The sequence below is a fragment of the Bidens hawaiensis genome, unplaced genomic scaffold (genome assembly GCF_021521415.1).
Source record: "Bidens hawaiensis isolate Kalapana, Puna unplaced genomic scaffold, B.hawaiensis_p1.1 tig00002307_1, whole genome shotgun sequence".
Lineage (NCBI taxonomy): Eukaryota > Viridiplantae > Streptophyta > Magnoliopsida > Asterales > Asteraceae > Bidens > Bidens hawaiensis.
Genome location: NW_027491124.1, coordinates 2,775,744 through 2,847,832, shown reverse-complemented (window position 1 = coordinate 2,847,832; position 72,089 = coordinate 2,775,744). Strand labels below are relative to the sequence as shown.

At 33.3% G+C, this 72,089-nt stretch overlaps 1 protein-coding gene across 1 annotated transcript; it reads left to right on the top strand.

The window, feature by feature from the left end:
* Positions 1 to 20,636: 20,636 nt before the first annotated feature.
* On the top strand, positions 20,637 to 69,634 carry LOC143616795 (aspartic proteinase oryzasin-1-like). Its single transcript, XM_077089524.1, has 14 exons — positions 20,637 to 20,663; positions 22,303 to 22,683; positions 25,755 to 25,815; positions 47,322 to 47,416; positions 47,509 to 47,621; positions 58,460 to 58,628; positions 65,364 to 65,403; positions 65,491 to 65,555; positions 65,714 to 65,827; positions 65,918 to 65,982; positions 68,398 to 68,557; positions 68,646 to 68,759; positions 69,331 to 69,419; positions 69,550 to 69,634. The coding sequence occupies exons 2-14, from the start codon at positions 22,309 to 22,311 to the stop codon at positions 69,632 to 69,634; spliced, it is 1,545 nt and encodes a 514-aa protein (XP_076945639.1). The 5' UTR covers positions 20,637 to 20,663; positions 22,303 to 22,308.
* Positions 69,635 to 72,089: the final 2,455 nt, after the last annotated feature.

The window sequence follows — 72,089 nt, the reverse complement described above, 5'->3', positions numbered from 1 at the left end:
TCTTTGTATGCAATCGTTTGACATATCCCCTTGGAGAGGGTTCTCATTCTATTGACCATTGCCTGATTCGCTTGGCAACGGTCTTATTCTATTTATTTACTCATGGTTGATTTACCGGCGCCCGATTCGCTTGGCAATGGTCTAATCGACAATCTATTTGCTTATGGTTTGATTTCATTACCGCATTTATTACGTTTTGTTTATTTATTATATTAACATTATTTTGTTGCAAAACTGGTGATAAACTCACTCGACATGTGTTGTTAACAAACTCTGTTATCTACGCATATGCAGGTTGTTTGAAGTTGAAGTACGGACACTTAAAAGACTTTAGGGTTATAAAGAATACATACATGAATTTAACATGTTGTATTTGTTTATTATAATTGTTGTTGTATTTGAGTATTGTGCGTATATAATTGAAATAAAATAATTAATTAGATATTGTCATTTATACTTATGATAGTATCTTCGAGCTGTGAGCAATCGGATCACGTCCCGGCATTTCCGCCTTAGGTTAGGGTGTGACAGATTGGTATCAGAGCTGATGATTATAAGATAGGTCGTTAGAAATGGTCCTAGACATATGTTAGGAACCCTATACATGCTTATCTAAACTACCTTATGTGCTAATTAATAAATTGTTTACAGCTTGCTTAGATTAATTATTTAAATTGTATTTATCTTGTTTATTTGTTGCACACAAGTTGGTGCATGAATGTCAGTAGTTCATAGTCTAGTGTCTGTAATCGAGTCTGTAATGTTATTTATGTTTTTGTTTAAGCGAAGTTGTTAACAAGTTCGCCTAGGCGAACTTGTTGAACAAGCGAAGTTATGGACAACTTCGCCTGAACATATCAGGCGAAGTTGTCGTGTATTTATATATAGGTTACAGCTTGTTTTGTATAAGTTAATCAGTTAGTGGTTTGAGTCGATCGAGTTGATCTAAGTCTGTATCAGTGATTCATATCACGTGAGTTCGGTTATTAATATATAACGTGTTTCGGTTTATTCGTGTGTGTTTGTTTGGTTTGTTTTCTACGCTCGTAACGATTTACGCAGGGATTCCGCACCTGAGTAGACCGGGATATCTCGTGTGATCCGTCCAGGGAACCTACAATTGGTATCAGAGCATTTGCTCGATTGTGTGGTTCGGGATATTCACGCGGGTGTAGAAATCGTCCCGTTTCGACTATTCGCGGGACGTGTTTTCTGTGTTTTTGATCACTCTTACCTCCTACCATCGTGTTCAAGCCTTTACACCGTCAAAAACCTCGTTAAAATCCGATTTACAGATCTGCAGAAACTTCGTGTTCATCAGGCGAAGTTGCCGTCACTGTTCGTAGGGTTTCGGCGAAGATATAAGGTTAAGCGAAGTTATCCACAACTTCGCCTACCTTCTCAAGTTCGCCTCACTCAAGCGAAGTTCTCTACAACTTCGCCTACCTCTTAAGTTCGCTTATCTCAAGCGAAGTTAAGAATCAGCGAAGTTAATCAGCAGTGTTATCAGCGAAGTTCTTCAGCGAAGTTCTCTACAACTTCGCCTACTTCAAGCGAAGTTATCCGTAACTTCGCCTACAGTACTTTAATATAAAAAAAAAAAATTTCTTAATTTTTCAGGTTTCTTACTTTTCGGGAAAGATGTCGTCGATCAACATCTCTGAGTTAGTGAAGATGGAAGTTGAAGCAGGGTCAGCTACCAAGGCCCCAAGATTGCTGAAGGGAACCGATTTCGTTGCATGGAAGGATCGGTTCATACAATACGTCAAATACCAGGATGCGAAGATGTGGGTATGCATCCAGGATGGTTATATTCCACCAGTTATGGAGTATGAAGGTCGTGATCAAATTAAAAAGTATAGTAAAATGGAAGAAGAAGAGAAAAAGATGTATGAGGCCGAGAGCAAGGCTCATGCTGCTATTACTATGGCTCTTCCTCAAGAGATCCTTCATACATTCAGAAAGTATACATCAGCAAGAGAGCTTTGGGAAGCTCTTGAGAACAGATTTGAAGGGAATGTAGGAATCCGTGCTTCAAAGATAAAATTGCTCAAAACCCAGTTTTCAGTCTTCAAGTATTTGAAGAATGAATCCTTAGATGATATTATCACTCGATATTACCATCTGATGACTGAATTGAGCAACTATTCCATTTCCTACCGAGAAGAAGAAATAGTTGAGAAGCTTCTAGATGCTCTCCCACCAAAATGGGAGATGTACACTGTGCTGATGAGGGAAGACAAGGACTTTCCCACATATGATCTTGAAACGGCAGTCAACAAGCTCAGAACCTTTGAGCTTAACATGGACAGAAAAGAGACACCTATGGATCAGGTTCAAGATCCAGGTATGTATGGAGCTAAAGTCAACACTAGCTCAGGATCGAAGACTGAATCTGCTGCCTACTTCACAAAGGGAGAGTCGGGCCCCAACTCATCACATGAGGGGCATGTGTCAGTTAACACAAATGGGGATGTTTGCTATGTAGCAGCTGGATCGAGTGGTTCTCAACCCCAGGTAAGCAAGAGTAGTTGCTCTCCAAGTTCTCCCAGCAACAACTACTCAAAGATGCCTATGAGTGTAAAGTCTGCTGAAGAGCAGTTTGGTCTCTATGCTTCTTTCATTGCTTCCTATGAGAACTACATTCAAGGGAAGATTGTTGATCCAGCTATGTTGGATGAAGATTACGATCAGATTGATGCTGACGATATGGAAGAAATGGATTTACAATGGCAAATGGCCATGATCGTGAGAAGAGTAAAAAGGTTTATGAGAAAGACGGGAAGGAAGTTTGTCGGTGGAAAGCCGGGGTTTGACAAGGCAAAGGTGAGGTGCTACAATTGTCAACAAAACGGTCACTTTGCAAAAGAATGCAGGAATGAGCGTGTGGAACGAAGTCAGGGTAGGTCTCCACAGCAAAGTGAGGGTAGAAAAGATTATAGTGCCATGATGTCCAGAGAAGATGGTGAATACAACTGGAACCTGCTTTCTAAAGAAACTTTTGAGCAGGCAAATTTGGCAAAGGTAGAAACTGAAGAAAGTGAGAAGGTTACCGGAGAGGAAAAAGCTCTTATGGCAGACGTTAATGTCCAGCTCTCCGAGGTATGTTCTAAACTTACATGCTCTAAATGTGAAAACTTGTCTGAGCAATTAGCAACTATAACCGATCAGTATGTTAGGTTGGATGCTGAATTTAAAACCTTAAAAGAAGATCATCATTTTACAAAAGCAAGAGAAAATAGCTATAAAGTCAAAATAAAAGCTTGTGAAAAAGATGTTAAAAGTTTAAAAACAAAACTTGCTGAAAAAATTGAAGTGATTGATTTAAGCTATGAAGTTTTGGAAGAAAAGACCAAACTAATTGCTGAGAGAGAAAAACAGATTGCTGACCACCAGGTGAAAGTGGTGGAACTGAATCAAAAACTGGAGCTGTTCAGAAATTCCTCTGCTATTCTTGATCACCTTGTTAGTGATCAAGGTTCCTCTGTCAAGAGGGGAGGAATCGGTTATCATGGGGTTCCACCACCGTACAATCACAATTACACTTTTAACCTTAGTGTTCAGAAATCTGTTGACTTTGAGGTTGCTCAGACAGTGCCAGTTAAAGTAACTGTTAAAGAACCAAATGTTAGTAGAGGCGAAACAAGTTCGCCTGTTTCAAGTGTTGAAATTTCTGATCAAAGTCCAGTCTCGTCAGATTCGGATAAGTCATCCGAGTCTGGTAAGGCAAAAGAGGAGGTTGTGTTACCCAAGAGTGGAGAAAAAGATAAAACAAATAAAAGGAGTACTCCACTAAACCCGTACGTCCCACCATATGTGAGACGAATGGGCGGTAATAAAGCCTCGACATCTAAAACACCGGTTGATAAAAAGGTTGAGCATAGGTGTTGTTTTAGATGTAATCAATTAGGACATCTTGTTGCAAATTGCCCTCTGAAGCAGCGATTCAGAGGTGTAAGGCCTACTAAAGCTGAGAATAAACCTAATAGTAATTATCATGCTGCTAAAAATGAAAACCACTTAAAATTCAAAAATGTGAATAATTCAGGTTTTCATAGAAACAAATCTCAGTTTTACACTGCTAATAACCAAACCACAAGTTATAATTCTTTCAATTCACAAAGGTTTGGTAGGCCTCACAATCAATCTTCAATGAGATATCCTAATGGAACTTACAGGAATTATCGAGATACTAACTTTGGAAAGCCAAAGTGTGGGATGTATAGATCCAAGACCAATTGGTCTTGGGTCCCTAAATTCTAATCTTTTGCTTTATTGTGCAGGAACAGTTGAACAGGGCTGCCAACAATCTTTGGGTTGTAGATAGCGGCTGTTCCTGGCACATGACGGGTAACAAATACTTGTTACACGATTTGAAACCTGTTCAAGGAGGGAGAGTGAGCTTTGCCAGTGAAAGTGGTGGCAAGATTACTAGAATGGGAACGGTGTCAAACGGAAAGATGACTTTGGAGAAGGTTAACTTTGTAGAAGAATTGAAGCACAATCTGCTGAGTGTGTCGCAGATCTGTGATAAGGAGTACACCGTTCATTTTACAAAGAATGAGGCGATCGTGTTGAAACCTGGTTTTCAGATACCAGAGGAGTGGATTGTGATGAAGGCTCCACGTGAAAGAAATACATATATTATGGATATGAGATCAACTGAAATGGCCACGGCAGAATCATGCCTTATGACAAAAGCAAGTGAATCAGAGTCCGAATTGTGGTATAGGAGAATGGGGCGCATTCATCTTCGGAAGATGAACCACATTGTCAAGAATGGACTTGTGCTGGGCGTTCCCTTGAAGAATTTCAATTTTGAAGATAAATGTATAGCGTGCAAGAAGGGAAAGCAGCACAAGAAATCCCATCTAACCAAGAAAGTCAATTCAATTGCCAGTACTCTGGAGTTGCTTCACATGGATCTCTTCGGTCCCGTGAATGCAAAAAGTCTAGGAGGAACTTCTTATTGCTTGGTGATCACTGATGACTACTCACGATATTCGTGGGTGTATTTCCTGAAATCAAAAGACGAAACGGCTCAGATGGTGAAGAATTTGATTACCAAAGTTGAGAACGTTATGGATAAAAGGGTTAAGTTCATCAGGAGTGACAATGGAACGGAGTTCAAGAATTTTGAAATGGAGATCTTCTGCCTTCAGAGAGGGATTGAACACCAATACAGCGCTCCGTATACACCGCAACAGAATGGAGTGGCTGAAAGGAAGAATAGAACATTAATTGAAGGAGCCAGAACTATGCTGGCTGATTCGAAGCTTCCTGTGGTGTTTTGGGCTGAAGCTGTTGCTACAGCCTGTTATGTTCTGAATAGAGTCTTAACTGTTAAAAGACTTGGTAAAACGTGTTATGAGCTTATGCATGGGAGAAAGCCCAACTTGAGTGGTCTTGAACCATTCGGGTCCCCTTGTTCGATTTTGTAGACAAATTCTAAATTTGGTGAAGTAGCCGATGAAGGAATCTTAGTCGGTTATGTTGTTGGGACTCCTAACAGACGTGTCTTCAATACATCGACCAGCAAGGTTGAGGTGGTGTGTAACACCGATATCACAAGTTACCAACCGCCAAAACCAAGCAATGGACCTGCGGAGTTTTTCGACTATGTTAAACTTTTAAGTCTTTTAACATACCGTATTTGGATATTGCTGAAGAAGAAGAGAGAGTTGCTACGAAGATGATCCTTGATGAGGAAGAAAACCTATTGCAAAGACAGCTGATCGATAAATGTCAACCTTCCTCATCAAATGCTTTCGATACCCCTGCTACCTCGACTGAAGAAGAATTTTTCAATCCATTTCACTCTCAGCATGAAACAACCATTGACGAGCTCTCTTCTAACTTGGAAGACAATTTGCATGTCGGTTCTGTTCCGACCACGAGAATTCATAAAGATCACCCTTTGGAGAATGTGATTGGTGATGTGTCCTCCGGTGTACAAACAAGACGTAGCTTGAATGAGCACACCTGTGTTTACACAAGCATCAAGGAGACAGGGATAATCAATGAATGCTTGTACACCTGCTTTATCAGCCAGATTGAACCGAAGAATTATCAAATGGCTCTCAAGGACAGCTCGTGGGTCGAAGCTATGCAAGAAGAGTTGGCTCAATTCAAGAAAATGGAAGTTTGGACTTTGGTTGAAAAACCGAAGCATGTGCATGCGATAGGCACAAAATGGGTGTTTAAGTGCAAGAGAGATGAGAAAGGGATTATCATAAGAAACAAGGCGAGGCTAGTCGTTAAAGGTTTTAATCAACAAGAGGGGATTGATTATAATGAAGTGTTCGCTCCTGTCGCAAGGTTGGAAGCCATTAGATTGTTTTTGGCGTTCGCTGCTTATAAGAAGATGAAGGTATTTCAGTTGGATGTGAAGAGTGCGTTTCTGAATGGGAAAGTTGATGAGGTAGTGTATGTTGAGCAACCTCCGGGTTTTCCTGACCCAGACTTTCCTGATCACGTGTACAAGTTAAGCAAGGCATTGTATGGACTACATCAGGCACCTCGTTCCTGGTATTCAACTTTATCAGATTACTTGCTTGAAAATGGGTTTGAAAGAGGGAAGATAGATAGCACGTTGTTCTTCAAGAGAGATGGAAGCGACTTCCTGCTAGTGCAAGTCTACGTGGATGACATCATCTTTGCTGCATCAAGAGTCTCCATGTGTCAAGATTTTGAGGCCGTCATGAAAAAGAGGTTTGAAATGAGTGCTATGGGTGAACTAACTTTCTTTTTAGGATTGCAGGTTGATCAGAAGAAGGATGGGATGTTCATTCATCAGACCAAGTATGTCTATGATGTGCTCAAACGCTTCAAGATGGAGGACAGCACTCCATTCGACACTCCAATCTGCGTCAATCACAAATTGGGTGCTGAGTCAGACGGTGATGCAGATGTGGACCCAACTCAGTATCGGGCTATTATAGGTTCTTTAATGGACTTAACTGCTTCTAGGCCTGATATAATGTTTGCTGTTTGTCTTTGTGCTCGTTTTCAGGCAAACCCAAAGGAATCTCACATGAAGGGTGTGAAGAGGATCTTGCGGTATCTCAAGGGCAAACCGAAGCTGGGGTTGTGGTACCCGAGAGGAGGAGACTTGGAGCTAGTCGCTTACACAGATTCTGATTATGGAGGGTGCAATCAGAGTCGGAAGTCAACAACTGGAGGATGTCAGTTTCTTGGTGGCAGATTGGTGTCGTGGCAATGCAAGAAACAGACTTCGGTCGCAATTTCAACCTGTGAAGCAGAATACATGGCAGCATCCAACTGCTGCTCCCAGGTTCTTTGGATTCAACAACAGTTGCGCGACTATGGTCTGAATTTCTTACTTACACCTATTTGCATTGATAACACAGCTGCTATCTCAGTAACTAACAATCCCGTGAAGCATAGTAAAACTAAACATATTGACATACGTCATCATTTTATACAGGATTGTGCTGAGAAAAAACTGATTGTGCTTGAAAAGGTGGATACGCTTGATAATTTCGCTGATCTTTATACTAAAGCGTTTGACAAAACAAGATTTCAAAACCTTATCGAGCTGAATGGGATGATCAATCCCGAGTAACCATGCTTTTCATGTTATATTTAAAAAAAAAACGTCACTATCGCTTAAAATATGTCGGTTACCTCAGTTTGAAGGACTTGTCTTCGGATATGTTTTGGTCCTCATTTTCTACTGTAGATTTTGAGGATAGCCATTAACCAGATGACTGAAAGTGACCGGGGCGGTTTATGATGAGTTTTCATTCTTTCGCTTAAAATTAGTCGATCATATTAATTAGTTAGAAGGACACATACTAGTATGTGGTCGGTCCAGCTGATCCATTGGATCTTCGGGATAGCCGTTTACCTGGAGACTTTGTTTTGGTCGGGGCGATTAATGTTAAAATTTTTATAGGGAAATGAAATTATTTTTCAAGTCTACTACTTCGTAAGAAGTTCGTTAGCTATGTTTAACAAAAAATTGATCCAACCTTGGAAAATGATAGATATACTGATTCTGTGTGCTTAACTAGTGAAGTTATTAGGCTTAAAAGGCTTTAGGACAGTCATTGTATGTCATGGTAACTTTTTATGGTGCGTAAAAGTAGATGTGATACAAACTAAAACTACTTGATTTTACGTGGAAACTCCTTACGAGTTTTGCATGTCTTCATATATATCTTTCCGAATGATAGGCAGAAAAGCGATTACCCAGTCATACACGAGCCCGTAAGTGTTCTGATTCCCGTGAAGATAGCGTTTCAAGAAACTGCAGTGATCCAGATTCGGGACTTGCAGTTGGTTACTACTCTGAAGTCTATGTAAATGTTTATCATAAAATATATATATATATATATATATATATATATGAGTTATTGAAACATTCTAGAATTCAACATATCAAGACTTCTTAATCATGGAGTAAGAAAGAGAACGGGAAGGAGATGAAGAGTAATTACAAACTTAATCAGACACTAAGGGTAGAAGTCAATTCGGGGTGACTTGGGGAAAGCCAAATACGCTTTGAGAATAGATAGGAGGCATCATAATCTCTGAGTTGTTGCCCACTTAATTTTTGAGCTTAATTGAACTTAACTCGTATCACAGAAACGATGAAAACCATCTTAAGTTATTTACCTACTTACAACCTGTCTCTATCTGTCATAATACAGCTAAACACGGATCTATGTGACAGTCACGTAATTAGTGTGATTCCTGTTTGGATCTTTTCTAAAACGTGGTAGTCCCTATCGAGACTGAAATTTGATCCCTTATACTTTAATTTTTTAAAAGTTTTTCGTTACTTAGGTAGTTTATGATTTTATAACTGGTTACTTGGATTTGAACGTGTCATTTAATTCTTAAAGGTAAGTTTTAAAACAAAATTGCAAAATATTCAAACTATAGGGGTTTGATTTGAAAAGTTTAGGCGAACTTGTGAATAACTTCGCCTAGGCGAAGTTATCCATAACTACGCCTGTTTAACTCCGCCCCTATATAAAGAATTCTTAAGGTCAACAGTGTTCATAACTTTCAATCTCAGCGAACTTATTCCGTATTTTCCGGCGAACTTAACAAGTTATCAGCGAAGTTGTTGTTATTCCGATTACTTGTTCTTTTTCCCAGTTTCCGTTACGTTTCAAGGTTCGTGATGCCATTACATTGTATAATCTTTGTTCTTCAATGATAATCAGTGGTCGTTTCGACCCGATTATGAACCTCGAACCGTCGGACCTTCAAATCGGACTTTCAAATCTTGTTGTTACGTGTTAATAACCAAACTGATCGTCAACATATCCTTAAAAGCTTGAGTTTAAGAGTCATAAATCGTCTAAATACCCAGAAAACCTCAGATTTTCGAGTTTGAATCAATCGTTACTGTCGCCGATTCAGATTCAGGCGAACTTAAGGTTTAGGCGAAGTTATCCGTAACTTCGCCTGATGCTCAACTTCGCCTGAGGCGATGTTGTGGTGAGGCGAAGTTGTCATTAACTTCGCCTGGACCTTTTAAATTTTTAAATTATTAGACGAACTTAAAGATGAAGCGAAGTTGTTCCCAACTTCGCCTCAACTTTAACTTCGCCTATACAGAAATTATCACAACTTCGCTCATGGTAATAAGCGAACTTGTGTTAAACCTTAACGTTTATCTAACTTGGTTCGTTTGTTGCAGATATGGTTGCAGTAGCAGGTGCTGGAGGTGCTGGAGGCGATGACGGAGACAATCAGAGACAATCAGAGACAATTCTTCCCGGGTCACAACATGTTCATCACCTTAGACCCGGAAGCGAGTGGTGTGGAGGATTACCGGGAGATAATCACATTCCTCCTTCGCTCGAGGATATTCCACGCAATCACGACGACTCTGCCGATTTCCTTACCCAATATCGAGGATTTCTGGCAGACCGTGGAATACGATTGCCGCGTTGAGCCCCCGGTTATGCGAGCAACCGTCAACAATCAAGAGGTTCAGTTCTCCTCTGAACAAATACAGGTGGCTTTACGGTTCGGTGAGGAGACTAGGGATGACCCTACAGAGTTTGTTGCTCCGTTTCGCGATGGAGCATTTCTAAGAATGGGCTATTCTGGTCCATTGGGCGATACACAACGGAGGAAGGGTTTCCTACTTGATCAGTGGCGCTTCCTCATGCACGTTATGATTGTCTGCATGTCTGGGAGGAAGGCGGGCACTGATGGTATGGGTGCGACCATGCAGTCAGCAATGACTGCTCTGACTTATAACAAACGTTATAGCTTTAGTCAGATGGTCTTTTATGAGATCGACAGACAGAGGAGGGCGATGGCTCGTGAGCGGTTCATACTGTATCCAAGATTCATCCAGATGATCTTGAACCATGTGGCTCCTAATTTGCCTCAACGACGCCCAATACGATACGTGGAGAGTGTGAGCAAACGTATCTTTGCCAATGCCGTACTTCGAGTGCGAGGAGCAAGCCTGAACGTCGTCCAAGGCATACTCCACTCTTTGGGTTCTTAATAAACCCGGAGTATGTGCCAGCTCGGGGGGATGAGTTCAGAGACCCTCAACCACAACAGGCAGGAGCAACTCGAGATGTACCTACTGTGCCTGTGGTGTCGGCTGAGGAGGATGTAGACCTTGATGCTGCATTTGGCGGCCAAGGATTCTTCGACATGGACCGTTTTGATCCACAAGAAGAGGTGCAGGTCTCTGCTGCACAGGTTAGGGAAGTGCGTGTTACTAGAGCAGCTACAACGGTGGCTGACTCAGATCTTGATGATGTTATGGATGAGGCGAGAAGGATGTTGGTGACTCGAGAGAGGACGTTGGGGAAGAGAAAGAGGACAGTTGATGATAGTGAGTCAGAAGAAGAGGAAGAGGACATTCACAAGTTGATTAGACGTTCAAGACGGGAGAGGACAGGTGCAGGTATGGGAGCTGGAGAGACGTCAAGAGTTGTACGGTTCGCTCCATCCGCACTGTCAGGTATGTCGATTGTTCCTACTTCTATACAGGTTACAAGCGTCGCGGTTGTTCCCGTGGTGGCTACATCAGCTGTCGGCATCCCATCCATCACACTACAGACGACGACTCCGGAGATTGTGTCGTTACCACCTCCAACGCTTACTCCTTCAGAGGTGGTGGCACAATTTGTAGAGTCTACCGTCGTTGCAACTGCAGGGTTGTCGGTCACGATACCACCTGCGGTTACGTCCACAACTGCTTCTGATGTCCCGGTTACATTCGAGATCCCTGCTGAGTATACTCAAGATACATCTAACATGAGGTTTGATTTCGATGCAACCCTCTCAGACTCGGAGAGAATAGCTGCACTTGAACGGGTCATGGCAGAGCAATCGAGGATAAACTTTATCCAGACCCAGGCTATTCAGCGCCTTGTAGCAGAGAATCAACTACAGTCGTCCCTCCAGGTTGAACATGGGCGAATTATAGATGCTATGAAGGAGTTCTTGGCATCTCAGGGGGAGACAGGCTGTAGAGGCGACGGGTTAAGGACGAAGAAGCGTTTTGATAGAGACGATGATCCCAATGCACCGAAAGGTGCAGGTGGTGAGTTGCCAAGAACTACTCAAGCTCTTGGGACTTCCACAGCTCAGGGGGAGTCTGCGGGTGCAGTTGGTGGTGATGAGGTGGTGATGGTTGATGATGAAGATGATGTGATCGATGCGTTGAAAGAACTAGATGATGATATGCTAGAGGATGATGTGATGTTTGATGATGATGTGCTGCCTATTGAGGAGATTAAGAAGATTGGAGCACAGATTGTGATTGAAGATGAGATTGAAGAAGGTGAAATAATTGAAGAAAATGTTGAACACGAGATCCCAGATGTTGAGAAAGCCGATATGGGTACTGAGATGGAAAATGATGAGACTGAGTGGGAGGAGCAGCCTAGGTGGAAGGAAGGTTGTGCTCATTGGTTTATTAAAACTAAGAAGCCTGCTGTTCCAACCATGTTCAAGAAGAGTTATAATATCAAAGGCTATGCTGAGTCGAAGAAAGGAATTATTTGTTGGCTATATGATGAACAGATAAAGTTGTTTGTGGTGAAACGTTTTGATGGGATTCAGTATTTTAAAAGAACGTTGAGATCTCTCAATACATTGCCTGAATGTGAGGTAAAGGATTTGGCTAGATTGGGGCTGATCAATAGAAGCGACGACAACATGGCAAGGGTTATTGGGAAGATCGTGTGGAAAGAAAGCATAAAGGAGAAGAAGTTTAAGTTATTAAAGCCACAGAAGGGAAAGCTAGTGGAAGATAAAGAAAGGGGAATGAGAGCAGATGGCAAGCCATGGATGGTAATGAAGTACAAACCGATTCGATGCATTAAGGAGGTTCCAATGAAGATTATGCCTCAAGATGTGTTGAAGAATCTTAAATGGTGGTATGTTGATTGCCAGACTGCTGAAGCCGTGATGGAAGACGAAGACGAACAAGAAGTGCTGAGGGTGTATGATCCGATGCATCTTGTTAACTTATCGAAAGCTGATCTGCAAGTGTTGAATGAAAAGAAGATATTCTATATTCCTGCTTGGAAAGACGAAGCGAGGAAGTATCAGCGAGTAGTCACGGTCTGTGTTAGAGAAGGAGTGCATGCGTGAAGATTACAAAACAAGTGCTTAAAGATCAAGATATGAAGCTACTGCCAAGGGGGAGTCTGTTGGTGCATGAATGTCAGTAGTTCATAGTCTAGTGTCTGTAATCGAGTCTGTAATGTTATTTATGTTTTTGTTTAAGCGAAGTTGTTAACAAGTTCGCCTATGCGAACTTGTTGAACAATCGAAGTTATGGATAACTTCACCTGAACATATCAGGCGAAGTTGTCGTGTATTTATATATAGGTTACGGCTTGTTTTGTATAAGTTAATCAGTTAGTGGTTTGAGTCGATCGAGTTGATCTAAGTCTGTATCAGTGATTCATATCACGTGAGTTCGGTTATTAATATATAACGTGTTTCGGTTTATTCGTGTGTGTTTGTTTGGTTTGCTTTCTACGCTCGTAACGATCTACGCAGGGATTCCGCACCTGAGTAGACCGGGATATCTCGTGTGATCCGTCCAGGGAACCTACAACACACACACAAATTCCAAGGTTATGCCTCAACTTTCAAAATATTTTTAGATCCTTTTAATTTTTGGTAGATTATCTTTAATTGTGGGAAATTCCTTAAGAATTCCCGTGTTTTGTTTGTTCCTTCACCTTGAAGCGTGGGAGTAATACAAATCTCATACAACCATAACTTCAGGTGGTACCCATAATCGGCTAAACGGTTGCGTGGTAAACATAACCGGCTAAACGGTTATACTTCCAAATTGTGTTTTCAAATTATTTTAAATGCTTAGTTGGATGAAAAATCCATGGAAATCCATGGGCACTCCAACTATCCATTTCTTGAACCATTTTCGATTTGATTTTTGGGTTGGAACGTAACGTCCGAGGTGGTTCCCGAGATACACCAACTACTTATATTTGATTCGTTGATTCGGTATTTAGTTGAGTCGGTTAAATGCCGTGTATCGCTCATAGTCCGAACAACTCCATTGATTCGATAATTTGTTAATTAGTTGGGTCAGTTAAATGCCATGTACACGCTCATGGGCTAAACAACTCTATTGTTTATTACACGTTATTTAAATTGGGCCATCAAAATGCCATGGAATGCTCATGGGAGGCCAATTCACAAACTTTATGTTGCATTACTTAGTTATGCCATTCAAATTGCTATAAAAAGCTCATGGGAGGTCAACTCGTTTGATATGCTTGGTTATGTTATTTTTGGAAAATTTTATAAAAACATTATTTACTTAAAAGCTTCAAACTCATACATATTATTTTAATTCTTGACTCGTCCTCGAGTCTTCACTAGTACTAATACATATACAAACGCATCCCCATTATTTCATATCAACTCATTCCTACCACTCACCTGTCACTTACACATTTTCATTGTTGATCCTCGTAGAATGTCTTTCCTAAGAATCAATCATCGTAATCAACGCCTTTCACCTGCTTCTCGTAATTGCTGTTCAACTACTAAAATCGACAAAGAGTTTGCCGCTGTATTCCGTTAACCAAATAACCGCCAACCTCAACAAAACTAATTTACCACGAACAAGAAATCTTATACTAACTCATATCCGTTAAAATATTATTTAAATTATACTTCCTTAATTATATCCATATCCTCGAACTATAAATTTCTAAATACATTTAAATTCTTATCCTCAACTATAAACTATAAATATTTTATTATCTCTTGTTTTCCTCAATATCATGATGGTTTTCACAACTTATTTTTCACTTTATAAATCTTTATTATTAAAATTCAATTATTGTAAATTTTATTATTATTAAGCTAAATTATGTATTCTCTAAATTTAATTTCCATTTTTAAATTAAAATTTTCACATTAATTAATTCAACTTTTATTATTAAATCGACTTTTGATTGAACCATCATCGTAAATATTTCAACTCCCTACTTCAATTTAAAAAAAATTGAACGTTTTAAATGATAAATCGTAGTTGTTAGAATAGTCATAGAGGTTCATACGTTACTAGCCTCGCACTTATTTTAGAATATGCTTCACTTTAATTTAAAAATTGTTATTTACTTGAATTTCCATTATCGATAATTCAATTTACATATTTCCTAATATTTATAACGATTTTATGAAAAAGGAAAAGATCCACGAATTCCCAATTTAATATAATTTAATTACCTACGTTATATTTAATCTAATTTTAAAAATTTAATTGGAATAGGACTATCTCGGTGATCCGGGAATATCCGCTTCCCAGTTTAATCTATTAACAATTTAATTCAAAAACGCATATTTTCGCATTATCATTAATATTTAAATTATTAATTACTAACTATTATAGTATTTAGAATATCTTAATCGAATTAATCTAATCTCAAAATCACAAACTTGAAAGGTTATAACTTTATATTAATTTCTCTTTAAATCTCGTAAGTTCTCAACTAACTAAACTCGACTCACCGAAATTTTCGTTAACTATGTTTAAACTTATATTATCGATCTTAAGAACTTCATTCTTAAAGAATACGATCTTTAAGGACTCCGCATGCCATTAACTACTTGTTATAAATTAAACATTCGCATCATTCGTCCCCTGAATAAAATTCCTTTATCGAAGTTAATCTATTAGGATCCTGTATATCCATCTCATTTCCTTAATCTCGATTATCACAATAACATCTGTTTCACCAAACCTATTTTCTTTAATTTTCAAAATTTTACTTTCAAAAGCAAAAGAGGTTTTCGAAATCTCACGGTTTTATTAATTTAACTATAAAATTTATTAATTATCATTTGAAACTATATTTAGAATTATCAAAACAAAAGTTTTCTCTTAAAATTTTATTTTTAATGTTTTATAACCCACATGATGGACCGGATTTTGCGGACCATCCGACGATAAGAGTAATTATAGATGCATACATAATTATCCAAGTCATCGCATGAAAATCATAATAGGTACAATTGTGTGTCATGATCTAGAACCTAAGTTAACTTGGGTGACGGTACGAATGATGAGATGATAAGGACATGATGGATACGCCGCTGGTACATCCTATATATAAGTGCCCTTATCGGATTGTCATTTGAAGCGTTGTTTTGGTTATTACAAGTTCTATGTTATGATATTTTCTTAAAAGCTTAATTTATTTTCATAACGATGATGTTTTGGTTTTCCTTAATTTCGGGATGAAATTCCCTAAAGTAGGGGAGACTGTAACAACTCGGGTTTTCCACATACAAATTTATATCCATAACCCGACCCGTCTTAGGTTCGGGAAATTTATCACTAAAAAGGTATCACATTTATCGAGAAATTACTATACAACTTATATTTATTTATTATATTTATTTAATATATATATATATATATATATAACTTTTGAAAATGTTCATTTTTGACCCGAAACTAAACTTTAATCCCTTATTGTTCCCATCACCAATCTCCAGGGACTAAAATGCAAATTCTGCATATCATCTTTATAACCCATACCCGTAACCAGTAACCCATGACCCGTTAACCCAAAACCCGTAACCGTTTAGATTGCTTGAGCCTCAATTATCGTTTTAAACTTGGAATTGAATCACGTTTATGATTATTCTTACCATACTCGGCCTAACCATCCTAACTAATTAAGAAACAAGATCCATTAAGATACGTATTGATGTATTTAACCGACCATCTTAACCTAAAATATAATATACATCTTAAGCTTGATCATAAATCAATTACTTGTGTCTGCACAACCCTAAGGCCTGCACCAACTAAAACCCTAAGTTTAATTGGAGTGTCGAGGTCCCAGTGTACCTGTTCATCGTTCAGCCGTAGCCGGAATTAGTTGAATCAATTAACCCATGTTTAATCAATGATACGGGTAATAAATTATACGTGTAAGTTCGTCTTGAATCATTGAACAAAAGCCCTAATACTGATTTAATTAACATTCACTTGATTGATCGATTTCAAATTTAGGGTTTATAATCAATTTGTTTTTAATTTGTTCCTGTATATATATGTGAGTTTTCAAACATAAACTAACTGACACACCAGCTCAACTGGCTGGTGTGTGTGTGTTCAAGATCTGGGCATTAGGTCGCGGGTTCGAGTTCGGCCAGCCCCTATTTTTTTTGGTTAGTTATTTTTATTGTTTTTTAAAAGGGTTTATAATATAATATAACTAATATTAATTATTGAAATAAAACAATATGTATGTGCATTACAGCGGGTTTTTTTTTGTTTTTTTTCATTTTTTTTATATTTTTCGATTGAAATATAAGAAAATATAAGAATAATGGCTAAAACAGAATTTTAAAAATATTTTTTTATTTTTAATTAAAAATAATTCTTTAGGAGTTTTTAGGAGTTTTTTAGTTTTTTCTCTAAAGGTGAGTTTTCTCTTGATCCTCTCCCCATATATATATATGTGTGTGTGTGTGTGTGTGTGTGTGTGTGTGTGTGTGTGCGCACATATAATTCGTTTTAATTAAAAATTATAATAAACATATTAAACGTATTAGAGGTGTTAATTATATTTTTACTATCGAATTTCGTTAAGGATTCCAAAATATAAATCTTATAATAATTACATATTTACACGTTTATAATATATCTCAACTCGTATTTATTTAAACTAATTGTACGTAAACCCAATTTTATGACAAACAATGATATTTATAATTAAATAGTAATAATAATTCGTAGAGATCAATCGTTCAATCCATAATGTACCAATCATAATTGTAACTCAAATCACATCAAAATCTTAAATTTGTTATACATATTATATCATTATAATTCACTCGTAATATCATTTAACTAGGATTCTTGTCGATAATTCTCGAGGAGTGTGATTATCGTTTCTTGTCGTATTAATTCTCGTTTGGCTTATTCGATCAGGTGAGTTTTATCATTCCCCTATTTTACTCGATTTTCACAAACGTTTTGGGGACATATGCGTATATCATACTATACATACATATCTATATATACATACATATCAAAAATAGCAAACGTGTAATTGTGTGTGATTAATCAAATCTACTTATGTGCTTATTTGTCTTTGTATGCAATCGTTTGACATATCCCCTTGGAGAGGGTTCTCATTCTATTGACCACCGCCCGATTCGCTTGCCAACGGTCTTATTCTATTTATTTGCTCATGGTTGATTTACCAACGCCCGATTCGCTTGGCAATGGTTTAATCGACAATCTATTTCCTTATAGTTTGATTTCATTACCGCATTTATTATATTTTGCTTATTTATTATATTAACCTTATTTTTGTTGCAAAACTGGTGATAAACTTACTCAACATGTGTTGTTGACATACTCTATTTTCTACGCATATCCAGGTTGTTTGAAGTTGAAGTATGGACACTTAAAAAAACTTTAGGGTTATAATGAAGACATACATGAATTTAACATGTTTTATTTGTTTATTTGAATTGGTTGTTGTATTTGAGTATTGTGCGTGTATAATTGAAATAAAATAATTAATTAGATATTGTCATTTATACTTATGATAGTATCTTCGAGCTGTGAGCAATCGGATCATGCCACGGCATTTCCGCCTTTGGTTGGGGTGTGACACGAGAGCCCTACTTTATAGTTAGATTTACTCATAAACACAGTTCTAAGATCAGAGTTAATTAAAACTTTTGCGGAATAATTAAAACTTCATGCATTACATTACAAAACATCGAATCTTGCCTTAACAAAAGTTAACTTGTCTTAAAACATAACATAATAATTCAAAACATTTCAGTCTTTCGGTCCCTGTCACGTGCCATCCTCAAGCCAGCTCCTTCAATCTATTTACCTGCGTGCATACTAAAAGTCAGTTACGCTGAGTGAGTTCTAGAATTATTCATACACATCCATTATTTATGTACAAATGTTATTTGGTACCATTCTTACATTTTTCTTACATAGCATACAACTATTATTATATTCTTGCATAGATATTATAAGGTGTCTACCACCCAACCTCTTGCACAGATATTATAAGGGTCTGCCGCCCGACCTCTTGCACCGATATCGTAGAGTCGGCCACTCTATTCTTGCCTAGATATTATAAGGGCCTGTCACCCTGACTCTTGCATTACATTCTTATTTGACTCTTTCAATCATGTTAAGTTAACAAACTAGGCATATACAAGTTCTTACAACTTTCTTTCATTCTAGCATCAATTACTCACATTAATCATACACACATATGTATTACTAGTCTTACAAGTATGCACATAGCCCGAAAACATTTCAAGAGAAATGGGGCTAGAACTCACCTGAAGACGATTCCTCTCTGAGTGTATCGTAATTCCCTTCTTTAACTGAGCTCGGCTAACTGTGTAACAAGTTACGAGTATCAATTATCTGTTACTACTACCTCTTACATTTAAGTTGATGAAACCCTCAACTAATGGGGTCCGGGGGGCAGCGCCCCTGGTAGCGGGGTCAAGGGGCGGCAGCCCCTAGCAGGGTCCAAGGGGCAACGCCCCTGGCTGGGGTCGAAAATGCATCAGAAAATCGAATCGCATGAAAATTCGCATGGAAGTTTCGCTTCGCATGGAAGTTCGCTTCACATGGAAGTTTCGCTTCGCTTGGGAAGTTTCGCTTCGCATGGAAGTTTCGCTTCGCTTGGGAAGTTTCGCTTCGCATGGAACTTCGCTTCGCAAGGAAGGTTCATTTCGCATGGAATTTCGCTTCGCATGACTTGTGCGATGCAAATTCTTTTCCTTTTTCGTTTTTTACCATTTTAAAGCCATTTTCCTCCGTGACTCTCCCTTAGGGCCTGATTCTACCCTTTTTATAGGTTTTGGGTTGTACCAACTTTCTATACCCGTGTTTTATGAGGTCCGAACATCACCTTTTTTTCCTATAACACACCCGTGAGGTTATAACTCACCAAGTTTATGTTTTTCTTACATCTTACAACCTGATCTATCGTTTTATCAGTTTGCATGTCAAAACCAACCACAAAAACTTAGCCTCGTTGGCCAAGACTCACCTTTTGGTCTCGGTCGGGCTCAGATGTACAACCCGAGGATCTAGTGGTGTTTCTTGTTGTTTGATGATGTTTACACATGAGATTCTTCCTTCCTTAGCTCGGATTTGGATCCGGGTGTTAGAGAGAAAATGTGTGTGTGTGTGTGTTCTTGAGTGTGTGTGTTGTGAAAGAAAAGAAAGAGAGTGGAGTTTGGGGTTTATATAGAGGTTCCATGGGCCCTAGAGCCTATAACCTTTCCCAAGCCCAACCCAACATAATCTAATCACTAACACACGATCAAACTAACGACACACAATTTAACAAAACTTTCTGTTATTTATTATTCTCAAAATACGGATGTTACACTTACTAATCTAATTCAATTTTACTAAATAATTTTAAGTTCTAAACTTTTTTTTTTCTGTTTTTGAATAATTACATTTTTTAAGTCATTATTATTACATAATAATTTAAAATTAAAATAATTACAAATGATAAGTTAAATACGGGTGGGTTCGATGGTATTCTATCTTCATCCACCGTCATTCAACTGTAGGCTTGTATTGGTAAAATATTGGCATATGGCGGCTTTAAATGGTTTTAAATACAGTTGGCCACCCCACATTATAGCTTTTTCCAACGTTAAATAAGGAACATTTTTATGAAAATAAATCAAATCGACAAAATTGTGACTTTGAACGTAAGATGGGCATAGGATTAGTAAATTATATTTTCTTTATCTTGTTTTTTTTAAATTTAAAGTGATTAGTTTTTCGTTTAATTTAAAAACTACAAACGATATCACAATTAAAAAGAGAGAAAAAAACTTGCATTTGATTACTAAATCATAACAAGAACAACTTTAAACAGGCATTTGGGACTTGCCAATTCTATTGTAACAATTTTCAATTGCATTTTAACGCAATGTCCGTGGTTAGTTATAACATCATACGTGTGTCCTTTCCTAATCAATCCACACCCATAAGGTATGTTTTAGGGAATCACAAGATTAAAGGTTACGTTACCTAGTTAGTCTAACGATTAGAACTGAAAGGTGTTATATATACAATTGTCTCTATATTTTCATCGAGTTCATACATTTTCGGGTTCATCGTCAACTCACCGGTATGACCCCTAAATTCCTTGCAGTTTTCATGTTGGTTAGCCACTAGATCCAGTAAAATTAGTTTAGTATTTGTATTTTCATTGTTCAACATATGCTTCTTATTAGTAAAAGCTTAATTAAAGTTCTTGGGGTTGTATGCAATCAGCTTGAGTTTTATTAGTGCTTTAAAATTTCTTTCCATAAAAAGCTTGAAGTTCTAGCTTTCAATTTTTGTGTGAACTAAAATTGAGCAGGTTAATTTAGTATTCATGAATCACCTGTCGATAATTCGTCGAAAATCATATTAACCATGATAAAAATTCTGACGGATCTCGTCAGCAACTTTTTCACCAGCGGTTTTCCGTCATAATCGTTCGCCTTTCATGCTGGTTTGATATTGGTTTCGTAGGATTATTGTAATTATATAATCTCTTATCACTTTGTTAGGGGTGTATATTTATGTAGAAAAAAATTAAAAATAAAATAAAATATATTTGTTTAGTAATGTTTGATATTGGTTTCGTAGGATTATTGTAATTATATAATCTCTTATCACTTTGTTAGGGGTGTATATTTATGTAGAAAAAAATTAAAAATAAAATAAAATATTATTTTAATTTTTTTCTACATAAATCTTCATTAATTTTCAAAAATTCATTAGTTTTGAGTCTTTTTACATGACACCTCCCCAATTCATTATCTCTAGAATTCTTCATTCACCCCTAATACTAGAGTTGACAAAATTAATGGATTAGATTTGGGTTAGAATAACTTTTAGGTCAGAATGGTTATGGGTTAGAATGAGTATTTTTAAATAGAGGGTCAAAATGGGTAAAATTAACTTGTCTTTACCCAAGTAAAAATTAAAACATAAAAGATTTTAAAAACTCTTTCAAAACAAATAAAAATATTAATAAAAAATAATAGCTCAAAATATAAATCAAAAATGAAAAAAGTAAAACAACTAAAATGTTTTCATCGTATTCCTCATTCATTAAAAATAAAAAAAATAATAATAAAAAAACAGTTTTGTATCGGTTCAGGTTCGGTTTTTTCGGTTCACTTTTGTTTTTTTTCATTTTGGTTGGTTTCGGTTTCGATTTCGATTTCTATTCCGTTTTGTTTTTTCGGTTTTTATCGGATTCGTGGGTTTTGTTTTGAAATAAAATAGGATGGGGCTTGTTTTAGTCCATTCAAGCCCACAAACAAATCCATTCTAACATGAAATAAAAAGTCATTAGCAATCTGCCAACCATCTTGACCTCTTATTTTGATACATCCTTACCCATTTCAATTTTAAAAGTTATCCATATTGACCCAAAACAATCTATTTGGATTTGTTTTTCCACTCCTACCTAATACCCTAATCTTTGTAAAATTAACTTTTTTTTTCTTTTTTGCAACAGGCTATGCCTCAATTCTTTAATTTTCGCCAAAATATTTATAGTCACCATGTTAGACTTATTCAGTTATTTGATTGTTTCATATGTGAATTACGATTTCATATGTATCTGTGTTTCAGGATTTTTTCTCTTGAATATCCACTAAGTTCAAAACTTCTTGTCATTTTTTCAACTATTCATAACTTCAAGTTACATGATTCTTCCTATATCCTTAATTACGCGGTTAACTATATTTTAATATCGGATTAACTTGTAGGTCAGCATGGGAAGTAAATTGGAAACAATATCAATTTTCCTTCTCTTATCGACCTTGCTTTCTTCTCCCATCCATTCAACATCCACTGACGGGCTTATTAGAATTCAGCTGAAAAAGGTGAAACTCGATGAAAACAATCGTATTGAATCCAATCTCCGCTTGGGCGATGGCCATTATTCAAAGATAGCTACTAGGTCGTATAGACAGAGTGTGAATAGCATTGGTGAGTCCCAAGAGTCTGGTATCATATCCCTGAACAACTATATGGATGCCCAATACTTTGGTGAGATTGGTATTGGCACCCCACCTCAGAAATTTAAGGTCATCTTTGATACCGGCAGTGCTAACTTGTGGATACCATCGTCGGAATGCATATCTTCAGTAAGTCACACACACACACAACCAACTTTAATTAGAAAACAATGAGAATCACATAATCAGTACTATATAGTGGTTTAAGAAATACAACACAGCGTTGGAGATATGGTTATGCGTCATGGTTAAAGCAATAAGGACATGTATTTTGGTTTCGTTGTTATCTACTTTAAAGTCATTAGCAAAGACCCAATATATGCTAAGATAGCAACAAAGTGTAATTTCAAGTCCCAATCGATAAACAAACGCGAATTAAACGACTATCTTTCGTTTATATTAATTAGAAAATATAATTCAAAAACTGATTACAACTCTCTCAAACTCTAACTCGGTTTAATTCTTGATGAACCCTAACTCGGTTGCACCAACTTCTTATTCTAATGTTTAACCACAACTCGGTTTATATAGACTAACCTAACTTACTAGTCAAGACATTACCAAATATAATAAAACCCTAATAATTCTTGGTTGGGCCTTACGTACACTTGGGCCAAACAACAATTAAGTCAACAATCACCCCCTCAATTGTGGTATCCGACTCACCCCATAATTTTCTACTCGAAATTGATGGGTCTTCAACTTCACGCTTGTCATCCTTATCTTGATTCTCCCAAAACTTTTCTTGATCTCTTGCAATGTTCTTTGGGCTCCACCTGGCTTGAAGAAACACTTGCTTCTTTAGATCCTTATTCGTCTTCCCTTGGGCTTGAATCTATTTCTTGACCACGCGCTTAGTTTCTTGAACACTCCTTCTTTAGACTTTGAATTTTGAAATTTGGATCTTTGATTGGAATCTGACTCGTACCGGCTTGTCTTCTTTCAGTCTAATTTGAAAATCCCGACCTGCAAAATTCTTCATTCCAATGCTAGCTCGTTTACCCGGACTTAACATCTTGAGGCTAATGTTGTATAATTGGTTCTTGGTTCTTGTCATCTTCATCAAAAGCTTACCTGTATCATCTTTAATGGTTAGCAAATCATGTTTCATGTGTATCTCGCATCCACCTTCCGTTGCTTGACCAAGACTTATGATATTGCACTATAGGCTCGAGATGTAGTAGACATCAGTCAACAGGCGCTGCTCCCCTGTCTTTCCTACAATTAAGACTGACCATTTTCCCTGAATATCAATACAAGATTACATATCTGAATTTTACCTTTCCCATGACTTGCTCATTCAATTCATAAAAATACGCTTTATTACCAGTCATGTGATTTGATGCTCCATTGTCGAGATACCAAACATCTTTCTCTATCGGCTAGGTTTTTAAACGCTTGGAATCACACTGTCTTCATTCAGCAAATTGTCTTTTAATCACCTTTAACATAAAAAAAGATGGATCAAAATCATCAACTTTGTTCAAATTAGATTCTTCCTTTTTCTTCATACTTTCCGGGCACATAAACGCAAAGTGACCAAACTTATCACAACGGTAAAACTGAACCTGTGATATATCCTTTCTACCCCTTTGACGATCATTGGTTCTTCTTTGTCCCTTATAATCTGACCCACGATCTTGACCACCTCGTTTTTCGCAACAATCTTGGTCCTCATCGTCTCGGTCTTGACCTTCGCTTTCACGGCCTCTTCCACGCCCCTGTGAACTCGGCCAACCCTTACCTCAGCTACCGGACTAATCATACCACTTGTCTTTGTAACTACTTTCTGATTGATTGAAAAGTAACTAACCTTGTGAATTTGAAGCTCGTTCTCTCCCTCGTAGACGTTCCTCAAATGCCTTAAGTCTTCCAACAACATCTGCAAACATCATGCTATCTAGATCAACACTTTGCTCGATTGAGGCTATGAGTTTGAAGTACTTATCTGGAACCGCATCCAGTAACTTCTTCACCTAGACATCTTGCTCGAACACATGACCCAGACTCGTTGCCTTTGAAACCATAATTGTTATTTTTCCCACAAACTCGTTAATAGTCTCATTTTCGTCCATCTTGAGTTTCTCAAATTCACTTTTCAAAGTTAGCAGTTGAGCCTTTTGAACTCGCTTGGCCCCAACATACCGTGCCTTCAAAGCCATTCATATTTCTTGGGCATTCTTGTATTAAGAAATCTGAAGAAGAATATCACCTTCCACCACTTGAAACAAAAATGATTTTGCCGTTTTATTTTTCTTCGCATCAATAATCGCACCCACTTGTGGTTGAACAACTTCCCATAGGTCTTGATCATACAATATCGCTTCCACCACAATCGCCAATGTGATTTAATTAGTTCCATTCAACTTTGGAACTTGTAGTGATATCCCCTACTCACTTTGGGTTGGATTATTGGTCTTTATTTATCACCCGTCATTGATGTTGAACCCCTTTGCTCCACTCCGTTGGAACAAATACAAACCAAATCACAAATACCTTTTAAAAAATATCTTGTGCAATAACAAAAATTGCAACAAAATTATTCGTTGTTTCCTTTTATTTAACGTAATTAAACGACTAATTTTTTGAGTTTTTGAATTTTGTCACATTTTGTTATTCTTTAATCACAAAATCCAAAGAAAACACAAAACAGGAAGGAATGAAAATATCTTGTTGTCCTGCTACAAAATTGAAACTCTCGCAAATATAACTTGTCGCGGAACACTCCTTTAGCCCGCCGAACAGTCCTTTGCGACACCCCAATCAGAAACCAACTTGTTTCTAAGTAATCACCGCACAAACAACCGGTCGCCGACTCGTAATTCCTTTGCCGCCGATCTCTGTTAAATTGATTATCGATTTCTTGAACTTGGCTGTGATACCAATTCAAGTCCCGAGATAAAAAACGCGAATTAAACGACTATCTTTCGTTTATATTAATTAGAAAATATAACTCAAAAACTGATTACAGCTCTCTCAACCCTAACTCGGTTTAACTCTTGATGAACCCTAACTCGGTTGCACCAACTTCTTATTCTAATGTCTAGCCATAACTTGGTTTATATAGACTAATCTAACTTACTATTCAAGACATTACCAAATATAATAAAACCTTAATAATTCTTGGGTTGGGCCTTACACTTGGGCCAAACATCAATTGAGCCAACATAATGTGCTGATGTTATATGATAATCTTGCAGGTATCATGCTTTCTCCACTCAAAATACGAGTCAAGTCACTCAAGCACCTACAAAGCAAATGGTTAGTGTTCTTTTAGCCATTGTCCTTCTATGAAAACATGAAAAAATATGTCACTTCAATCTTGGTTAAAACAATAAATCGTTATATTGGAAACGCGAAAAAGAAGCTTACATAGTTTGATGATAATGCCTTCATGGTATAGTCAATCAGCCCAATCAATCAGTTCCACAATAATATAATTATAAATGTAACACGATTTGTACTGAATAAAGTAAGTAGATAATTATGTTAGAGACAATGGAGGGGTGATTACAAATGGAACCCCCTCTCCCTCCCCTATTAGGTTTACTTTTAAAGTTTGTGTTTATCTATCTCTCTCGCTGTGTTTTTTTTATAGATATGCCTTGAACAACAAATCGCTTTAGTATAATAATTGGTCATGTTCTTGTAAGTTACAAGTTAATTAACAAAGAGAAAAGAGTCAGGTAGGGTGACCTCAAATACTTGCTTATTGTTATGTGTTGTTTGTTGAAGCCGGCTGTTTGTTAGATCTCACCAATACCTTTCAGTTGGTTTTAGAGCCACTCTGAACAGTGACTAAGTGTATGCCAAAAATTCCTTCAATGAATTAGATGTTAACCGCTGTCTGCACTCATTCGAATGATTGAGAACGATCATGTTTTCATGTCAAACACTCACTTCATCAAATTAAGTATCCTAGGTGATGATGGATGCTTGGGAAGACCTCAAGCCAGTGGCCCGGGTGGTCATAGACTAGTAGCCATATAATCTCTGCGTTGCACACTAAGGCACTAATTCAAAATTGCAACGTTCAGCCCCCTAATATTTGAATCATGTATGATAGGTCTTCCAATTTCAGCAGGTCTCCCAACTCCTTGAACTCAATCTATGCGAGAGCTCTCGTTAGTGTATCACTATATCGACTCGTTCTTTGCTACTTATATGCATAAATACCACCTCCTCCTTTTCAATACATTTCTAGATGTAGTAGTAACATGATTGATGTGTGAAGTCTCGCCGTGAAAACGTGATTATTCATGAGAGAAAACAACACTTTCTGAAGTGGTTTCCCGGTTAACCGCTTAGTAATTCCCCAAGTAAAACCTCCTAACATGTACCCGAGCTAGCCGGTATATATTCTGCTTCACATGAGGATAGAGCGACTGGTCCTTGTTTTGGAGAACACCAAGAGATCGGTGAAGATCCAAAATAAAATGTATGATTCGTAGTGCTCCTACCATTGTCTTCATCAGTGTTGTGACTGCTGTCATTAAACTTGATTAACAAGATTCTTTGTCCTTGATTTTACGTGATACCAAAACTCAGTTTTGTTTTCATGTATTGAAGTATACGTTTTATGGAATTTGTGTTTTACTCAATTAGTTTTTGTATGTTCGGCTAACAACCTTGACATCATGGTCGGGTCGAGTTTGTAGCAAATACCGATGGCATCTAACTATCTTTCAGTATCTGGTGGCCTCAAACTTCCATCTCATATTTGGCTTTTGATAGCTTTAAATTCGGATACATGGGTATATAAGCCGGGTTAATAGTTCCCATACTTGTTTTTTTTAATGTTTTTTCGAGCATTTGATTCTTGTTTAATTGTGATCTCGTCTTTGATTTGCGACACAATAGAAAACTTTTCCTAAATCGAGCATATAGGGCTGTGCGATATTCTTCTTGAACTTGTTTAACATATTCAAGCAAGAACCTATAAAGAATATGAGTCAACATAGACGACAACCACAATCAAAATAAAATTTCAATTCATTTCTCGATAAATGATGTGCTCTTTCACATTTCGTAGAGTTTAAATTTTAAAGCTCTTGGGAATTGCCTTAGATCGTATAAGGATTTTGATAGGTTATACACGTTACATGTTTCTTTTGCTTTCTCAAACCTTTCACGTTGGTGAATATAAAGAGTGTTTTTAAATCACCATGCGCATTGTAAAAACACTGTCATCAAGTCTAAGTGTGTCACACCCCGACCCAAGCGGCAGAACATACCAGGGGTAACGTATTGATCGGAGAATAGCTTAAAAGGCACTAATTAAAGCGACAATAATTATTTCATTAATATTAAATGAAGTACACAATTACAAACAATTTAACCAACTACAAATGATACATAATTCTTATGAGTAAATATCCTAAGGCCAAAGTAAATATATTCGATCTTGATTACTTCAAATACTTGAAACTTTAGCCTAATATGTATAAAAATAGAGTTTGTCAACACAAATGTTGGTAAGAATACATAAATTTAGGTTTCTATATATATATATATATATATATATATATATATATATATATATAGATGGATAAAATCACAGTTCTTATATAAATGATGAGCATTACAAATCTTATGAATATGTAAACAAATAAATAAATGTGGACCCATTCCTATTGATACAAAATCAACATACCTGGGTAAATATATGATCATACTAGATGAGGATGACTCCAAACCACCAAAATATAAAATAAACACTTAAGCACATAGAGCATGCAATAATCACACATAAGCATAAATTAAATTGTGTTTTGAATAAACGTGGTAAAAAAACATGAGTACGTGTGAATAAGATATATATGCTACCCCTAAAATGTGTAAAAGATAAAAAGGGGCATGTAAACTCACCTCGACAATAAACGTGGAGAGATGCTAAAATAATTATATAACTTGAATAATCGACATTATGGAGTGAACCGGTGAAGTTCGGTTCAACGAGAGAGCCTAGAATAAAAGTTATTCTAGTTAAAGTATGATAGTTGAGAATAGTAAAATAATGAAAGATGAAGGGTGTGTTTGGCAAAGAGCTTTTAGGAGCTTTTAGCTACAAGCTTTAAAGAAAAAGCTCTTATTTAATAAAAAGTTTGTTTGATTTGAGCAGCTTGAAGCTTTTAGCTTAGGAGAAATAACTTGAATTTAAAAGCTCCAACTACTAGCGTTTGAGAAAAAGCTTGTAGCTTTTATATTTGAAATTTTACAAGTTTGATACTTGAACTTTGAACAGCTTTTGTTAATTTATACAATAGTTACACTGTTAACCCTTATTCAAAAACAACTACCCCCATGACTTTTTAAAATGCCATAACTTTTTCACACGTTAATATTTTTTAAGAAAAAAATACATCATAAAAATGATTATTTTATTCTCTTTAATTTGAGTATGGTATTGCTATACTTCTTTAACTTTAAAAAAATTAACATATTATGTGATTACTGGTTATTATCGGTAACAAGTCGAGTCTGGAGAACTCGGGCCATGTGTAAGACAAAATTAGGGTCGAAACCAGTCGATGCAAAAAAGGGCTAATTTAGTTTGGTTCGTGTTGGTACGATTTTGAGTCGAAAAGGGTCATGTCAGAACAGGTTTCAGATTAGAACAGTGCACCACGCGAGCACTCAGCTTGTTTTATTAAAAGCTCCCGCTACTCTATCAAACACCTAAATATTTATAAAAAAAACTACAGCTACCAGTTCCGGCCACCTGCCAGCAACTTCCAGCTTACAGCCATCAACTGGTTTTGTCAAACATACCCGAAGTTTAAAATCATTTGGGGTTTAAATCCATGAACTTTGAAAGAAAAAATATTTTTTTTTAAAGGTAAATTTCTTTGTTGGAAGTGAGACTTGAACTCAAGACCTTAGTGTTAAGAGGCTTTGTCTCTACCATTGGGCCACCACCCCAATGGCTTGAAAGAAAATATATAAATCCTTAAAATTGAATTTTAGACACAAAAATCCTTAATTATAGGTTTTAGATACGAGATTTACCAACTATGAAAGTTATATTTATTTCAAGTTTGATCGGACAGAAGTTGAATAAATAAAAAGATCAAACACTACGCAAAATTAATTTAATCGAGTTTTTGGTTCATGTTCGCTCGTGTTCGGTTCGAATGTTGATATAGAATCAAATTTGGTTCCCTCCTAACCATAAAATAAGAATAAAGTTAAAAACGTGAGGAATTAGAAAATAAACGATTTTAAGATGTTTATATTGGAAAATTTAGTAAAACATAAACCCTAAATGGGTTTTGATTCAATTGAATGTGGAAAACCCCTAACCTATTGAAATTAGATTAGGGCATTCAATCCAATGATGGTGTATTACTGAAAAACAAATAAACTTCCCTAAAAATTAATTAGAATTGAGAAGAATAAGAATAAGAACAGTTGACTTTTTTGGTCAAAGTTGGAAAAACACTAAATTAATACTGGAATTCGGGGCAGGGGAAATTGAGAGAGAAATTCGTGTTGTAATAACTTAACATAGGTTAGATGATTAGTTTTAATAATTCATTCATTAAACCAATTAATTTTTAGATTTAATCAATATCTTACTTTTGGAAGAGAATAATTAATATAGATTTCAAAGATCCATTCTTGAGGAGAAAGTTAAGGAATATGACAATTAAAACATATCCACGTACATTGAGAAACCAGCTCGTTCGACATACATAAGCTAATTGGATCATGTTCGTTAAGGATCTAATTCTTTGATATCGTTCAATTGATCAATTAGGGTTAACTATATGTAGTGTGTGTATGCTCTAGAGAGTTAATTAGAATAAGATACATGGGTTTATATAAGCAAGGATTCATTTGCTGACATTCCCCATCGAATGGACTCCTATTCGCCTAGTCATTCGCTCACATTCTAAGAGAATGGCGTATATACATAAACGAATGGTCCATACACCAAAACGTATGACCAACCAAAACCATAATATGTGTCACACACCAACCTATGTAGGAATTCCGGGGTGCGAAGCGTTGATTCATAGTTCACAAAACAATATCATGCAATTTATTATGACAATATCTAATTTATTTAAAATTTTAAATCAAGGACACCATGTTTCATAACAAGAACAAAATCATCCAAAGTAATAGAATATTTCAAAAAAACAATAATTCAAAGTAAATAATCGAAAAAACTTGTCTTTTATTTAATAACCTGAAGTCCAATAACTAAATGTCTTCATCAACTTTCAATCATCCAATGTAAACACTTGCAATATGGGTAAAAACAATATAGTTTGTCAACAATATAATTGATATATACTAATAATAAAACAAGCAAACCATATGCGTTAATGTGAGTAATACAATTGATATAACAACTAAATGTTGTTTGGCCATGATTAATCGCCACTAAGACACACATGATCATACTTAATGAGATAAACCGTGATGGACCTCTCCGATGCGATAAAATAAACAAGTAATACATATTGCACATAACAATCAACTTGTAAACAACACAATTAGCAATACATGATTTGTGATTTAAATTGAGATTTGATATAAATAAGTGAGTTTTGATACGTATACTGCCCCTAAAGTGAAAGATGGAAAAAGGGATAGTGATTAACTCACCTTCGTAATTAAAGTGATCGAGAGGTAATATAATAATAATAATAAAATAGCTGCTGATCCATACTCAACTAAAAAATCCTACAAAATTTACAGTAAATAATATTAATAAAATTGAACATTTAGCAGCTGGAATTGCGTCAAACGGCATTACGGTTCAAAGATATGATTAAAACAAATTAAATAAGTGTTTTAAATGAATTGAGTCGGATCAAAACAGAAAAGTCGGATCTGACACTCGTAGATGTGAAATTTAATAAACAAAACATAAAAATCTTCTGGAGCAAAAGCTGATATTGACCGGAAGAGGTTTTAATTGAGAAAATATCGTTTTTAGTCGTTAAAAACCCTAAATGGGTCGACTTACAATTGATCATCAAAACCAGTCTGATTCATGAAATCGATAAAGAGCTTTGATGTATTATGATGAAACAAAGGTTTTCGTTTACATAACTTACCAGAATTCACAATATATAGAGCTAGAATACGAGTCAAACGATTAAAGCTAGAACTTGAAAGTCAACCGTCTTGAAAAGCTTGAAGAACTTGGATAAATCAATAGTGGTGACCAAGGTGACGAAAATTAGGGATGGCTGAGTTTTGCGAATTAGGGTTTAGAAAATATTTGATTTAAATATTAAAGGCTTAAATTCGATTATTAGGCAATTAACTCGTTTAGACAATAAAATATTTGTTTAATGATGAAATCAGCTTATTTAAAACATAAAATTCGTTTTTACAAAAGAGAGAATGAATACGGACATGAAACCGGGTCAAGGGGGTTTTCTTGTAGCTTAATACACGTGATTAGGCAGAAAATAACCTGATTTTGCATTAAAAATGAACCAAAAACGAAACAGCTGTTGAAAGGGGTCTAGGCATCGCGCGGCCATCATATGGGTATCTCCCCGCGTGGCGCGGCTTGGATGATCGTCAACATGTTTCAAATTGACAAGTTTGGTCCCTAGTGTTTATATAATACCATTTTAGCCTTTTTAAGCAATTTTAAGGATTTTTAAGGATTGTTTAGCGAGTTTGAAAGTTTCGAGGGTATAAACTAGGATTAACAAAGTTAAATACTAATAAATGCATCATTTTATTAATACGTAAGATCCGAAATACATTCCCGAATCGGGTAAACAAATTCGAATATAAGTATGAAAGATCCTAGATGTTACAATATGCTTAATATTTAAGCGTATGGACAAAATAAATGTTCATTAGCCTACAAGCCTAGCGAATGGCACTTCCATATTTACATAAACACCCAGACTTATATAGAAGACCAAATACATATTACAAAGACCAAGACGACACATTAACACACTAACAAACTCCTCCTCATCTTGAGCTTTGTCTTCAACTTTTCAACTACACTTTCGGTGTCGTTTATGTTGGACTCAAAAGCTGCTCCAGATTCAGGATTTTTTCCTTCACTTTTTCTTGTGAAGTTTCTTTTGTTTCTTGCTGCTTCTATTCTTGTTATTTCTTTGACTCATATTCCCTAAAAAGTGGATCCCGCTCTAATAGCTTTGAATAAATTAAATATGTGCATTATGATAAAAAGGCTTCTTCTTCCACAACAACGAAAGCAATTTTTCACTCTTTCATATACTAAGGAATTTCACTTGGAAAAGAAAATGTTCCATACTAATGGATTCAAGTCCATAACCATGGGTTGCAATGCACGAGATCTTGTAGCACTTACCAATGAGGCCCAATCGATTAGTATTACACGAAAGAAATCCATTATAGATGCTAATACAATCCGATCCGCTCTTCATAGACGAATTTGGGATTTGCGATCCCAGGTAACATCGGTCCAGGATCATGGGATCCTTTTCTATCAGATAGGAAGGGCTGTAGCACAAAATGCACTTTTAAGTAATTGCTCCATAGATCCTATATCTATCTATATGAAAAACATGGGTCACTGCATTGTTTCAAGAATCTAAGGAATGTCATCGAATGGATCCCTACCTATATAAACCCGTGTAATCTTATTCTAATTAATAAATCAAGTATTATTATTGAATATGTGTCATTATCTGTTCAATTCTCTCTAGAACACACAAACAACACATAGTTAACCCTAATTAATGAATTTCATGATATGAAAGAACTAGATCCTTAACGAACATGATCTAATTAGCTTTTGTATGTATGTTGAACGAGCTGGTTTGTCATACGTTTCTTGGAGAATCATCTAGAAATCAAACGAAACTGGAAAGGATTTGGGATGAAATCCTGATTGAAGGCAATGTTGCATCCGATATATATGTCGATCGCATATCGCGACAGACACGAAGTGGTTTCGTCGGATAACACAACCCAAAATAAAAATCAGAAAAACCTAGAATTTTCGCGCATCGCGATGATCGGAGTAAGACCCCGTCGCGTAGCGCGACGAGCAACAAAACTAAAACGTTTAGATGACACTTTTGGTCCTTAGAGTTTGATTAAATGTAAATTTAAATATTTAACACATAAAGCGAGATTAACGAAGGAGTTTAAAATATAATCATACATTAAAATTTAAAGAGGATCCGAAATTCAAACGAGTTAGGTTTTCGGGTTTGAAAATTAACGGATGCTACAAAGTCTTGGATTTACCACCCGTCATTGGAATCTCGATTCGTGCTGCTGTGGCAACTACAAGGATTTCATCAAAGTCAATCCCGGGTTTTTGTACTTACCTTTAGCAAAAGTCACGCCTTGTGTTTATTATCAAGCCGTCAGCATTTTGTTTTACTTTGACTACCTATTTTAAACCAATTGCTTTAACGCCTTTTGGTAATTAATTCTATTAAACTCCGAGTTATGATTTCTCAATTGATTCGATCTTGACCCACATCACTTTCATCCATTCAGGTTTTGATTTTTCTTCGTGAAAATTGCTTGGTTCATCACTTATTAGTAGTAGCAATATATCTTCAAAGCCCTCATTCAAGTTCAACCCGTAATCTCCAAATTTAACATTTATAACCATGGGTTAAGTTGAGTGACTCAAATTTATTTGTGGCTCATTATGATAACCGAACTGTTACTGGTAGCTGCTTTAGTTGCTGAACGACTCGAGGAGCTGTTATTTGCGCAATACAAATTGCCGGGCTCATCAAAATTAGTTCAATGTTGGGAAAGCGATGGAATTCATCGACACGCTGTTGTCTTCTCCGCATAGGCCGGAAAATTGGTCATCACTATTGATAGGGCTGTTATTGGTGTATATGTGTTGGCTATTGTTGATTGGGCTATCGTTAATTTGGCCTAGTCTCAATGCCAACTGTTTTTTTTTTTCAGTATACAATAAACATATCCGATTTTCGAGAATCCACATCATCAAAAGATTCTGTTCCGGGGCAGTTCCACCCCTCTATCCCATTAAATTTGAAGTCTAAACTCATGACAATTTTATGGTTTCGTGGGTTATATAAGCTATACGCCTTGGTACCCAGTTTCATCCCGAGGTGGATAAGGCATCTTGATATATCGTCTAATTTTTTTTTCAAGCGAGGTTTGTCCTACTAATGTTCAGGTAGAATATCTATTGATCAAATATGTTTTATGTCAAACCACCTCGCCTTATAAACAACATGGAGCCTTCAAAATGCTTCGCTTCATACCATTGAGAGTTCGATTTCGTATCTCAACTACACAATTTTGTTTTGGCATGAACGAAATGGTCAAATGTCTTGCCACTCCTTTGTTTTCACATAACAACTTTAGTTGATGCTCGATAAGATGTTTTACTCGGGAATGACTTTCTTGTTTGTTTTCCTAGCATGCACGATTCACACCATCGGTTTTCTTGGCGAATCTTAAGAACACTTATAACCATTCTCGTCAATGTCCTCAACATTTGGAAATTGAGGTGACCCATTCTTGTGTGTATACCACAGTCTTTGTTTATTTGTTTTTAGAAAAACTAGACTTCCCACCTCTAAGTTTATCGTATAGAGTCAACTCTTGTTTCTTGTAACTTTTCATTAAGATTACTCGATATTTTTCAGACATTATTTGGAAGAAGAACCTCATTCGAACATCGCAATCGGATTTTGTTGCTGCGCAATACTAATAATACTATTTTGTATGTTCGAGATATAGTAGATGTCGTTCAATAGCTTTATTAGCTTTATTCTCTGGTTTTCCCTTCAAATACGAAGAATCCTTTTTTTTTTTAAAAAAACTAGAAATGGGTGGGGGTGGGGTGAATATATTTTCTTTGATTCTGTGCCAATTTTAGTAAGTTACTACTTTGTTAAACTTTTTTATCTTCTGAAACAAACACAAACAAGTAAATAGTTTAAAGGTTAGAAATGACACAACCGGATTTTTAGAGGTACAAGTGAATGTTAAGTTATTCGCTCTAAGTGTTCACCTCGATCCGCCGATTAAGATTTTTTCACTAGTTGTCTCCGTAAAATGGTAGGGATCACCAATACAATCATCTCACTCTTCAAAGGAAGTATCACCTTCTTCACCAAGCACACCAAGACTTACTTTATAATTCTTCTTTATCTTATACTATATCAATATAGTAAGTCTTCACGTAATAGTGTGTGCCCCCCCCCCCCCCCCCCAAATCATTAACAAAATGATGAATCCTCACATGTCAAAATACTATAACAACCTCTAGTGTTTATCCCTGAAAATACAAGATGATTGGATTGATAGCTTAGAAAAGCTCTTATTTTTTCTCAACACTTTTATCTTTTCTTTAGATAATTGAAGATTGATTAGACTTGAATAATTGGAAGAGATTAACCTTGAAATGTTTATGTAAATGATGTAGAGCAAAGGGGTAAAAACTTAGTTTGAATAAGTTTTCTATTTATATCCAAGCACACGAGATGCAAGGATTCTTGGCTGGACATCGGACGGTTGATCCCAAAGCGACCGTGGACACCCTTTCCACTTCACATTGGGTTTGGCAATGTGAACGTTATATGTAGTCATTGTATTCTCTTTTTTTTAACTTCTTTTGGTAGACCAACACATGTGACAAGTCATCCCAATCATTCTCACTTCTCCGTACAACATAACTAAGTATTTCAACCATTTGGTTAAACAGACTTTATAATCTTCATCCAAAGCTTCAACCCTTGCATTGTGTTTGACTTGCCCATTTGGTGAAGGTTGGTTATTCAATGCATGGTTTGAATGAAATACATACCCAAAAAGGAATAAATCTTTCAAATAATATTTGAAATTCAAATATTATATATTTAAACAATTTCGTTTAAACATACTTTTGTAAACTTATCATAAGTTTATAAAAACTAATAGCCTAACTTGAATAAGTTTTTAATCAATCTTCAATGGATTTGTCTTGTGATTTCTTCATCTTCATGTTGATGAAGATATGTTGATTTTAACACTTTGTAGATTTGGACTTCATAATTTCTCTAATCTTTGATCTTGAATGTGTAGTCTTGATTAAGTGTTTTGTTTCTTAATTACAACTAATGATAATCAATCAAGTATTAAGGGACATGTGTGTGACACATAGAATCAGTGATGAACTAATATTATTTTATGTCATATTGTCATAATTAAGTAATTGTCAAAATATTAAGGCCGATTTAAGTTCAATCCATTGTTTTTCAAACAGTTTTTTATCACAGTGGTTGATCCATTCCTGAATTTAACCTGCCCAGTAATTTGGTCCTTGTGCTCGGTGAAGAATCAAATTTGTTCCACATACCATTATCGAAGTATCAAATTTGTTTGTCATTCGAATTGGCTTTAACTATGTTTAGCAAGCCATTCTCTTTGTTGTGGTATAGTTTCTTGACTGAAATTCATTATAAAAGCAATGCACCATCTACCCCTTTAAGCTCGTCCTTGTTCATTATTTCCATCTTTGCCTCTTTTAAAGTCGTTTGGGCCACTTAAAACTAAAGTTCTTAAACTTGTCACACCTTCAACATTAAATTTTTGAGAGATCTCATTTAGCATTATCATTTTGATCGATTTGGTTTTATTCAGCTTAGGTTTTGGGTGGTTCCCCTTTTGATCTTGTCTTGTATCATAGCTTCAATCACATCCCCCAGACGCGTATGTGTCACGTCCAAGACCCCTTTTAGGTTGTCATAGTTTCGATTAGTATACGATTCCAAATTCTTAAGCATTAACTTAACTCTACAGTTTATCCACGTCTATCATTATCTCTTTGTAGGCCTTTAAACATCTCACAACATCATCATAACATATGGGTTTGTGATTCAACACATGTTGGAGTGAAGCAAGGATGTGGATAAAGCGTTTTAACAAGATCATGAGAAATTTATTAACAAATATATTCTCTTCAAACAGCTCCCCATATGAGGTTGTTTTTAACTTATCCCGTTATCTTAGCCACATACTTGTCAATTGTATTCATATCCTTCATCCTTGTAATGCCGAATTCTTTAATCAAGGTTTGGAGCCTTGCTTGCTTTATCCGGTTGGCTCCGAGGTTTCGTGACTTAATTGTTTCCCATATCACTTTATCCGAGTCGAAATCGTAATTTTCAATATATGGTATTCGGGGATAGATTGAAAAAATATCGTGGTTGCAATATTTTTTTTCCTCGATTTAGTGGTTTTCAAATGCAATTGCATCTCATACTCCCTGGGTGTTCAATATTACCTTCATCAGGATCGCCCAAATCATGTAGCTTTTCGCTCTTAACATTTGACATTACAACAAGTTTGGATTCATATCCGATTCTTTGGTAGGTTATTGATCACCCATTGTTAGCCTTCGTTGGGGTTTGTTTATAGGTGATCATTGATGATGGAGTTCTTTAATCCAAGCCGTAAGACGACCAAGACTCTTGTTCTTTGGTTTCTTCATAGGTCGCACCCCCTGAACATTTTATGGTAGCTCCTTCGATGATGGTGGGTTATCGATCATGCGTTCTTGATTGGTAATAACTTCTTGATCTTGGATTCGAATTCATAATTGGAAATGATATTCATAAATAGTTTCCAAAACACCCAAAGGTTTGTTGTAATAAAAAACTCATTCAAAACTTAATTACAATAACTAAACCCCACCCTATATATATTTATATATATATATATATATATATATATATATATATATATATATATATATATATATATAGGGAGAGGATCAAGAGAAAACTCACATTTAGAGAGAAAACTAAAAAACTCTAAAGAATATTTTCAATTAAAAATAAAAAAACTCCTAAAGTAAAAAACTAAAAAACTCCTAAAAACTCCTAAAGAATTATTTTTAATTAAAAATAAAAAAATATTTTCAAAATTCTGTTTTAGTCATTATTCTTATGTTTTCTTATATTTCACTCGAAAAATATAAAAAAAATAAAAATAAAATAAAATAAACCCGCTGTAATGCACATACATATTACTGTGCGATACCGTTGTATTACACATGTGTATTACTATGTATTTTTGAGTTTAATAGTGTTTTATTGCATATATTCAATATTTGTGTATTGTATATGTGTAGTAGTGTTGTATTATATGAAAAAAAATAATAATAATAAAATAAAAGTCGATGTGGTGCACATTTGCGTTAATGTTGTATTACACATACGTACTAATATGTATTCGATGTGTGTATTAGTCTTATATTGCATATATACAATAATGTGTATCAAATATGTGCAATAGTGTTGTATTCTATGCAATACAAACACTTTTGCATATATGCAATGCACACTATTACACATGCGCACTATACCGACGAGGTTATTGACAAGTTTTTTTTTGAACCAATAACAACATATAAGAATAATGGGAAAAAAAGAAACTTCAAAAAAAAAAAAAAATTTAAGTTAAAAATAGTTTTTTAGAAGTTTTTAGGAGTTTTTAGGTTTTCTCTTTAAGAGGAGTTTTCACTAGAACCCATCCCTATATATATATATATAGGGTGGAGTTATAATAAGAAGTAAAGTGTGTCTAAAAGTGTAAGAAGTAATCTAGTGCGTTAGATTTAGTGATTTGATGATCCGGATGAAAAGTGTGTTTTTTAGCGGTGTGTTTTATTTTAATACCTTTTTTATAACACTCCGGGGGTATAATCGTTAAGTGTGTTATATTATATATGGAAACAAGGTATATAACAGTGTGTTTTAAATCGAAATGATCAAAATTTAAAAAAAAAAACACAAGATTTTAATCAAAATTTAAAGCATAACACCAAGAACATCAAGAACAAAAACACACTTTTATTAACAACATCAAAAACACCAAGAACAAAAACACACTAATTTTTTCATGCCAACTTTCATTAACAGAAACACACTATAAACACAAAGAACTAAAACAAATTTGTTTATCATCATGAACATCATAGGTGTGTTTTAACCAGTACCGATAATCACAACAATAATCAAACCGTAAATCCCCAACACTCAGGTCATAAACACCGACATAATCACCTTCATCGTCAAAAACAAAAACTTGTGGCGGCGGCTAGCTAAACAGCGGTAACTGGTAGGGTGTAGATCTGAACGGCTAGATGGAAGTTGAATAACGGTTGTACAGTTAGGCTGGTGGCAGTGGCTGAACGGCGGTTGTAGGGTTTGCGGTGGGGCGGCAGTGGCCTTGAGGCAGAGAGATATAGGGTTTGTGGTTGTAGATCTCAGCTTTTGGGGGCGGAGGATTACCAGCGGCCATCGGATAACCATCATCCGTGGGATAACCAGCGGCCACGGCGTGCAGTGGCGGAACCCTTACTAGTCGCCGGAAAAATTAACATGTTCAGACATGGTTGCCAGAAAAGTTATCAATCAATAGATAACCCGATAGGGTTTTCTTCTGGTTGTTGTTGTTACGTGATGACGTCGTCAGCAGTGGAGATTGGGTTTCAGCGAATTTCGAACTCGGTAGGACGTGTGGTTCATGGGTTTGTTGTCTGATTGTTGTGGATCCAAGATTTCGGGTTGATTAGTGTTTGATCATCGGATGAAGTAGCCATGGAATGGTGAGCAGAATATTGAGATAGAGAAGATGATTATAATAAGTTTTAAACTAATTCCAAAAATAATAAAAATGATATGGACGATCCTACCCTTATGTGTTTTAATTAATCTAATGGTTCAGATCACTTTCTACACTTTTTAGAAAAACTTCACTTCTTATTTTAACCTTGCTATATACACACATATATATATATATATATGTGTGTGTGTGTGTGTGTGTGTGAGAAGTATATAATGAAAATCCACTTGAGTTGTGAAAACCCTATGTAACATAATTTTTTTGTACACACGTAATATATGTTGTAACATTTAATATAAAACATCGAAAACTAAAAAAATGTTTTGCTATTTTTTAACATTTTTTTACTAATTTTTATATATGTTTTCAGGAGAGAGAAAAAATTATTTTTGTATTTACATTTTTTATTAACTTTAATTGTGGAAAACAAAATTTAAACTTTAATTAAAAACATGTGGTTGAGAATGGGTTTTTAGAGTTTTCACAACTCAATTGAGTTTTTATTTTAACCTTACCCTATATATATACATATATATAATATGAAATACGAATAATACGCATATGTCCCCAAAACGTTAGAAAAATTAGTAAAATAGGGGAATGATAAAACTCACCTTAGACTAAAGGCAAGTGAATATAATTACGATTAAACGAGTTAAAGATTAAGCGAGTCGCCCACTAACGCGTCAAACGAGATAAATGATCAGAATCTGAAACTTTGAGATATGATAATATATGTAAAAACAAACTCGTTGCAGATGAAATCAATCCAAACGGATGTTTAGAATTCCAGTTATGTTAAATTTAAGATTTAAACGAGTCGGTACTGACCAGAATCCGAACAGTGAGTCGGAAGTCGAGTTTTGGTCAGTAGCCTTAAAATTTCGTTACGAGAATAAAAGTCTTCTGGACCAAGCGTCGGTTTTGACCAAAAGTATGAGAAAACTTAAAGTCAAACTTGTTGACTGTTTTGCCCTTTAACGGGTTTTAATGAAATTGACCTGTCAACACCCTTCAATCTCAGAAATTGATTGAAGATTATTAACTAAGGAATGTGTATGGACAATAATTAGTTTACAACTTACCTAGAAAGTGAAATAATCAACAGAACGAAGAGTCAAATGTCCAAAAGTAAGCAAAGTCAACCGTTTATATGTGCATCTTCAACAATATTTCAAAAACCGAAGAGTTCTATGAGAGGCAGATGAGGGTGACAGCTGAGAAGGCTCTCTTAGAGTTAGAGTAAAGTTTCTGGCAGATAAATATGATATGTTTATATAAGAATTACAAAAACGAACCAACTATGGTTAATATGCTCATTTAAGCAACCGAATATGAAATTAATGAGTAAATCGATGAAATAAACCAAAAGATTCATGCTTGATCAGTAAGTATGAATATGGACTTGTAATTTAGTTATAATCACTTTCTTGGACCTTAATTTACTCAACTTATGCCTAAAATAATCGATTTACATGCTAAAAACGAGTTTGGAAAGGAAATAAAGCATAGGATCTGTGCAGACCCCTCCCCGCGCCGCGCAACCACAAGGAGGGCCACCGTCACGTGGCACTCCGGCCTCCGGTGGGTAAGATTTTCATTTTTGGCAAAATAGGTCCTTTTAGTTTAATAATTGGACATTTAATGAACCTTTTATGCATAAAATAATAAATGAACAACATGGAAAGTATAAGAGGTAAAATGAACATGAGAAACTTTAATACTTATAGATATTTTATTTTGATTAATAGTAAAGATCCGAAAATGTTTCCGAGTCAGGTTAAACGTAAATGAATATGAGTTTGAAAAATCCGAGATGTTACAAGGGCTCAGAGCATGCTTCATCATTTATGCAACCAAAACACTGGTTGTTGGATGTCAATTGTTCATGGGCCTCGTTCCCCTACGACAGTTGATCCATTAGATGGTAACAATATGGTCAAGAAGAATCCTAAAGATTATTATGATCAAGATCTAGAGAAATTTGAATTGAATGTCAAAACTCGTGCAATGGTTGCCATGACAATTCGAAATGAAATTTATGGTGGATTGATTCATTGCAAGTCTGCTATAGAAATGTGGGATGCACTGAAAGAACAATTCGTCCTTGAGAATACATGAGAAATTCTCACATAGCAGTATGAGGAATTTTGTCATTTGAAATAAGAGAATCTAACTCAACAATTTGAAAGGTTCACTACATTAATCAGTAAATTGAATATGGTCTAAGTTCATTACTAAACTCAGCTCTGAATAACTAATTTCTAAGATCTCTACCTGAAAACTTGGATACCCATTTTATCATTGTAAGAAGATTACCAAATTTTAAGGATCTGAGTTTAAAATTCTTTATGGTATGTTGCTTACTTTTGAAACATAAATAAGTCAAAAGAATAGGTTGATCTCAACTGGTAAATTTGCTAATGATTATACCATTGGATACGCACTTTTGTGTCAAGAAACACAGTCCAACCAAACTACTGACCAAGCCTATGGCTATCATATAGACATAACTACTAGTATTGGTTCAGGGTTTGAGAATCAAGCTTTTGTTGCTCAAAAGAATCCTCAAAATATGTATGACAATTTATCTTTTGTTATGGATGATTTGCAGTAGAGTTAATGGCCATTTTCATCCCTGTGATTTGCTACTTTTGCCACTTCAGTCTAAAGTTTGAAATTTTGTCAATTTAGTCCTTATAGTTTTAAAAATAAGCCAATTACGTCCCCCCCGCGTCTAACGGCATCCAACTATGTCGTTAGTTTAAGGGTATTTGTGTCTTTCTTATTTTTATTTTGAGTTAATGGTCATTTTTGTCCCAGTGGTTTGATATTTTTGCGACTTCAGTCCAAAGTTTGAAATTTTGTCAATTTAATGTTTAATTTAATTTAGATTTTTTTTGTCTATAATCCCTAAGAGCATAATCCAAGCCCAAAACTGTCGTGTATCGACCAAAACAGGTCTACATTTAATTTTTCTAAAGCAATAATAATACCCCCCCCCCTCGTATTTTGTTTCTAGACATTTCCTAAACTCTCTCCCATGGTGGAATTCAATGGTAAAGTGGTCAGGGTAATTCCCTAAAATCGAACTATACCGAAAAAACTAAAAAGCGTTTCTTTGATTAATGCATAATAGTTTGAGTTCAGAGATTAACATACCGGAGCAAACATCTGGGTCAAAATCAACATCAAGAGGTCTAATATCCCACATTTCCATGTTTGCTTAAGAAATCAATACACTAAATCGCATGTGATTTCTTCAAATCGTCGTGTTGTTCTTGAATTCGTCGAACTCTGGGGTTGTATATGGCTAAACGGTGTTGATTATGTCTAAAAAGAAGATTATAACCCTCACATAATTCGTCTTAGAATGTTCCTTTAGCCATGGGGACAGCTCCTTTCTTGGAGTTATCCATTGAAAAGTGTGTCATTACCTTGTCTATGTATGTACTTTGACTTAGCCCTAGAAGCCACTTGTCTATATATATGTGTGTGTGTGTGTGAAGTATAGAATGAAAACCCACTTAAGTTATGAAAACCCTGTGTAACATCGGGTTTTTTTTTTGTTGTTTTTTTACACACGTAATATATGTTGTAACATTTAATACAAAACATCGAAAACTAAAAAAAATGTTTTGCTATTTTTTAACATTTTTTTACTAATTTTTATATATGTTTTCAGGAAAGAGAAAAAGTTATTTTTGTATTTATATTTTTTATTAACTTTAATTGTGGAAAACAAGATTTAAACTTTAATTAAAAACATATGGTTGAGAATGGGTTTCTAAAGTTTTCACAAGTCAAGTGAGTTTTTATTTTAACCTTACCCTATATATATATACATATATATATATATATATGTATATATATATTGAGAATGGGTTTTTAAAGTTTTCACAAGTCAAGTGAGTTTTTATTTTAACCTTACCCTATATATATAGGGGACATATATCATACAAAGTAATATTTCATACTAAACATGCGAATCACACAATCAGGCGGTGGCAAATGTGTAAATAACTAGAAATCTCTCTTTTCCTCATAAACATTAGATCTGTCGATGCAGAACCATCAAACCCCTAAAAAATTCTTTCAAACTCTCTACAATTCTCTCAAAACTATCTACAATCATCAATCAATTTCACTTTGATCCAACTCAAAATCATCAATATATCATCAATCTATCATCAATTTAAAAAATTAGCAGATTTGGAACATCGATTATGAACAAGGTTAGATTAAAACGAAGTGGTGTTGTCGATGTGAACGAACTGAAGAATCAACAATCAAATTAATAATGAATCTCTGACTAATCACGAATCAATCATCAATTTGAAGAAACTAATTAATGTAATTATTAATTGATGTAAAAGCCCAATTTTAGATATAGTAATAGACGTGGAAATTGGTTGCATTTGTTTATGTTAAACAAGATGGAGTTAAAATGTATGGTTTCAATATTACTCTACTCATGTAAAGAATTACTCTACTTGTAAAATAATATTAAACTAGTTGAAATTGAAAATTATACTAGTTTGAATTGAAAATTACTCTACTTTGAAATTCAAAATTACTCTATTTGTAGTTTTAAATCACACTACTTGTAATATAAAATTACACAACTTGATATTGAAAATTACTTTACGTGAAATTTAACTTATTCTACTTGTATAAAATTACTCTACTTGTAAAATAAACTCACACTAGTTGTAACTGAAAATTACTCTATGTGAAATTTAGAAATACTTTACTTGTAATATAAAATTACACTATTAAGATTGAAAATTACTCTACGTGAAATTTAACTTGTAATATAATTTACTTTTTTCAACTAGAGTAATTATTATCTAAGTAGTGTAATTATCGAATCCGCTTCTTCTTCCTCTGCTTCAAAATCATGTTGGTTTAAAAATTACCTTGTGGTGACAAAATTGATTGGCAAATTGCACAAAACTCTGTAACAAACGGTCCAAGCATGGACGTTTACACTACTTACATTTTGTATTGTAATATAATTACTCTACTTATATAACTTTATTACTCTACTTTATTATAAAATTACTCTACTTGTAATCCAAAATTACTCTACTTAAAATTTGATTGCAACTTAATTACATATTCAAAGTAGTTACAGATCTTCTCTTCAACCATCGTAGTATCTTAATTGAATAATTATGTTTGTACGGAGCAATTTGTTCAAATGATTTTGCACACTTGATTGTTAATTGATTGACGCTTGGTAAGTACAATATTGCCACTGTTGGATTTCTAATTTTCCTTTGATTCGCACGTTTAGTATGAAAATTTAGTTTGTATTTGATCCAAACCCTATATATATATATATATGTGTGGGTAAAGTTAAAGTACAAAGGACAACAAAAATGAGAAGGGTGAAAAGGAATCTAATCCATTGATTTTAGATTTGAATGGTGGAAATTAATTTAAGAAAATAAATTAATGAGAATGGCATAAAGTTAAAATAACCCACTTTTGTTGACTTTTCTCTCTCCACATGCAAGACACATGTCAATTCAAATATCATTTTAAAACTTCCATAACTTTTTCATGCAACATTATTTTTTTAAAAGAATTTCAACATAATAACAAGAGTTTTTTTATCTTTAATATGAGTACCATATTGTTATATAAAAATAAAAAAAAATTAGTGGGTTTTTTATATTGTGTTATTGGTTGTTTCTTGTGTTTTTAAATTGGGTTTTCTATGTATTGTGTTATAGATTCTGGTCATTATGATATAAATTGGTACTCATACTAAAGATAAAAATTAAAACAAAGATTACGTCATTGTGTCTTTTTGTTTGTCATTGTATCTTTGTGCTCATCATTTGTCTTTCTACTTATCATTATGTTTTAGTCATTGTGTATTACATTCATGTCATTGAATAATATGTCGTTTCCATTGTGTTTTACGTTTCAGGTCATTGTGTTATATGTATTCATCATTGTGTTTTGCGTTTCATGTAATTGTGTAATATGTATTCATCATTGTGTTTTATGTGTTAAATAATTTGTTGTTATTTTATCATTAAATTTACGTATTATTATTACACAATCGTAATAAGCATTTAAAAAAACACAATGATGATTTGAAAGACACAATGACGAAAAAAACATAATGACAAACAGAAAGACACAATGACGAAAAAACACAATGACGAAAAGACACAATGACGTAAATTTTTTTTTTTAATTTTTATATAACAAAGTCATACTCATATTAAAGATAAAAAAATGTTTGTTATTATGGTGAAATTTTTTTTAAAAAAATAATGTTGCATGAAAAAGTTATGGCCGTTTTAAAATGATGGAGGAGTTGACATGTGACTTGCATGTGAAGAGAGAAAATATGTACTATTACTTTTATACCATTTTACCTTTGGTCCCCACTTGACACGTGTCAATTAACTATGGCTTCTCACACTTCTCTTTTTTGTTGGCCACTGTAGAATAACTCAACCCATATATACATATATATATATATATATATGGGAGGGTTATACTAAAAAGAAGTAGTTTTCTAGGAAGAGTATAAATAAATCACAGCCATTGGATCATGTTAATCAATGGTTGAAATTTAAAATTACCAAAAACCGACATAGTTTCATAGAATTACTTTTTAACCATTATAACCGACAGAGTTTCCTAGAATTATTTTTTTACCATATGTTTTAATGTCAAATGTCAAAAATCTATTGGTTCTTATCATTTTTAAAAAAATTTTTATTTTTATTTGAACTATTTTCTATATATATAACTAACTAAGACATGTTAGACAATATTTAGGTTTGCTAAAAGTAGGAAGTACTTTTTAATAAATCTTATCCTATGAACTTAAACCTTTAATTGACTTGTACTAGTAACAACTTTCCATTTAAGTTGTGTCTTGCCCGTCAAGTTATCTTGCCTTACACACACTAATAGGAATTCGTCATCTCAAATAATAACCAATGCCAGATCATTTTTACAATCTTAATTAATACAATATTTTATACCATAAGTACTTCTCATAAGGACAGGGAGTTGATGGATATGTAGGGCTTCAAACACTAAGCATTGTCTTCTAGAAGCCCAGAGTTAACAAAACATTTTCAAACAAACTTTATTTTGACATATACATTCCCTTAAGTTATTTTTGGTGACTTCCATTCCTATAGGGAGACCAGCTGCTATCCATTATGGCAGTGAATCAATATCTGGGTACTTTAGTAAAGACACTGTGGAAGTTGGTGATCTGGTTATCCAACATCAGGTGAATTCACCAACTTTGACCTCAGGTTTGCTGTTGCATTCGAGTTGCTTAGAAGGTTGTAGTTTACATAATGACATTTGTAATCTAATCAGGAATTTATCGAGGTAACAAAAGAGCCTGGTCTGACATTTTTAGCTGGGAAGTTTGATGGAATCCTTGGGCTTGGATTTAAAGAAATCTCTATTGGTAGTGCTATCCCAGTGTGGTATGTTAGTTAGGTACTTTTATATGTCTATCTTTTTATAAACATACAAATAAACAAACCATACGAACCCTATATACTTTGGGTTTTTGTCTTCAATGTCTATTGGAAGAAATGTATTAATAGTTGGCGCCACTTGTCGATGTTTCATACACACACATATACTCACTAAAAAAAACCTAGAGTGTTTACGGTGTCAATCTCACATTAATCCTCACAACTTAAAATCAACTAAATCCCTAAAATCATTCATTATCATTTAAATGTTAATTGCTAACTAGTAAATACTAGTTTTAAGAAAGAAAACAACAAAATAAATACTAAATTGTATTAAATATATCTATGAATTTCTTAAATTAATAAAACTTACTTTTTATAAAAAAAATTCTAAAAGTTATACCAATCAATATCGTTAATATCAGAACGATTTAATTTTCAAATACTAACTAATACAACATAAAATGTAGCATATAATTAAATTTTTACAAACTTGCAATTTTTTATATTTGTAATTATAATGTAATGTATATTTTATGTTTATCATTTTCTACTGATTTTAATTGTTTATTTGCTATCTCTTTTAGAAAACCATGTAGTATACTAACCAAAACACAAACAAATACCGTAAGTTATTAGTGTATTGTTTTATTTTTAAGGTAGCGTTTAGTATGCAATAATAACAGGGGGAATGAAATGATTCATTACGTGGTAATGAAAAAAGTGGTGTTTGGTTGCTCAATGGAATGGAATCATCCATTACACATGGAATCTCATTCCATCAAAACCATTCTTTCCCACCTCCCCCCCCCCACCTTCTTTTTTTTCATTCCCTTCCTCTTTCACCCTACATTCTCAACAACACCACCACCTAACAACAACCACCACCACCTACTCCGCTGCCGCCACCACCTTACTACCAGCGTTACCACCGCCACCGTAACCATCGCAACCATTGTCACTGTCGCTGCCTGACCATCACCGCCGCCACCACTGTCGTTTCCTGACCACCACCATCGTACCATTGCTATCACTATCAATGCTATCACCGCTTGACCACTGCCACCCAAGTCGCCTGACCGCCACCACCACCACCATCGCCATCGCCAACACCGTTTTCGTCGTCGGAGCTACCACCGTCGCCATTGTAGTTATTATTATTATTATTATTGTAAAAAGTATTTTGAGATATGAGTGTTTTATTATTTCTATTTCATTCCTACAATATTTTTTTTATACCAAACAACATAAAGTAATAATTTATTTCATTCTTATAAATTAACCAAACAAGATAAAGGAATAGTGATGATCCATTCCATTCCCTTGTCCATGTCATTCATTCTTCCATTCTATTTCCCTTTATTCCATTACTTCCAACCAAACATACCCTAAATGTTTTAACACTAATGTACAATGGCTATCATTTAACAATGTATGATAACTTTATGGTTTTTGTATTTGCTTAATTATGAAATATTCTTTTTTATTAATTACTTATATAATACCCGAGTCTCAAGCTAGTGTGGAGAGAGAGAGAGAGTAAATTCCAAAGTGTGTCCTTATATTATAAATGAGATTGCACGTTTTTTCCTTAGATTTCAATAATTACCCTGGGTGTCCATTATTTGAAACTTTTACCCACATTTGGTCCTTTCCACCAATTCTCATTATCGTTTTAGATTAGGTGAACTAGAAATGACCAAAGCGTTAAAGACAAATATAAGTTAAAACTTCATAAATATCATCAGTTCCTAAATTCTCCCTCATCAGTTCATTCTTACCTGTTTTCTACTCCATGACTTGATATACCTATCAAACTCGATTCTAAGAAGAGCAAATGAATTAGAATCACAAAACTGTTGCTTGAAAGTTCCTCTGCATCTATGATACCACCAATCGAAATACGGGAGCCAGTGGCCACCACTCCACTGACATCTCAATTTTTCTTCATTTATCTCAAACGATAACTGAGGAATTCAAAACGAACTCAAATTCTCTAAGATTTGTTCATCATCTAAAATATTTTTGGATATAAGAGTCAGAAATGATGTGTTTTGGTGTTATAAAAGGATCTTTGTGGTAGGTGGTAGTGGCGATTGGGCTGTTGGATGGGGCACCACCAGATCTCTTGCCAACCATCTAAATCCACATATGTTTACTCAAATATATGAACCACAGATCTCAAATCACCCATCAATTGAGCCTTAATTAAAATGTAGAACCCCTAAATTGGTATGAATAAAGATAAAAGCTAGGGAGAGAAAGATTAGATACGGAAGAGGAGATACATATCATATTGGGTGGAGGTAGTGATGAGGTCCAGTGGTGGTGGTGGTACGACATGAGAAGTTGGTAGATGTGAATGGTGGTGGAACGGGGACTGTAGGGGTGTTCAAAAAAATCTGAATCCGGATCCGAAATATCCGAAAATCCGAATCCGAATTATCCGAAAATTCGGATATCCGAATCTCGGATATCCGAAGTTTAGGATTCGGATTCGGATAGTACTTTTGAATATTTTCGGATAGTTCGGATATCCGATATCTGAAATTTTAATTTTTATTATTTTATAACTATTTATTATATTTACATACATATCACTTTTTAACTGTTAACCCTTTACAAGCCGCTCCGCTACATCCACATTTTAAGAAACCCTACAATCCATTCCTTATCGTCCTGCTACGCTTCTCCAACCACCGGCACACCACCTTCGATCCCCACCAGGCCCAGAACCATCCACCACAATAGATCCAGAGAGAGGGAGACGAAACAAAGATTTAATATTCGACCATCTGAAATGAAGATGAAGCGACGGTGATTTGGTGGATTCCGGAAATTCGTGGCCGGTGATTCTTCATGAGCGACGGTTGTTTGTGTTGATCGGGGGTTCATAGCTTTGGTCGGCTGTGTTTATGCTTTTATGTTGAGTGGTGGTGGTTAACCTCAAATGTACAGAAGTATATTGCTGTACACAAACATTTTTTGAACTTTTCGAAGCAATGGAGTTATAGAAATGAATTATTATTATTATTATTTTTAGAATTTCGGATATCCGTCTCACTATCTGATCGGATATCCGAAGTTCGGATATCCGAAATTTCGGATTCGGATTCGGATTCGGATAGTGAAATCCGCCATCCGAAAGGACCGGATATCCGAAGTTCGGATATCCGAATTTTCAGATATCCGATTTTGAACACTCCTAATGAGAAGAGGATGCTTATATAAATATATATAATACTTATTTATATTTGAATTTAACTTTTTTTGTTTCTAATAATAAAACAAATTGAATGGAAGAGTAGTTTGGTCATTTCAAGTTCAATTAACAGAAAAAGATAACAAGAGTTGGTTGAAAGAAATAAATGTGTGTAAAAATTTCAAATACAAGACATCAGATGTAATTATTTAAATCAAAGGAGAATACTTGCAATCTCATATAATTAAATGACATAATCTATATATATATATATATATATATATATATATATATATATATATATATATAAAAGATTACACATATGTATGAAGGTATTAGATATTAAACAACATGAATAATACACAAAATACAATAGATACAATTATAAGTCACAAATAACTAAATATGTCTTTCTGTACTATATCTGATTTGGTATTGATTACATTACCATATATATTAACCCATGTGTTACACATGATGAAACACAAAAATAAAATTTCATAAGTTACATAAAATTAATGCCTCTTGTATTTGATAACGTTTCACAATAAATTTATATTAAAGAATTTTGTTTATTACTAAATCTCTTAAGAAAAACTAGAAAATTTTAATTTCTAAACCATTTCAATAATAAGTATCTCAAATAAATTAAAATCATACATAAATCTTAATTCACAATCAAAGCTAAATAATGAATTTTTTATAAGGAAATAAAATATTAAAGTAATATATTAAAATTGTTTTTAGTAATCTTTAACTTTAATAAAAAAAATATATTATTTAAATTATATCAGATCTATTATTTAAACTAATAGTTACACGTTTCCACACTTCTTTCTATCTCTCTCTCTCTCCACACACTTATATATATATATATATATATATATATATATAAATTAAAAAATTATTTTATTTTTAAAAGTTTCTATAAGTTCTTAACTTTTTTTGAGTTTTTAAATGAAACTAATCTTATATATATATATATATATATATATATATATATATATATATATATATATATATATATATAGGATTAGGTTCATTTCAGAAGTGTTTCTTATTGTGAGAATTGCGAGAAAAGATTCTAACAAATCACATAATTTCTTTTTTATTTTCTGATTATTTATATACAAGGGTATATTAATGAAACATAAAGTATTTTATTTTGTAACTTATGCTCATTAATGGTTTAACAATTATGATAAGTTACTAGTAAATGGTAAGTTACAAATTATTATTCTTATTATTTTTTATTTCATTCATATAAAATTTGAACCATTGGAATCTATTTGATCTAAAATCATTTTATTCTAAAAATGGCTAATTATTGTTGTTGTTGGTGGTGTTGTTTTTGTTGTTATTGTTATTATTATTATTATTATTATTATTATTATTTTATCATCATTTGATCTAATGTAATATAGATGTAGCTACATAATGTTATGTAAGCATACTTTAAAATATTGTGTAGTTATAATTAGTGTAGTGTATAGATATCTAATGTAGTGTAGGCACACTTTCAATGTTGTGTAGTCATAATTAACGTAGCGTTGACATATATAATGTAGTGTAGGCACACTTTCAATGTTGTGTAGTCATAATTAATGTAGCGTTGATATATCTAATATAGTGTAGACAAAACTAATTTTGTGTAGGTAAAACTAGTATAGTGTTGGCAAAACTAATGTTGGGTAGACATATCTAATTTAGTGTAGACAAAACTAATGTTGTGTATGTACACTTTCAAATGGTTGTGTTGTCACAACTAGCGTAGTATAGACATATCTAATGTAGCGTAGGTAAAAAAAATATAGTGTATAAACACCTTTGAATGTTGTGTAATTATAATTAATTTAGTATCTAATATAGTGTAGACAAAATTAATGTCATATAGGAATCAGTTTGTTTATATAATAATGTGTTGCCAAAACAAATAAAATATGCTTACTTCAATACATTATATGTACTATATAAACAAATCCGTAATATACAATGTAATGTTGCAAAATTTATGTGTCTTATGAACAAATTCTAAAACAAATAAACAACTTACACAACCATAAAAAAAGATCATAATTTTAATGAAAAAAATAAAATAGTATTAACCTTCTAATGAGCATTAAATGGGCACAAAAGAGTAACCACTTAAAGCATTAAAATCTGGTTTAATAAGGCATACACCACAAAAGACACATCTAACCTTTTTATTAAATTATATGTCATAAATATATGTTTTTAATTACGAATTTGCCATTTATAATATAGACCACTGATTAAACACCATCAATGGTTCAGATTCATTTCTCGCACTTCTCGTTATAATATCGCTTCTCGCATGATCCTTCCTATGTATATGTGTGTATATATATTATGATAAAATAAAAACCTATTGAGTTGAATAATTTCTAGAGACTTATTATTAACCACATATTTTTAATTAAATTTTGAATCTTATCATATACAATTAAAGTTAATAAAAAATATAAAAGGAAATTACATTTTCTCTCTCCTAAAAAATATATTTAAAAGTTAAAAAAATTAAGAAACATTTTTTTTGATGTTTTGTATTGTATGTAACAACATATATTGCATATGTTTATAAAAATTAAGTTACATAGGGTTTTCATGGATTTTCTCAACTCAAATGGGTTCCCATTATATATAGGTGTGTGTGCGTGTTTGTGTGTTTGTGTATGTGTGTGTAGGGGTGAGATCAGGAGAAAACTCCTATTAAAGAGAAATTAAAAGCTTCTAAAGAATTATTTTTAACTTTTTTTTAAAAAAAACTTGCAGCTTTTTTCATTCTTCTTATATGTTGATATTGTTAAAAAAACAAATAAATAAAACCCTCATCGGTGTAGTGTATATGTGCAATAATAGTATGCATTGCGTATATGCAAGAGTGTTGTTGCTTAGAATACAACACTATTGCAAATAGTTGATACACACTATATGCAATATATGACTATTGCAAATACCGAATACATAAATATTACATACTTTTAACACAACACTAATGCACATATAAACTACATTGACTTTATTTTTTTAATTATATATTTTTTGCATATAATACAATGCTATTGCACATATACAATACATACTATTGAATATATGCAAGTAAACACTATTGAACATATAATATACAAAGTATTACGCATACGTATTACAGCACTATTGCATATGCGCACTACATCGACTTTTATTGTATTTATTTTATTTTTTCTGGTGAAGAATAACAAATTAAAAGAAGGATGAAAAAAAATAAAAAAATATTTTTTTAAATTAGAATTATTTCTTTATGAGTTTTTAAGTTTTCTCTCGATCATTCCCCTATGTGTGTGTAGGGGGGGTAAGGATCCTAAGAGAACCCTTTGCAAATTGAGAACTCTGAGAACCATTTTGGATCACTAAAAAAAACCTCTAAAAATATTTTAAAAATTATAAAACAAAAAAAGAAAAAAATTTTAAAAAGTAATAAACCAAAATTCTTATATTTCATTCTGGTTTCATAAAAAAAATATTTCGTATTATACCTATACACATTTGTATAATTTCATTTAATCTCTGGTTAAGTAATAGACATATGCACACTATCATTTATTTTAAGTTATACATATGCGTATAAAAAAACATGTGTGTGTATATATGTATATATTACACATTTATGTAAAATTTAGCTAAACCGAGATTTTTTTTATGAAACCGGGATGATAAATAAGAGTTTTAGTTTTTTTATTTTTCTGTTTTTTTAATGATTTTTTTTGGTTTTTTATGGTCCAAAATAGTTCTTATAGTTCTTAATTTCAAAAGTTTCTCACATGATCCTGATCATATTATATATATATATATAGTTAAAATAAAAACCCACTTGAGTTGTAAAAACTCTAGAAACTTATTCTCAACTACGTGTTTTTAATTAAAATTTGAATCTTGAGGTTCACAATTAAAGTTAATAAAAAATGTAAACATTAATATAGTTTTTTCTCTCTTCTGAAAACATATAAAAAATTAGTAAAAAAATGTTAAAAAATAGCAAAACAAATTTTTTTTTTATATTTTGTATTAACTGTAACAACATATATTACATGTGCAAAAAAATAAAAAAAAACGATGTTACATATGCTTTTCACGAGTTTTCACAACTCAAATGAGTTTTCATTCTATACTTTCCATATATATATATATATATATATATGTGTGTGTGTATGTATGTATGTATGTATATATATATATATGTAGTGGCAAGATAAAAAAAGAAACACAAAAAAGTGAGAAACTCGAGAACCATGTCTTTTACATGTTAAAAATAGTAAAAGTTTCAGTTTTGCATATAAAAAAACACATTTTTACATAATCTTTTTAGAGTTTTTACATATGAACACCAGTAGAAGCCATTTTCATAAAAAAATTCTTTTTTTATAAATCAGCTAAAAAAGGTAAAAATATAAATTTTTTAGAAAATCAAAATTTTTTACTAGAATATCTTCTACATGTATTTATAAGCAAAAATTCTAAAAAAGTTTATGCTAAAACTAACATTTTAGATGTGAAATTAAGCTTTATATTATGTTTTACATATAAAAGGCATGCTTCCCTAGTTCCTAGTTAAAACCTCTCATATATATGTGCGTATGTGTGTGCGTATAAGGATGAGTTAAAATGAAAACTACTTTTAAAAAAAAACTTAAAAAAATTCTAAAGAATTATTCTTAACTATATAAAAAAATATTTTATAGTTTTTATTGTCTTTCACTCTTTTATATATATATGAAAGGGGAGATTTCAATTAAGAATATATATATATATACATATATTCTTAACTTTATATATATATATAGGGGAGATTTCAATTAAGAACCCCTTTGAGTTTTAAGAACTCGAAAGAACTCAGTGTAACGATTTTTTTTTATTTTTTTTACACATACGTAATATATGTAAGTTACATACACGTAAAAAAATTACAGAATTTTTTATGCACCGAGTCGACTTTTTACACATGTGTAACGGACGTAAAAGTTAGTGTAACCACTTACATATTTATTCTCTCTCCTACTTTGACTTTTTTGCCAGATTTAATCTCAACCACAAATTCAAATCCATTTAATTAAATGTGTGGCCTAGAATTGAGTTCTTAAGTTCTTAAAACTCAACATGGTTCTCAAAATATCCCTCCCCTATATATATATATATATATATATATAGAGAGAAAGTATAAAATGAAAACCCACTTGAGTTGTGAAAACTCGTGAAAACCCAATGTAACATCGTTTTTTTTGTACATGTAATATATGTTATTACATTTAATAAAAAACATCGAAAACATAAAAAAACGTTTTGCTATTTTTTTTTTTTGCATTTTTTTACTAATTTTTATATATGTTTTTTAGGAGAGAGAAAATGTAAACTAATTTTTACATTTTTTATTAACTTTAATTGTGTACCACAAGATTTAATCTTTAATTAAAAACATGTGGTTGAGAATGAGTTTCTAGAGTTTTCATAACTCAAGTGGGTTTTTATTCTAACCTAAGCCTATATATATATAGAAACAGGATCAAATACGTTTTGTTCTTAACGTGAAAACAATGGGAACCAATTTGCTGTTATTAGTAGGTTTATTTTTATAAGTGTTTGTTGTTATTTTTTATTCGTATTTGCTAATTTTCAATTATAAGACGTTATAAGTATTTGCTTATTTATATTTTGTTGTTATTATTAGATTTTTTTCTTTTGCTGATATAAGTATTTGCTAGTATATGTTGTTATTACTTTGTTCTTGATTTTGATTCTTTTGTTGTAATTTTTAGATTTTTTTCTTTGTTATTATAAATAATTGTTTATGTAGATTGGTATTGTAGTTGGTATTGTTTCATACGTTCTCATTTTTTTATAAATTGGTATTATTTCTTACATTCTAATGTTAAGACTATAACCCTATGTAACATCGTTTTTTTTTGTTACATGTAATATATGTTGTAACATTTAATACAAAACATCAAAACATCAAAAAAAATGTTTTGCTATTTTTTAACATTTTTTTACTAATTTTTATATATGTTTTCAGGAGAGAGAAAAAGTTATATTTATATTTACATTTTTTATTCACTTTAATTGTGGACCACAAGATTTAAACATTAATTAAAAACATGTGGTTGAGAATGGGTTTCCAGAGTTTTCACAACTTAAGTGAGTTTTCATTTTATTCTTAGCCTATATATACACACACACACACACACACACACACAACCTCTTCGGTGTATATGCAATGTTGTGTATTGCATAGAATACAACACTATTACACATATTTGATACACATTATCGTATATATGAAATATAAGACTATTGCACATATCGAAAACACGCTATTGCGTATATATAATACAACACTAATGCATATATGCACTACATCAAGTTTTATTTATTTATTTTATATATTTTTTTGCATATAATACAACGCTATTGAACATATACATCACACACTATTGAAGATATACAATTAAACTTATTGAACATTTAAAATGCACATATTTTTTTTGTATATAATACAACGCTATTGAACATATACATTACACACTATTGAAGATATTCAATTAAACTCTATTGAACATATAAAATGCACACTATTGCACATATGCAATACAACAGTATTGCATATGTTCAATACATTGACATTTATTTATTGATTTTTTATTTTTTAATTTTTTTTCTAGTGAAGAGTAACAAAACGTTAGAAGGATGAAAGATAAAAAAATTGAAAATATCTCTTTTGTTTTTAATTAAGAATAATTTTTTAGGAGTTTTAAGTTTTCTCTCTATGCATGAGTTTTCTCTTGATCCTTCCCATATATAGACACACACACACACACACACTAAAAGGGTGCTCGCGCGAACATATACCTTGGTAATTATGTAACAATTATGGGTGTTAATGGTTCGGTTTAAAATCTTGAAATAATTATGGGTGTTAATCACGTAACAAGTTTATGGGTGTTCATTGTTTGGTTTAAAACCGTAAAATTGTTCAAATCTTGATTTCACTATTTATTTTTTTTCTTTAACTTTTGGTCAGTCGTTTTCAATTTTCCATGGTTCTGTTTCGGTTTACGACGACAAAAAACCGTTACTAGCAGTTAATTCATGGTTTAACTTGAAAATCATCAAACCATACCGAAAACATCCCTACGCGATATGTTTTTTTTTAACTGAAAAAAAAAATTTGGCAATACCATACTCAAATTAAAGAGAAAAATATGCTCGTTTTTATGGTACAAGTTTTTAAAATAAATTTAACATACGAAAAAGTTAGTAACGTTTACAAATAATGGCGGAAGTTGGGTTAAATGTGAAAATATAAATAAAACATGAGTAAAAGATTAAGGGTAATAATTGTAAATATACATTAAATTTGCAAATGTTGATAATAGTTGAGGGGGGAAATTGTAACTATTTTAAAACAAATTAAAAAGCATGTGAGTTTTGATGTTATAATGACCCTTTTGCCCATATTCAAAGTTGTATTATGTGGTTCATTGATTCTAAATCCATTAATCCAAGCCTTTTAATTTACTCTTAAGTAGTGTATTATATATAGTATAGATATGCTAATTACACTACACATATTTATATGTATGTTGTACAGGGATAATATTGTCAATCAAGATCTAGTTAAGGATCGTGTCTTTTCATTCTGGCTAAATCAACAATCTAAGGAAAGCGAAGGTGGTGAAATTGTGTTTGGTGGTCTTGATCCAAAGCATTACAAAGGGCAGCATACTTACATTCCAGTCACACGAACGGGTTATTGGCAGGTTCAATCCTTATGCATATATATATATATATATATGTGTGTGTCTGTGTGTGTATGTGTGTATATATATGTATATATATATATAGTTAGTTAGTTAGTTAGTTAGTTAGGTTCAAAATGTAACTTTAAAAAAGTGGGGAACAGAGAAACATCTTTCCCAACCCTTGATCATTTCTTCACATCCTTATGATATACACTCGGTCACCTACATCACATCATTTTTGTAAAGAAAAAAAAACCTTCAAAAAAAAAATAAAAAAAAATTACAAAACTGAAAAAACAAAAAAAGGAAAAAAAACTAAAATGTTTATCTAGCATCTCCCGTTACAAAAAAAAAGATTAAAAATCTCAGTTTAGCCTTGGGTTTAGTTTAGCTTTTAGGGATTTAGGTTTTTTTAGTTGGAGGGCGGGGGACAAAATAAAACTTTTCATTAACATTTTACACGTAAAATAACAAATCTCATTAACATTTTACATATAAAAATTAATCTTTTATATGTAAAATAACACTTTTCAATAACATTTTACACATAAAACAACAAATCTCATTAACATTTTACATATAAAACATCTCTTTAAGATTTTACATGTAAAACAACAAGTTTCGTTATAATTTTAATGTAAATTCAACAGTTATATGTGTGCGTGTGTGTACATATAGGGGAGGGATAATTTGAGAACCTTGTTAAGTTTTAAAAACTTAAGAACTCCATTCTTGACCACACATTTAATTAAATAGATTAGATTATGTGGTTGAGATTAAATGTGATTAAAAAATTAAAGTATGATAGAGAATAAAGATGCACAGTGATTACACTAATTTAAACGTCAATTACACCTATGCAATATGTCGACTTGATGCGCAAAATATTATGTAATTTTTTTACGTACATGTAACCTACATATATTACGTATATTTAAAAATCAAAGTGGTTCTCAAAAGAAATCATTCCTATATATATATATATATATATATATATATATATATATATAACCAACGTACGGTTATCTCATGGAATTTAGTGTTCATGAGCATCAACAAGTTATGTATTTACGAGTGTACAAGACAATGCGAGTTTCAATGTGGCGGTTATAATTTATTTATAAAATTTTCTTTTCCTGCTATCCTTCCACTGTCACGTGTACAAGAAAAGCACCCCCCCCCCACACCAACTAAAAAAAACCTAACCCCTAACCCGGAAAACCTAAACCCCCTAAAAACCTATCCCTAAAAGCTAAACTAGACCCAAAAGCTAAACCGTGAGTTTTTTTTTAACGCGGGATGGTAGATAAGCATTTTTGTTTTTTTACTTTTTTTTTGGTTTTATAATTTTTTTAATTATTGTTTTTTATTTTTAGGGGTTTTTTCCCTTGCATAAGTGTACCATAAGGATGTGAGGAAATGATTAAGGGATGAGAAGTGGGTTTCCCAGTTCCCCACTTTATTAGAGTTCCCCAATGAACTCACACCCATATATATATAGGGGTGGGATCAAATGAAAACTCATCGTAAAGATAAAACTTAAAACTCCTAAATAATTATTTTTAAATTTTTTTAAACTTTTATGTAGTTTGTTTTTATTTTCCATTATTCTTATATGTTGATATTGTTCCAAAAAAAAACCCCCCCGTCGGTAAGGTCGTCGGTGTAGTGCATACGTGCAATAGTGTGTATTGCATATATGCAAGAGTGTTGTATTGCATAGAATACAACATTATTGCACATATTTGATACGCACTATTGTATACATGCAATATAAGACTAATGCACACATTGAATAGACATTAGTACGTATGTGTAATACAACACTAATGCACATGTGCACTACATCGACTTTTATTTTTTTTATATAAATTTTTTGCATATAATATGACAGTACTACATATATAAAATACAAAAATATTGATTATATGCAGTTAAACACTATTGAACATAAAGATACTTACAACAATATTGCACCGTAATATGTATGTGCATTTAGGGGTGTCAATTTCTAACATGGCCCGAAACCCGACACGAAAAAATATAGCCTCGACACGTTTAAAAAACAGGTCAAAACCCAATTCGTTAAAAATCGGGTTGACCTGCTAACCCATTTAACAATTTTAGAGAAGTTAATATTTTAATTTGAGAGATAAGAAGTTTTAAATTTTAAAGTTAAATACATACATTTTTAATTTTTCATATATCAATTAACATTTAAAAGTAAAACTAATTTCTTTTCACACTATTTTTATCTACTTTTTACTTACAACATTATCATTTTATTAGTTTTAATTATTTATTCTCTAGTTATTTCATTCGTTTGTTCTTATTTTGAGCTAAATATGTGAACCTAAGTTTGTTAATTATGAATGAGATTTATATACACAAAACAATTTGATTTATCACAAATTATTAACAAGTTTTTATGAATATGAATAATTAATTGTTTAATTTATTATTAGGTCAATACGTATTGCTCATACTCGCATATGAATGTAAAATGGGTTGACCCGAAACACAATCCGAACACGACACGAATTTAAATGGGTGACAAGACATGACACGAATAAAAATATGGGTTGGGTTAGAGTTGAAGAATCTCAACACGCTAACCCGCAAACCCGAACCCCTATCAACCCGACACGATTGATACCCCTATGTGCATTACAATGTCCATTTTTTATTTTTTTTTAATTTTTTCTCGGTGAAGAGTAACAAAATATAAAAAGAATGGAAAAACGAAAATTTGAAAATAATTTTTTATTTTTAATTAAAAATACTTCTTTTGGATTTTTTTAGTTTTCTCTTTAAAGATGAGTTTTCTCTGGATACTCTCTTTGTCTCTCTCTATCTCTCTCTCTTTATATATATATGTGTGTGTGTGGGGGGGGGGGGGGTTATCCTTAAAAACAAGTAATTTCATAGAAAAGCTAGGAATAAACCATAGTCATTGGATCATGTTAATCAATGATTGAGATTTAAAATTATCAAAAACCGACACAATTTCCTATAATTGTTCTTTCGCTATAATTTGTAATGCCACATGTCAAAAATCTATTGTTTCTTACCATTACTAGGAAACTTCTTATTTTTATTTGAACCCTTATATGTATGTATGTATGTGTGTGTGTGTGTATATATACAATATATATGGGTAAGGATCATAATAGAACTCTTTACAAATTGAGAACTTTGAAAACCATTTTGGACCACTATAAAAACATCTAAAAAATATTTAAAAAATTAAAAAACAAAAATAAATGAAAATTTTAAAAAAGTAAAAAAAACCAATATTCTTATATTTCATTCCGGTTTCAAAAAAAAAAAATAATTTTTTTTTTTGTTTTTTTTACTTTTTTTAATTTTGTTTTTTTTTGTTTTATGATTTTTTTTATTTTTTGGTTTTTTGTTTTCCAAAATGGTTCTCATGATTCTCAATTCCCAAACCCAAAAAGTTATCACATGATCCATCCTATATATATATATATATATATATATATATATGTTAAAATAAAAACCCACTTGAGTTGTGAAAACTCTAGAAAACCATTTTCAACCACAAGTTTTTAATTAATGTTTAAATCTTTTGATACACAATTAAAGTTAATAAAAAAATATAACAGTAAATATAACTTTTTTTCTCTCCTGAAAACATATATAAAAATTAGTATAAACTGTAAAAAAATAGCAAAACAATTTTCTTTTATGTTTTCGATGTTTTGTATTAAATTGAACAACATAGGTTTTCACGGGTTTTTTAAACTCAAATGAGTTTTTATTATATACTTCCCTGTACACACACACACACATACGAAATCTTTAAAAGCTCTCTAGTTGCTTCCTAAATTCTCTCAAGCCACTAGATTGCTTTATTTGTAATTGGAGACTTCTCATTTATTTGACCCGAATTTATGGGTATGGGTCTCACCAAACCCAGATAGCTCTTAAACGGGTTATAACATCTCATTATATTAAAAATTAGTCTTACCAAATATTTGATATGAAAATCTTATAAAACAGGGATATACTAAAAATTAACATCCGATTTTTTAAGATATTATTTATAATTAAGAAAATATTTTATAGTAAAAAATAAGCGGGTCATGGGTCACCAAATCTAGATAACTTTTAAACTGGTTATAACATATAATTTATTTGTGAAACTTTTTCATCATCAAATCCTACATTATTAACTTTCTTACATTAAGAAAAATTAAAATCCAAAGCATAAATATTAAAACACGAAAAATGTAAACCAGCCCCATAATACGAGATATAAAACCTAGTATATATATATATGGGGAGATTTCAAATGAGAACCCCTTTGAGTTTTAAGAACTTGAAAGAACTCAGTATAACGATTTTTTTTTCCGAATTTTTTTTACACATGCGTAATATATGTAGGTTACATATACGTAAAAAAATTACAGAATTTTTTACGCACCGAGTCGACTTTTTACACATGTGTAACGGACATAAAAGTTAGTGTAACCACTTACATCTTTATTCTCTCTCCTCATTTGACTTTTTGTTCAGATTTAATCTCAACCACATATTCAAATCCATTTAATCAAATGTGTGACCAAAAATTGAGTTCTTAAATTCTTAAAATTCAACATGATTCTCAAATTATCCCTCCATATATATATATATAGACACACACATTCATCCACACATATAGACATTGGGCCATATACGAAGTCATTTTATACTACAAGATGTACATAGTGATATGCGCTATTAATCACTTTCGGATTGCTTGTTTTTACTAACTTATAACTTATTAACTTTTGAAAAAGAATAAAGTGTTTGGGGTTACTTTTAATGTGAAAGAGAAAAGTTAATAATTTACACTTTTATATCTTATTAACTTAATAAAAAGATAGAAAGAGGTAAAATAAGGAATCCAAACAAAAGTTAAGATGGGGATGAAAAAATTGATAAATAACATGGCTAAAAGAGTGAAAGGCCGAAAGGGTAAAAAGTGGGTCCACTTTCATTGTTGATAGGGTTTAAATCCGGTTCCACCATATATCTTTTTGAATTACGGCTAAAAATTCAAGAATTTTACTATTTTTATGTTGTTTATATATTATTGCAAAATAAGATTTTATAAAAAAAATGCACTTAACTACGCACTAAAATTCATATAACTATTCACATCATAATAAGAAGTTAGTTTTTTCTAGGAAACCTAAGAAATATTTGTAACAATTAGATTGGATAATAAATGACTATGATTGATTGGGTAATAAAATAGGTTGATGAGTCTTTAAGGTTATTTTAATTAATACAAGAGAAAAATTTCTCTTTTACTTTCCTCACTTTTTTAAACGTTAATAAGTATTTCATATGATGTTATTTTTTTAAAACAAATTATAGTATAAAAACCAGTGTTTTTCTTATCTTCAAAACGAGTATAATATTGATATACATATAAAAAAATAAAAACACAATGAACTCGGTTATTATGTTTTAGCATAATGCTTTAAGATGAAAACCACAATTCTGTTTCTAGAATGAAAAACACAATTATGTTTTTAAAAGTGAAAAACACAATTCAGTAAAATAATACAATAATTAAAAACACAATTTAGTGAAATAATATAATAATCAAAACTTTTAGTTTAAGAACGGAATAACACAAAATACTTTGGCTTGAAAAACACAATTATTTGATTTGTTTATAAAACACAATTACCAAAAAACACAACGAAAAAAAAAGTCAAAAAATTACACAATGGCGCATATATAAAGGGGACTAAAACACATCACACTGTTACCTCTAACACACCAACTGATGAATTTATATATGATTCATCATGCAAGACATATGTATAAAAAAAAAATCCTCTAAACACAATTCATCAACACATTAAGCACCTGACTAAAAGCCTTAGTTCAAAGGCTAAACACAATCAATCAGCCTTAGCTTCCAGATCTATCAACAACAAGTCAGAAACTGGAATGATGGATTCGTTCTCGGAGAATGATCAATCAGAAGCCGTTGTCGCCGTCGACAGCAACTGTAGAGTTATCGGAGGAGTATTTGAGCAAGCTGAAGAGATACGAGATCGAGGTACATCGGTGCTCCGGTTGCTAGAGAAACGTCGGATTGACGGGATTTCGGTGCCGTTGCAACTGTTTTGATCACCGGTACAACGATCGACACGACTGTAGCTACAATTACAAGGCCGTCGGGTGCGAGGCGATCACTCATGAAAATCCAGATAACGGTGGTGAGGGGGGAGATTAGTTGGAGAGAGACAGGTGGTTATGATGATAAACCCTATAGAGGGAAGATGTGGGTTTTTATGATTCAGGGTTTTTTATTTGTTGTGGACCAAAATGTCCTTTCTTTTGATTTTCCTACTTTGTCATGTGTCTTGTTCCTTCTTAGGCTTCCTATAAAAATACAACTTCTTATTTGAAGTTAACCCTATTTATATATGTGGATTAATAAGCATCTTAAAAAAAAGAATGAGATAAATCACTAATGTTTGCAATTTTGTAAAAGCATAAAAATAAAATAAAACATGAAAATGTTGTTTAATGGTTTTTAATTATGTACACAACAAATAAATTTGAACGTAAGAAGTAAAAGTTTTTAAAAATATGAACTATTGTTATATATTGCTAGGAAAGTTAAAACCATTTGGTGTTTTTTTATTTTATTTTATTTTTTGATAACAATAGTTTTGCTTTCTGTATTCTTATTCTTATTTTCTCTGTGCTTTTATTACTTGCTAGTTTGATATGGACGATGTACTTATTGGTGGAGAACCCAGAGGTACGCACTGAGGGGTATGGTATTTCCTTGTAGGATTTTGAACCTTGAATCTCGAATGATTTGTGCCTTTGTGGTATTTACTCGTAGGATTTTGTAAGAGTGGATGTTCGGCAATTGCAGATTCCGGAACTTCATTCATAGCAGGTCCAGTGGTTCGTATCAATTATTTCTTGATATTATTAGTACTTAAAAAATGTTATTTTCTTTAAAATGTTGATTGAAATGCTGTTAATGATCCGTTAGTTTTGTAGTGGTGATCTTATTAGTTGGTTAAGTGTGCTATTTATATTTTGCGCACGTTGCCATTCAGGATGTAATCAAACAGATAAATCGCGCCATCGGAGTAAATGGACTTATTAATGTGTATTGCAAGAGTGCGATAGAAGCATTTTGGAAACTGATATTTGATTTGATTTCGTCGGGGGTAAGCGATTGATTGTATACTATTGTTTACATTGGAATTTGATTAGTTGATGGGGTTTCTCACAACATGTGTTGCTTTCTTTGAAAACAGGTCGACCCAAATAGGATATGTCCTGTTATTGCATTTTGTCCCAAGAGTGAAGATTTGGAAGTTAGGTCAGATTCTTGTCTTGTTCTTGACTTCTTTAGGCAATTAGGTGTATTAACTTTTACATGAAGAACACACTTAGGGCGCGTTCGTTTCACGGACTTTTTTTAAAGGATTTGGAATTGGAATTGGAATGGAATGGAATGTTTGAGAATCCCTATCATGTGTTTGGTTTTAATATGTATTGGAATTGGAATCGGAATTGGAATCTTCTTCATTCTAGGGTTTTTTTTTTTTTTTTTTTTGAAGAACGAGAGAAACGGCGGAAACGTTTTAGTTTTTTCACATTTTTCGTTTTTGATTTATATTTTGAATTATGATTTTTTTATTAATTTTTTCAAATTTTTTTTAGAGGGGTTTTTACTTTCCATAACAATCCTTATAAAATAGGTGGGATTTTAAAATCCCATGAAATGTGGGATTTGATGGGATTTAGTTTCCATTCCCATTATTTCATTTAATGAAACGAACATATCAATTCATGGGATTTACAATCTCATTCCTTAGAATTCCTTCCAAATCATTGAAACGAACAGGACCTTATAGTTTTGATAAAATCATACAAAGTAGGCGTCCTGTTTAATATTTTTGCCTAAGGTACACCATTAACCATATATTGTCTGATAACATTAGTGGATCTACAACGCAAGGTTTTTCACCTCACCGATGCATACATGTGTTCTAAATGGATCATTTTTATATAAGGGGACACGAGAGAGATGTTTGTGAGCTTCCCAACTGGAGAGGTTCTCATATCTAATGCATGCATGCATGCATGCACCCACACATTCCTACGAACACTGATAGTACCCGTGCCCATCGCATCCATCTTTCAAAAAACATTCACTTCCTATCCGATCGAAAGTTTTTTAATAAGTGGGTATCCATCCGATACATACAACAAGTGGATAATTTCCTGTAATTGTTTCCCGAAGCTTACAAGGACGAACCCCTTTCCAAAATGGGTCAAACAAATGCAACGTTACTTTTTAGTTTTCGATGGTGATTTCATGGAATTCATGTATAAGAGATCTAAATTAGGAATGGGTCATTTTTTAAAATGAGCTTCACTTTTAACCTTTATTTGCAGATTTTCCTCTTTACACTAACGGTTATCCAAAAATTTAGTTAAGTTTTGTTATGTGAGGGCATTTTGGTCATTTTCAATCCCTTATTATTAAAATAAATATAAAACACATGATAAAGTAATAATGGGACCCATGCCAAACAAAAATACGTAATAACCTTTATATCTTCCAAACCCCGGAACGGCCTTCTTCTTCCCCAACTCCTAATGGTCACAAAGCTCATCGATGGCCACCATTTTTCATCATAATTATTTCAGGGCCTCCCCGTAATTCCACATTTCAATGTTAAACAATTCTTCAATCCATCTTCTTCTTCCCATTCGCCAATTACATCAAGTGCTAATTCCACCTTTCAAAACCCTAACATCTCTTACCCGCTGTCATCTTCCGTCATCTGAGACCTTATTACATTTCTCAAACCCTATCTACGACCCCAGTTTCACATCTGGCCACCTTTGTTTCAACAGGATGACCTAATGTCTCCCACTATCTTACACCACAGGCGATCTGCAATCCCCATATCTGAGATGTGGATTCACAACCAGCTAATGATGGCGGGATGGGTGTTCTTTCGATGGTGTTGCCGAATATCATGATGATGGTCGGTGAGGCTTGCCGCTTTGTAGGTGCTTCAATAAAGAAGATGGGGGAGTGGTAAGCAGGTAGGGTTGGAGAAAGTGTTAAATAAAAGGGATGAGATTATTTAGATATTATTTACTATTTTTGAAATACTAAGAATTTTTACCTTTATACCATTATGTTTTGAAATGATCTTTCTGTCCTCACATGTTTGGCATATGATAGACAAGACTTAACTGGGTGTTTAAATAACCGTTAGTATAAAAAACTAAAATCGAGAAAAATGCCAATTAATAACAAAAGGGGAAACTTATTTATGAAAAGGATCAATTTCATAATTTAGACAATTTAAAAAGACAAAAGTTAGTAATTTTCTCTATGCATAATAATATCCCGCAAGCTTCACTTTATAAATTTTGGTCCTACCAAAATTATGCACTTCGTACGTGTTTCTTCACATGGTTTTAAGAAAGGGAAATATGCCCAAATAGTTAGTTAACCAAGAAATGCTCTATATTGGACATTGAAATTTAGGGCATAGCCGGCGGTTAGGGTTTTTTCTTTTAATTGTTAAGCCAACGATTGGAAGACGTAAAGCTGGCGGATAGGGATTTTTTGACAAACAATTTCATCTCACATAAGGAAGCATTAACTACAAAATCTTGGACTTCTAAATGAGTCAACAAAAAGATTAAATCATTCCTCTTTGATAACAACTTGATGTGTAATTCTATTGTTCTTGTGTGCGATGCGCAGTCCTGGTATTGCGAGTTTTGTAGATAGGAATGATGATGCATCAACTGGAATAGAAATTGCTCCTCCAACTTGCACTATCTGTAAGGCGATTGTTGGGTTTCTTCAAAAAACATTGGCAAAAAACCAGACAAAAGATACTATTACAGGATTTGTGAGCGTTGTGAGTTTCCTTTTCACTATTTTAATATAATCTGATTCATAATTTTTTGTTGATTTTTATATGCCGATTGACGGGTCCAACATTGTAGATATGTAAGTTGTTGCCAATGGAAGAGATGACGGTTGACTGTGCAAGACTTCCTTTGATGCCTACTATTTCTTTCATCATTGGTGGCAAAGAGTTTGAGCTTTCCCCAGATGACGTATATTTAACTTTTATTTGTTATCTCTCCCTACGGGTTAAACCTATATTTCAGGTCCTGAAAATCTTTAGATTAAACTGTGAGCTAAACCAAATGAAACTGATGATTGGTTGGAAACTATTGCTAGTCGTTTGGGCATTAGCTTGGCTTCACGGTTTACAGTTATTGTGCGTCTATAAAAAAGAACTCTTAAAATTCGTTAGAAATAGATAAGCGACAATGCTCCATAAGTTAAACCTAAAACACCAACTCCTCTCGTATTGTTGATTAGCCAAACTCTCACATGTATATTCAAAGTTAAAATAATTAGAGGCCCAAATTTAAAATACTACGGTTCGGTTTACATTTTTTTTATCCTGGCTATGTTATAGTATAAACCATAAACCAAATCATTCAATATAGTTTGAAAAACTCCTTAATTGACTGCAAATTAAAAAAAAAGCGCCCATGAAACCAAACGAAATTGATGTTTGGTTGGAAGATTTGACGGTTTCCACATAAATCATGAACATCTAAAACTCGATAGACCACATTTCTATGTGATATTTTGACCATGGTAATTCTTTTGCAGTACATACTTAAGATTGGAGAGGGTGCCGATGTACAATGCCTTAGTGGTTTCGTTCCTTTGGATCTTCCCACATACCATGGCTCATTTTGGTACGTGTTCTTTTTTTGGTACTTCAAAGCTATCCATGGGAAAACTCAGCTTCAGATTCATTTAGATATCCAAAAACTTTTCAAAATCATGTTTAACATAACTTTCTTTATTCATGTTCATATGATGCAGGAAATTGGGTGATGCATTTATGCGTCGTTATCACACTGTATTTGATTACGACAATCTTAGAGTTGGATTTGCCGAAGCTGCATAACTAATATGTTTATATCTTTCCCATACCTTTATAGAACAAATCAATATGTTTAATATTCTTAATATGGTTTATTGCATGCTTAAGAGAATTAAGTGTTGTTGGGTTTAGTAAAATCATTGCGTTACGTACTCCGACGTTCGATTAACTGAAGTATTAATCACAAAGAAAAACTTAGGATATGATTTAGTATAAGTATTATTGTGTATAACTAATATGTAAAAGGGGCAAACTTTTAAACTATGTAAACAGTTAGATAGGATTATGTTTAATATTGGGTGTTAGTGTGAAACGCCGTTTAGTCTGAATGCTTATGATTCTCATGGAGGAATGAATATCCGAAGTTCCAATCAAGTGAAGATTGAAGACAGTTGTGGTGAAAGCCGTAGTCAAACAGACTGTGTGCAATTCCCAATCCAAATACAGGCATACGTATGTTGAAGGCTATGTTCTAAGTAAAAAAAGATACTGAAGCGAAAGTTGTGGGTTTTAGTTTTCACCATTGTTGAGGGCCCCCTCCTTTGTGAGAACGGGAGGAGGCTGTAGGGTCAATATTCTATATCGTTTAGGATTGTGTATGTTGTTTTTAGTTTGCTTTTAGTTGATATATTACATACTCGGTATGTTTATTTTATACGTTTATTATGTAAACTTTGGAGAAATGAATGCCCTATAAAAGAGTCACTTTATCCATTTCTCCAAACAACTCAAAATACACAACTCCTTGGAAATAAAACTCTCTACACCAAAACCTCTTTTTTCCTCTCTCTTATATTAACAAAACTAAGATTCAAGATCCGAGTGTTGTTAGTGATTTCCGCTAACTAACAACATGGATTGATTCGAGTAAAGTTATGAGATCCATCTAGAGGACCTAAAAGTAGTAGCAGAGCTTTTTACTCGATTTTTTGAGGTTTTCGGATCAAAATTTTCGGATTTTGATCATACTTTTTGTTGGATTTGAAGTTGTTTTCGTGTTACTCACTTCTTTTGGAGTACTTTACACCTTAAAAATACATGAAAACAATCAAACCTATGTTCATGGTGTTTTGAGTTTTGTGTATGGTTCAGATTCGGCTTAAAATCTCAGATCTAGGGCGATTTAGTGGTTTTTACACTAAAGTCTTTTTGAATTTTTGGGAGTTTAGGTGCTATATTTAAAACAAAAAAAAAAAAAATCACTGTAGAAACTTGAGTCGAGCGGCCACCGTAGCAACTCAAGTCGCTCGAGCATGGTAGAAACTCGAGTCGCACGAGCACTATAGCAACTCGGGTACTATAGCAAAAAAAAAAAAAACTTAATTTTTTTCTCTTTATAAGGCCCCGAACCCCGGGAACCCCACAATTGGTATTCATTACTTACTAAAATAATTAAACTTGCAAAACGGTTTCTTTCATTTGTAAAACAAACATCTTAGAGTGTAAATTTAGCGGAAAACATAAATAGTGAAGTAAGTTCCCTAAAGCCCGAGAATTTTGCCAAAAACCAACTTTAAAACATAATTCATGAAACTATTTAAAATCAAATTGTTCAAAGTAAATTCTTCCATCCATGTATGCCCTTCACCGTCCAAGTAGCTTCGTGCACGTCCAAGCGATAAGACATCCTCTTCCTAACCTGAAACTCACACTAACATGCACACAAAGTCAGCTTGAGCTGAGTGAGTTTAAGTTTTAAGTAAATAATATCAGTAATAACAAATATGGTAGACATACCAAAAGTTTTTAAAGTAAAAAGAGTGCATCCATTAAGTCATCGTTACCGAAGACTAAACATTCTCATACATACATATACAAAAATATATATCAACATCCTTTCAAGTAAATCCCTATATATATAACAATATATATATAACATCCACGTATAACATCAGGGTCGAGCAAACATACAACCCAAACACGTAACATCAACGCATGCAAACACAAAGTAGGCATACGCAACATCCGTAGTCGAAACGACTACAACTCCGCCAAATAGTGGCCAAACAATAATGTATATATGTATATACATTTTTAACATCCCAAGGCCTACCATATACTAGCAAGCCTATATAAAATCGTTTAAAACATTTCATCAAGTAAGAAAAACACTTAGGTGTGCATGCTAGCCCAAAACATGAAAAAAGTGAAAAGGGGCATCATAAACTCACCTGAAATCAACCAAACACCAGCAATGAGCTAGGAAATCTCTAAGTGCACACTCACAAGTAAGGGCCTGTAAATTGTACACAACGCGTTACTAAACTAGACCGTAAGAACACACTTGCCTAACGGGCCGTTCAAGCCCAACAATTTGGCCCGAGGCCCAACCCATACTCACTTACTTTACCTCAGCCTCTAAAACCTTTCAATTAACCAAGTCCACCCCTCGAACATGGTCGGGGCTAACCATGATGCACAACTCACTCGTCGGTACACAAATCGAGTCGAATACGCGCGTAATAACTCTTAAAACCAA

Excerpts from the sequence above, each read along its gene's own strand:
- LOC143616795 (XM_077089524.1), top strand. The coding sequence starts at position 22,309 with ATGGGAAGTAAATTGGAAACAATATCAATTTTCCTTCTCTTATCGACC. Across the intron at positions 25,816-47,321 it reads AAGCACCTACAAAGCAAATG|GGAGACCAGCTGCTATCCAT; the intron begins GTTAGTGTTCTT and ends CCATTCCTATAG. Across the intron at positions 69,420-69,549 it reads ACATACCATGGCTCATTTTG|GAAATTGGGTGATGCATTTA; the intron begins GTACGTGTTCTT and ends CATATGATGCAG.